The sequence below is a fragment of the Pongo pygmaeus genome, chromosome 18 (assembly GCF_028885625.2).
Source record: "Pongo pygmaeus isolate AG05252 chromosome 18, NHGRI_mPonPyg2-v2.0_pri, whole genome shotgun sequence".
NCBI lineage: Eukaryota > Metazoa > Chordata > Mammalia > Primates > Hominidae > Pongo > Pongo pygmaeus.
Window position 1 is genome coordinate 6,601,642 of NC_072391.2, and position 70,622 is coordinate 6,672,263.

General features: G+C 54.1%; 1 protein-coding gene and 4 pseudogenes across 1 annotated transcript; 1 reads left to right on the forward strand and 4 right to left on the reverse strand.

Annotated features, from left to right (window-relative positions):
- Nucleotides 1-11,617: 11,617 nt before the first annotated feature.
- On the reverse strand, nt 11,618-12,403 carry LOC134738600 (olfactory receptor 7E24-like; annotated as a pseudogene).
- Nucleotides 12,404-21,555: 9,152 nt separating this feature from the next.
- On the reverse strand, nt 21,556-25,413 carry LOC129026300 (olfactory receptor 7E24-like; annotated as a pseudogene).
- Nucleotides 25,414-32,661: 7,248 nt separating this feature from the next.
- Nucleotides 32,662-35,799, forward strand: LOC129026289 (putative uncharacterized protein FLJ45355; the record flags this gene model as incomplete). Its single annotated transcript, XM_063654566.1, is given in 4 exon segments — nt 32,662-32,747; nt 32,907-32,985; nt 33,715-33,874; nt 35,642-35,799. Coding segments are annotated over 4 exon segments (483 nt in total), but the record flags the coding sequence as incomplete, so codon positions are not given.
- A 7,425-nt stretch (nt 35,800-43,224) lies between these two features.
- LOC134738601 (olfactory receptor 7E24-like) lies at nt 43,225-44,040 on the reverse strand (annotated as a pseudogene).
- Nucleotides 44,041-53,167: 9,127 nt separating this feature from the next.
- Nucleotides 53,168-56,989, reverse strand: LOC134738556 (olfactory receptor 7E24-like; annotated as a pseudogene).
- Nucleotides 56,990-70,622: the final 13,633 nt, after the last annotated feature.

The window sequence follows — 70,622 nt, forward strand, 5'->3', positions numbered from 1 at the left end:
ATCAAATATGAAAGGGGGTGTACACCCCCCACCCCTACGATATTGTTCTTAATCATCGTGAGGGGAGACGATGATATCACTCCAAATATCGCAGGGGTTGTTCACCACCCCCTGTGATATGGTTTCTGATATCCATGGGGGGAGAAAATCATATTACTTCCAAAATTGCAGGTGGCGTATACCCCACCTGAAATACGGCACCGAATATCCAAAGAGGGAGAGGATGGTATTAATACCAATATCGAAGTGTCTGTACACGCCCCTTGTGATACGGTTTTTAATGTCCAGTGGGCGGGAGGATGATATTAGTGCCAACAAGCCAGAGGGTGTACACTACCCCTGTTGTATTGTCTCTAACTTCCAGAGGGGAGAGGATGATATCACTCCCAGTATCTCAGAAGTTGTACATCCCCTGTGATATTGTCCGTCATATCCAGGGAGGTGAAGGATGACATTCCATTGAATTTCACGACAGGACTACACGTACAGTGTGATATTGTTCCTAATATCCAAGAAGGGAGAAGATGATATTACTCCCAATAAAGCAGTGGGTGTACGTTACCCGTGTGTTATTGTCTCTAATATCCGGGGCCGGGGGAGTGGGGGAGAGGATAATATTCCCTCAAATTTAGCAGGTGGTTTGACGCCCCTTGTGGTGTTGTTTTAAATATCTCGCGGGGAAGACAAGAGTAGTATTTTTGATAGTCCGATTCATCTGCTCCACCTTTCTGGGACTCTGAGGCCGGGAGGCGCCATGCAGTTTCCGTGGGATCCCCAATACCTTTGCCGTCTTCTGTACCAAGGGAGCCTAAAACGCAGGCCCGTTTATCTGAGCCGATCCGTAAGGGCAGTCGAAATCTAGGTATCAGATCTCGAAGAAGCACACGGGTTACTTCGCGATCTTTCTCAGTTCGTGTTGGATAGGCCGCCACCCACCCAGAGTAGGTACGCACGCCCAAGAACTAGTAAATACTTGTTACCTCCACACTTTGGCATCTCTGTGAAGTCTACCTGGAGATCTTCAAAGGGGGCTGCTCCATAAGCTCGTATGCCGGGCGGAACGGCTGGACCTTGCCTCGCATCATGCTGTCGGCAGGTAACACACCGCTGCCTCACCGTTTTGGCAAGGGCTGACAAAGGCGAGATGTAGAAATACCGGCCTAACAACTTTTCCAGTGACTCCTGACCTCGATGGGTGGTTTCTTGCACAGCCAGTACAACTGCAACTGCTAGCAGCTGTGGCACATCTACGCTCCCATCTGGTAACCGAATCCATCCTTCCTGCATCACTTGTCCTTCCCTCTACCTGGAGAATGTCCTTTTCTTTTTTAGAAGAAGTAGGTCCAAGATCAGGTGCTTGAGGGAGCACTGATGCCCAGAAGGGGGCAGATGCTGCTTTTCGAGCCTCTGAGTCAGCGCGGGAATTCCCCAAACCCACCGAGGTGGAAGCTCGCTGGTGTCCTCTGCAAGGCCTAACTGCCACCTTGTGGGGTTTCCATACTGCTTCTAATCATTGCAAGGTTTCTTGTTGATATTTTCTGTCTTTTCCCTCAGAGTTCAATTGGCCCTTTTCTTTCTATCACGCTCCATGCACTCGAAGGGTTAAAAAGACACCGAGAATCAGTGTAAATGTTTACAGTCTCACCCTCACTGAGTCCTAAGGCCCGAATTAAAGCAGTGAGTTCAGCTTTCTGGGCTGAAGTGGCCTGGGGCAACGATCTGGCTTCAACAAGAGTGTCCAGGGTTACCACTGCATACCCTGCACCTCTCTCTCCTTGGGGGTTGAAGAAGCTGCTCCCATCCACGTATAGTTCCCAGTCTACTGATGCCCAAGTCCGGTCCCGGAGGTCAGGTCTGCCAGAGTCGACTGAGTCCAAGACTTCCACACAATCAGGCTCGACAGGGCTCTCTGATACCGGGAGCAAGGTGGCGGGTGTAGGGTGTTACAAACTTCAATGGTTATACGAGGATTTTCACAGAGCCAAGTTTGGTACTTGGTGAGTCTGGCATTCGGTAGCCGACGATGTCCTTTAGCGTTCATGAAAGTCACCACAGCATGGGGGCCCTTTATGTTCAGGTTTTGCCCAAGAGTCAGCTTATTTGCTTCTTGTTCTAGCAGGGCAGTTGCTGCCAAGGCCCTCAAACAGGGGGCCATCCTTTAGTAGACCCGTCTAGTTGTTTAGAGAGGTAGGCCGCCGGCCTTGGCCGGAGCCCAACCGTTTGGGTTCAAGGTCTAGCTGCCAACTTTTCTCTCTCTGATGCATACAATGGAAACGGCTTTGTCAGATCGAGTAGCCCCAGGGCTGGGGCTGCCAGAAGTTTTTCCTTTAACTCATGAAAGACTTGCTGTTGTTGGGATCTGCATTCCAAAGGTTCCCGGTCCCCGCCCCCTTTGTGACCTCATACAAAGGCTTGGCTAATACTGCAAAGTTTGGGATCCAGAGTCTACAAAACCCCACAGCTCCTAAGAATTCTCTCACCTGCTTTCTGCTCTTGGGCTCCACTAGATTGCAAATGACCTGCTTTCTTTCTGATCCCGGGCTGCGTTCCGAGCCCTGTCAGATAGTAAATCCCAAGTCACGTACCTGCTGTCGGCAGATCTGAGCTTTCTTCTTGGACATCTTATACCCACAGTCCTCCAGGTGCCGGTGTAGGGCATCTGTTTCCTTGGCACACCTGACTGCCGCGGGGTGTCCCAGCAGAAGGTCATCAACCTACTGGAGCAACACGCAGCCTAGGTCTCTGGCGGGAAACTTCTGGAGGTCTGGAGCCAACGCCTCCCCGAAGGTGGTGGGGGAGTTCTTGAACCCTTGGGGAAGCCCGGTCCAAGTGTACTGAGTAGTGACACCTGACTCCGGATCTTCCCACTGAAAGGCAAACAGCCTCTGCCTCTCAGGGGCTAATCTGATAGGAAAGAAAGCATCTTTCAGGTCCAAGCAGGTGAAGCAGCTGTCCTCAGCTGGCAGCAACCCCAACAATGTGGACGGGTTAGGTACTGTTGGATGTCAAGTCAGTGTAGCTTGATGAAGCAAGCGCAAATCCTGTACCGGCCGGTAGTCCTTGGTCCGTGGCTTGGGAACAGGCAGGAGGGGAGTGTTCCATGGAGACTGACAAGGAACAAGAATTGCAACAGTTCTTAGGTGCTTGAGACGGACCTGGATACCTTGAAGAGCTTCTCTGGAGACCGGGTCCTGTTTTTGCCTAACCCGCTGGGCCCCAGTCTTAACTGGCCAATCCCGGAGGGTTGTCTTCTGCCCGTACTCTTGGCCACCGCTTAGCCAGAGCTGGCCTTCTCTCTTGGCCCGGCTCAGTTCAGAAAAGTCTCCATTCCTCCTCTCGGGGGACCATAAGGGTCACAATGACTCCCGTTCCGGGTAACTTTAGCAGCAAAGAGCCGTGCTCTGTCAGAGAGATAGTGGCTCTCAGCTTGCTGAGCAAGTCCCTTCCCCAAAAGGTCAAGGGACAGTCAGGCATGTACCATAACTGATGAATGACTTTATGTCCTCCTACAGTACAAGTCCGAGGCAAGCCTACAGCTTGCTTTGCTGAAACCCCCGTGGCTCCGATGACGTCAATAGTCTTTTTGGATAAGGGGGCGACCGGGGCGGTTACTAGCGAATGTTCAGCACCGCTATCTCCAAGAAAGTCAATGTCTCCACCCCCGACTGTCATTCTGACCAGTGGCTCTTTGGGGACACTTGAGCCCGGTCTCCCTCAGTCCAAGAACCCTCCTGCCAGGTTGAGCAGGGCCCCTTCCTCCTTGTCCGGGGCCTCCTGCTCTGAGTCATCTTGTTTTCTTTTGAGTTGAGGGCATTTGTTCTTCCACCGTCCTATTTCTTTACCATCAGCACACTGGTTACGCTGCAAACTCTGACAGCCAAGCTGAGTTCCTTTCCCAGGGCCCCCCTTCCCTTGCCTCTTTGTGGGGGCCCCTGTGATTGCTGCAGCTAGCAAACAGGTCGGTGTTTCGCCGGGCCTGACCTCCATTGTCTTCGCCGTTTTCCTGACGGCTTACTGCATCCCTGATTACAAACACCTGGCTAGCTATTTCTAGTAATTGTGACGTGTTCATCCCTGCAAGTCCAGCGTGTTTCTGCAGTTTTCTTCTCATGTCTTCTGCGCTTTGACGGACTAAAGCCATGTGAATCATGCGCTGATTTTCAGGGCTATCGGGATGAAAGGGAGTATACATAGCATAGGCCTCACACAGTCTCTGGTAGAATTGTGCCGGACTTTCTTCTTTTCCCTGAATGACCTCAGAGACCTTGTTAACGTTTGTGGCCTTCTGAGCTCCCCTCATTAATCCTTCCAAGAGAGCTTCCCCGTCTCGGTTTAGCCTTTGCATATTCTCTCTTTCATGTGGGTCCAACTGGGGGTCGGTTCCTGGCAACTGGGTCCTTCCATACTCTTTGGGGTTTTGATAATCAGCAGGTGCACGCTCCTCTAGCCACTTAGTTGCTGCTTGGAGGACTCTCCGCCTTTCTTCGCTGTTAAAGAGGAACATGAGCAACTGGTGCCAATCAGCCCAGGTGTGGTTGTGGGTCTGGATAACAGTTTGGAGCAAATCAATTAGGGCTGGCGGCTTTTCGCTATAGGGCGGTGTATTGTTTTTCCAGTTGAGAAGGTCGACGGAGGTGAAGGGCTGGTATCCAAAAACACGCCTCCCCGCCACGTGACCATCCTCATCTATCCCAGTATACCGCTGCTCTCTCAGGGGCATTTGTACCCCCGTTTTGGGTCGTACACGAGCTGCCGAGGAAGGGGTGGAAGGGCGCAATGTGACTTACCGCAATTAATCATCTCAATTATTAATTGACACTAATAATTATCAATATTAATGATTGATAATATAATTTTTAAATCAATACCGATAACAAGGATAATGAATATTCAATAGTTATACTAACGATAACAATAAATGATTAATATTAATGATTAATGACGCCTGATATTAATAGCTGATATTGATCTTATTCGTTAGAAAACAGTAATACTAGCTCCTAATAATTAATATTAATATTAATAATCTGAAAATTATTAGCCATTATTTTTTAATATTAATATCAATATCGGTTATTCATATTTATGTTAATAATCAATGAGGAATAATTCCTACTACTATTACGCCTAATACCTCAGTGGGTGTACACCCACCGCTGATATTGCTCCTAATGTCCAGGGAGGGAGAAAGCATGATGTTACGTTCAATATCGCACTAGGTGTACACCCAGACGGTGATATTGACCCGAATATAATCTCCAGGGGGTGGAGTATGACGTTACTCCCAATATAGCACTGGCTGTGCATCCACCTGGTGATTTTGCTCCTAATATTCACGGAAGAAGGGAATGCCATTACTCCCAGAATCGCAGGAAGTGTACACGCCCGTGTGAGATGGTCCGTAACAATACTCCAAGGCGGAGGAGGTGATATGACTACACATATGGCAGAAAGTGGACACCCCGCAGGGACATTGTTCCCATGATCCTGGAGGGAAGAGGATGATATTACTTTAAATGTCACAGAAGGTGGACACGCCCCCACTGATATTGTTTCCAATGGCAACGTGGGGGAGGAGGATATGACACGCGATATCTCAGGGAGTAGAAACACCCGTGTGATACCGTTCTTAACATTCAAGGAGGAAGAGGATGATATTACTCCCAATAGAGACGGATGCACACCCTCTGTACATCGTGGGAGTGCACACGTCTGTGAAACAGTTCATAATGTCTCGAGGGGGAGATGATATTACTGACAATATGGTAAACAGGCTGTGAGGCCACCGCGGATCCTAAGAGCCCAGGGGGGCAAGAGGGGCTGGCTCTCAGCCCCCGCCTCGCGGGGGGTGCCTCACCCCCCTGCGAGGGGGGTCCTAAGAGCCCAGGGGGGCAAGAGGGGCTGGCTCTCAGCCCCCGCCTCGCGGGGGGTACCTCACCCCCCTGCGAGGGGGGTCCTAAGAGCCCAGGGGGGCAAGAGGGGCTGGCTCTCAGCCCCCGCCTCGCGGGGGGTGCCTCACCCCCCTGCGAGGGGGGACCTAAGAGCCCAGGGGGGCAAGAGGGGCTGGCTCCCAGCCCCCGCCTCGCGGGGGGTGCCTCACCCCCCTGCGAGGGGAGTCCTAAGAGCCCAGGGGGGCAAGAGGGGCTGGCTCCCAGGCCCGCCTCGCGGGGGGTGCCTCACCCCCCTGCGAGGGGGGTCCTAAGAGCCCAGGGGGGCAAGAGGGGCTGGCTCCCAGCCCCCGCCTCGCGGGGGGTGCCTCACCCCCCTGCGAGGGGGGTCCTAAGAGCCCAGGGGGGCAAGAGGGGCTGGCTCCCAGCCCCCGCCTCGCGGGGGGTGCCTCACCCCCCTGCGAGGGGGGTCCTAAGAGCCCAGGGGGGCAAGAGGGGCTGGCTCCCAGCCCCCGCCTCGCGGGGGGTGCCTCACCCCCCTGCGAGGGGGGTCCTAAGAGCCCAGGGGGGCAAGAGGGGCTGGCTCCCAGCCCCCGCCTCGCGGGGGGTGCCTCACCCCCCTGCGAGGGGTGTCCTAAGAGCCCAGGGGGGCAAGAGGGGCTGGCTCCCAGCCCCCGCCTCGCGGGGGGTGCCTCACCCCCCTGCGAGGGGGGTCCTAAGAGCCCAGGGGGGCAAGAGGGGCTGGCTCCCAGCCCCCGCCTCGCGGGGGGTGCCTCACCCCCCTGCGAGGGGGGTCCTAAGAGCCCAGGGGGGCAAGAGGGGCTGGCTCCCAGCCCCCGCCTCGCGGGGGGTGCCTCACCCCCCTGCGAGGGTGGTCCTAAGAGCCCAGGGGGGCAAGAGGGGCTGGCTCCCAGCCCCCGCCTCGCGGGGGGTGCCTCACCCCCCTGCGAGGGGGGTCCTAAGAGCCCAGGGGGGCAAGAGGGGCTGGCTCCCAGCCCCCGCCTCGCGGGGGGTGCCTCACCCCCCTGCGAGGGGGGTCCTAAGAGCCCAGGGGGGCAAGAGGGGCTGGCTCCCAGCCCCCGCCTCGCGGGGGGTGCCTCACCCCCCTGCGAGGGGGGTCCTAAGAGCCCAGGGGGGCAAGAGGGGCTGGCTCCCAGCCCCCGCCTCGCGGGCGGTGCCTCACCCCCCTGCGAGGGGGGTCCTAAGAGCCCAGGGGGGCAAGAGGGGCTGGCTCCCAGCCCCCGCCTCGCGGGGGGTGCCTCACCCCCCTGCGAGGGGGGTCCTAAGAGCCCAGGGGGGCAAGAGGGGCTGGCTCCCAGCCCCCGCCTCGCGGGGGGTGCCTCACCCCCCTGCGAGGGGGGTCCTAAGAGCCCAGGGGGGCAAGAGGGGCTGGCTCCCAGCCCCCGCCTCGCGGGGGGTGCCTCACCCCCCTGCGAGGGGGGACCTAAGAGCCCAGGGGGGCAAGAGGGGCTGGCTCCCAGCCCCCGCCTCGCGGGGGGTGCCTCACCCCCCTGCGAGGGGGGTCCTAAGAGCCCAGGGGGGCAAGAGGGGCTGGCTCCCAGCCCCCGCCTCGCGGGGGGTGCCTCACCCCCTTGCGAGGGGGGACCTAAGAGCCCAGGGGGGCAAGAGGGGCTGGCTCCCAGCCCCCGCCTCGCGGGGGGTGCCTCACCCCCCTGCGAGGGGGGTCCTAAGAGCCCAGGGGGGCAAGAGGGGCTGGCTCCCAGCCCCCGCCTCGCGGGGGGTGCCTCACCCCCCTGCGAGGGGGGTCCTAAGAGCCCAGGGGGGCAAGAGGGGCTGGCTCCCAGCCCCCGCCTCGCGGGGGGTGCCTCACCCCCCTGCGAGGGGGGTCCTAAGAGCCCAGGGGGGCAAGAGGGGCTGGCTCCCAGCCCCCGCCTCGCGGGGGGTGCCTCACCCCCCTGCGAGGGGGGTCCTAAGAGCCCAGGGGGGCAAGAGGGGCTGGCTCCCAGCCCCCGCCTCGCGGGGGGTGCCTCACCCCCCTGCGAGGGGGGTCCTAAGAGCCCAGGGGGGCAAGAGGGGCTGGCTCCCAGCCCCCGCCTCGCGGGGGGTGCCTCACCCCCCTGCGAGGGGGGTCCTAAGAGCCCAGGGGGGCAAGAGGGGCTGGCTCCCAGCCCCCGCCTCGCGGGGGGTGCCTCACCCCCCTGCGAGGGGGGTCCTAAGAGCCCAGGGGGGCAAGAGGGGCTGGCTCCCAGTCCCCGCCTCGCAGCCTGTGCCTGCTTCTCCCCCCTGCGATCTGGATCGTCATATGCAGCTGGGGAGTGAGGGGTGGTATTACTCCCCGCCTGCGTGGGTCCCCCGCCCCCCTGCCCTGTGGGTCGTCGTATCCAGGGTGGGAATAGCGGGTGACATTACTCTTCTCTTCGACGGGGGTCGTCCGTGCCCTTGCGATGTGGCTCGTAATAGCCCGTGGGGGAGTCTGTGGTGATATTACTCCCCGCATCGCTGGGGGCGCCCTCACCTCCCTGCGATGTGGCTCGCAATATCCAGGCGGGAAGACGGCATGATATTTCTCCCTTTCTCCTCGGGTGTTTTCTCTGCTGCCGCACTTTGTTAACACCCTGGGACATTATTTTCCATATTGTAGGAGGATGCCACTGCTTAAGTCCCAGGGGGTATACACCCTGTGATATTATTCGTGATATTGTAGCGAAATGTGAATCCTGATGTCACAAGTCTCTACACACTCTGATATTATTCGCAATACCATAGCGAGACGTTAATAATAATGTCACAATGTGTGTACAGCTGGTGCTATTATTCTTAATCTCCTAAGGGGACGTTGATTTTATTGTCACACGGGGTATTTTCCCTTTTCTATGATTCGGAATATCCTGGAGGGATGTCACTCCTTATGTCACAGGGTTTGTACACCTTGTCAAATTACTCGTATTACCCTTATAAGACGTCACTCCTCATATCACCGAGGGTGTACACTGTGTGATATTATCGTCATATTCTAGGGAAATGTTACTTTCAATGTCACAGATGTTGCAAACCTTGTGAAATTATTCATTATAGTTTTGTTGGATGGGACTCCTATCCTCACACGGGGTGTACACACAGTGATATTACGTGTAATCTTCTCTAGAAATGTTACTCGTAAATCACAGGTCCTGTACACACTTTAATATTCTTCGTCATATTTTAGGACAACGTGACTACTATTGTCACAGGGCGTGTAGACCCTGTCATAAAATTCGTAATATCCCAGCGGGAGTTCACTCCTAATTTCACATTGCATGTACACCCTTTGATATTGTTCGTATTATCCTAAAGAGATGTTACTAGTCATGTCCCAGGGCATGTACATTCTCTGATATTGTTCGTTATATCCTTGGGGGATGTTACTTCTAATATCACACGGCGTGTACTCCCTGTGTTCTATTTCCTAATATCCTAGGGCAATTTTACTCTTAATGACACAAGGGGTGTACACATTGTGATATTATTCATGATATTCTAGAAGGATGTTACTCCTAATGTCACAGGGGTGTACGCCCTTTGATAGTAGTCATAATTTCCCGGGGGTCTATACCCCTCATGTCACAGAAGATAACACCTTGTGGCATTATTCGTAATATTCTGGTGAGATGATTCTCCTAATATCACAGGAGGTGTACACCGTGTGACAGTATTCTTACTATTCTAGGGGGATGTCACTCTTAATGTCACAGGTGTGTTCCTTCTGTGATAGTATGGAAAATATGCTACCTGAATATTACTCCTAATGTCACAATGCGTGTACACCTTGTGATATTATTAGTAATATTCTGTGGGAATGTTACCCCTAAAGTTACAGGGGTGTACCTCGTGCAATATTGCTCCCAATATTGTAAGGGGATGTTACTCCTGATGTCACAGGGGGTGTATAGCCTCCGATATTATTTGTAATCTTATAGAGAGATACTACTTTAATGATGACAGTGGGTGTACACACATGGGGTACACCCCCTGGGATATTATTTGCAATATCTTAGGGAGATATAACTCCTAATGTCACAGTGGGTGTACCCCATGTGTGTACACCCTGTGATATTATTTGTAACATCCATGGTAAACATTACTTCTAGTATCCCACAGAGGGTACACCCTGTGATATTTTTCCTAATATCATAGGGAGATATTGCTTCTAATAACACAGTGGGTGTACACCATGTGTGTACACTCTGTGATGTGATAGCTTATGTCCTAGGGAGGTATTCCTTCTAATATCACAGTGAGTGTACACCCTGTGATATCATTCGTAATCTCCTAGAAAGATGTTGCTGCTAATATCACAGAGGGTGTGCCCCCAGTGACATCATTTGAAATATCCTAGGGAGGTGTTACTCCTAAAGTCACAGGGGGTGTACACCCTGTTATATTATTGTAATATTCTAGGGGGGTGTTACTTTTAAAGTCACAGGGGTGTACACCCTTTGATGTTATTCATAATATCCCTAGGAGGGGGTGTTACTTTTAATGTCACAGGGGTTTAAACCCTGTGATGTTATTCGTAATATCCTAGGAAGGGGTTACTCCTATTATCACATGGGTTATCCTAGGAAGAGGTGATAGCATTCGGAATATCTAAAAGGGATGTCACTTTTAATGTCACATGGGGTGTACACCCTTTGATAACAGTCGTAAGATCCTAGGGACGTATGACTTCAAATATCACATTGGGTGTACACACATGGTGTACACGTTGTGTGTGAACACCTCCTGTGATATTATCCATAATATCCTAGGAAAATGGGACTCCTAATATCATGGTCAGTGTACACCCTGTGATATTATTTGTAATATCCTAAAGAGATGTTACCGCTAGGGTCACAATGCATGTACGCCCCCTGATATTATTCGTTATATCCTCGGGGGATGTTACTCCCAATGTCACACGGGGTGTACTCCCTGTGATATTATTCATACTATCTTAGGGGGATGTTACTTTTCATGTCATCGGGGGTGTATATCATGCGTATTCAACGCCTGTGATACTATTCCTAATATCCTAGGGGCATGTTCCTCCTAATATCACATGGGGTGAACACCATATGTGTACACCTGCTGTGATAGTATTCGTAATATCCTAGGGGAATATTACTCCTGATGGCACAGGAGATGTACACCATGGGTGTCAACCGCCTGTGTTATTATTCGTAATATCCTAGGGGGATGTTTCCTTGAATGGCACAAACTGTGTGCAAAAGGCCACAGAAGGTGTACACCTTGTGATGTTATCTGTAATACCCTAGAAGGATGTTACTCCTAATATGTCACATGGGTGCACACACTTTCATATTATTTGTAATCTCGTAGAGAGATATGATATCAAACATCACAGTGGATGTTCACACATAGTGTATACCCTGTGATATTATTTGTAATATCCTAGGGAGATGCAACTCCCGATATCACAGTGCGTGTAGCCTGTGTGTGTACACCCGTGATATGAGTCATAATATTCAGGGTAAATATGACTCCTCGTATCACACAGTGTGCACACCCTGTGCTATTTTTCATCATATTTCAGGGAGATACTGCTTCTAATATCACCACGGGTGTACCCCATGTGTGTGTACTCTGTGACAGTATTTTTTCTATCCTAGGGAGGTATTACTCGTAATGTGACAGTGGGTGTGCACCCTGTGATATCATTCTTATTTGACCTTGCTGTCTTTTTTAACCCACCCTACAAAAGGAATGGAACAGATAAGAAGATATTGAGATTAGACTGTGCTGCCGTGCGGCCGCCGCAGGACACCTTTCATATCCCTGTTTCTCAGGCTGTAGATGAAGGGGTTCAGCATGGGGGTGACCACCGTGTACATCACTGAGGCCACTGCACCCTTTCTCGGGGAGGATGACACATCTGAACCCAGCTACCCTCCAACGCCTGTTCCGTAAAATCAGCAAACAACTGACAGGTGAGACCCACAGGTGGAGAAGGTTGATACTTCCCACCTGATGATGAAACCCTCAGAATGGAGGAAACAATTTTACCGTAAGAGAAAAGGGCCCCCGAGATGGGAAGAAAACCAAATACGGCAGCAGGGAAATACATGTGGATGTTACTGGTGAAGGTGTCACAAAATGTAAGATGGGGGAGTTGAGAAGGTTCCCAGAAGAAATTAGGAATTTCCACATCCTTGAAGCAGGTCATGCGTAAGGCAATCAAGTTGCGCAGCTGGGAGTCTAAAAGACTGAGGAAAAAGAAAACAAAGACCACAAATCTAGGAAGCCACAGAAACACGGGTTCAAGATGGCTGAACAATATAGAGGGTGACAGAGGGCTACAAACCGCTCATAGGCCATCACACTCAGGAGCATGTCTCTCTTCCATGCCTCCAAAAATGGCCAGGAGACACATCTGAGTCAGGCAGCCTGCATAGGAGATGACTCTGCTGTGAGATTGGATGTCCACAATCATCTTGGGGACCGTGGTGGAGGTGAAACCGATGTCAGGCAAGGACAGGTTGGAGAGGAAGAAGTACATGGGGGTGTGGAGGTGGGAGTCAGTGCTGACGGCCAGGATGATGAGTCGGTTCCCCAGCACCATGACCAGGCACATGGACAGGAACAGCCCAGCGACGACCGGCTGCAGTTCTGGATCCTCTGAGAGTTCGAGGAGGAGGAATATAGAGACATCTGTTAGATTCTGTGGGTCTGTATCGTTTGGACATCTTTTGCCTAGAAAAGAGGGTTGAAAAATCGGAAACAAGTAAACCAACAGCCGGCATTGCGTCTGCATTTTGGATACAAGGAATTCAGAAGTAATGTTTGCAGATTTCAGAGCAATCCACACTCAGCAACATTTGGTAGTTCTGACAAACTCAATTGCCATATAATGCTTTCAACATCGATTGCTGTGTTATTCACGTCTTGCTGTACACACCTGCCTTAGAGACACTAGCTTCAAGAACATTCCAGGAACCAGATCATCGTATATAACAAATTCGTTATTGCTAGAAAATACAGCCTATGTTTTCCGAAGAAAGAGATGTAATAAAACCATTGTCTTCACTTTAAGGAAAAGGTTATCCTAATTAAAGGAAATTAGGAACTCAAATATTTTGTTTATTCTTCTAGATTGATATAAATTCCCTTGATGTAGACCATTCGTAAACACTGTATAACAGCTGAGACCATGCCATCTGGAAATGAAATGATAGTTGAGAGTTCATAAGCAGGAAATAGTTCCACAGGCCAGTTAGGTCCTAGTGATTTCATCATTGTGTTTTCTGACTTTTCTCCTTCAAGAGAGTAATTGCTTCCTCAAATCGGTGGGTCTTGTTTTAAAATTCATGGAAGCTCTAACTCCTGTCCTTAGCTTAGGTGGACTTAGAGTATTCATCAGAAAGTTTGGCTGGATGCGGTGGCTCACGCCTGTAATCCCAGCACTTTGGGAGGCCGAGGAGGGCGGATCACGGGGTCAGGAGATCAAGACCATCCTGGCCAACATGGTGAAACCCCGCCTCTGCTAAAAGTACAAAAACTTCTCCCGGTATGGCGGCACGCGCCTGTAGTCCCAGCTACTCGGGAGGCTGAGGCAGGAGAATGGCTTGAACCTGGGAGGCAGAGACTATAGTGAGCCGAGATCACACCCCTGCCCGCCAGCCTGGGCAACGAGAGCAAAACTCCGTCTCAAAAAACAAAAAACAAAAAGAAGTAAGTCAAAGTCACGCTGATGACAGCCAATTTTGGTGAAGCAAGGAAGTGTCAATTCAATCATCAACATAGATGTTTGCTTTTGCTGCCTCCTATGTGCCAAGCAAGATATCGGCTCTGGGGAATCAGAAACCAAAGAGACTCACTTGTTCCTCTCACAGTACTCAGTACTTACTGAGAGAAGGACGAAACAAAATGTCCTGTCTGGAATGCAGGGAAACCAGAACTTCAGGTCAGGGGATATTTACGTTGAATTGTGTGGAGTTGAAGCTGAAAATCTTAAGGAATGTATCTAAAATCCACTTTGCCTTTACTTTATGCATCCGTCAGCTAGAGATCACGCAGCGGGCACCCACGATCGGCTTAATCATCGCTCACTTCCATTGGATCAACTGGAAATCAAGTCAGATGAGAGTGCTGAGTCTCAGAGGACGGACATCTCACCCCTTGCCACACAGAGAAGTAGAAAGGGCGGTATTCAAAATTCATGGCCAGACTCTAAGTCCCGGGTACTATACTTCCTGGTCTTCAAACTCCCAAAAATTGTGGGTTTTTTGGGTTTTGGTTTTGTTTTCGTTGTTTTGAGACAGAGTCTCATTCTGTTGCCCAGGCTGGAGTGCGGTGGAGGGATCTCGGCTCACTGCAACTTCTGCATCCCGGGTTCAAGCTATTCTCCTGTCTCAACCTGCCGAGTAGCTGAGATGACAGGCGCCCGCCACTACACCCGGCTAATTTTTTTCTATTTTGAATAGAGACGGGGTTTCACCATGTTGGCCAGGCTGGTCTTGAACCCCTGACCTTGTGATTCACCTGTCTCAGCCTCCCAAAGGGCTGGGATTACAGGCGTGAGCCACCGCACCCCGCTTCCAAAAGTTTTCAGCAGAGCTCAGAGTTCTTAACCACAGGCACATCGGAGGAGCATTTTTGAAACGCTTTCCAGCTTCCTCAATAGGAATGGAAGCCAAACTCCGAATTGATGACTCCTTTGAGGAAGTCGAGAGCTGTAAGGAAAGCCAGGAACAGGGGAAAGGGAGAGATGCATCCCGAATGATCCTGTGCCCATTCTTTCTGGAATCCTTGATGTGATCTCAGCTGCCCTTTCTATACTTGACACAGTGATTGTGGCACCCACTGGTCTAGCTGTGGTCTTACAAGGAGCCCCCAAAGGGAAGGGCACAGTGAGCAGGGGCACCCACCTGAGTGACAAGGATTTGAGAGGGCAGGTTGGTTGCAGGGAGAGGACTGGCCAAATGCCATGTGTCTGGACTTAGACTGCCCGGTTCAAATTGGACCTCGCCCTTTTTGACTTCATGATCTAGTACGAGTTCTATGAAAAGGCGTTGATCCTTTTCTAGTCTGTAAAATCATCATGAAATGTGCACTAATAAAGTGGAGACTACGCAGATGAGATGAAACAAACTGCATAGAGCATAGAGCTCAGAGCCTGGCCTTCAGGAAGCCCTCAATAACGGTTCATGATGCCATGGTGTCTGTCGTCATCCTCTTTGTCCTCATCATCACCTTCATAATCTTTTTGTCGTTCTTAGGGAATAGTTTAGAGGGACTGATTCCCTGCTATCATGGGTGAGATGTCTATGAAAAGGACAACCAGTGGGGGAGGAAAGCAAAATTTTGAATAAGATGTCTGAGACCCCCATCACAACCAAGAACAGAAACTCCACAGTCTGCTGAGCGCACAGTTTGCATATTGGTCTCCTCCCATCTGCCCACCGCACTCTCCTGTTTGTGCTGAGGAGGAGGAAGGAAACCAAGGCTCCGGACCGTCCCTCAGCACTCACTTGAAGGGGTGGCCTGCCCCTCCACACCTGTGGGTATTTCTAGTCGGGTGGGATGAGAGACTGAGGAAAGAAATAAGACACAGGGACAAAGTAGAGAGAAACAACAGTGAGCCCAGGGGAGCGGCGCTCAGCATACCAAGGATCTGCAGAGGCACCGGCCTCTGAGTTCCCTCAGTTTTTATTGATTATTAGTTTTATTATTTTAGCAAAAAAAAAATGTAGTAGGAGGGCAGGGTGATAAGAAGGAGAAGGTCAGCAACGAACAGGTGAGCAACAGAATCTATGTCATAAGGAAGTTCCAGGGAAGCTACCGTGACTGGAGATGCACGTAAGCCAGATTTATGTTTCTCTCCACCCAAACATCTCAGTGGAGTAAAGAATAACAAGGCAGCATTGCTGCAAACGTGTCTCGCCTCCCACCATAGGGCGGTTTTTCCCCCATCTCAGAATTGAACAAATGTACGATCGGGTTTTATACCGAGACATTCAGTTCCCAGGGGCAGGCAGGAGACAGTGGCCTTCCTCTCTCTCAACTGCAAGAGGCTTTCCTCTTTGACTAATCCACCTCAGCACAGACCCTTTACTGGTGTAGGGCTCGGGGACGGTCAGGTCTTTCTCATCCCACGAGGCCACATTTCAGACTATCACATGGGGAGAATCCTTGGACAACACGCCGCTTTCAAGGGCAGAGGTCCCTGCGGCTTTCCACAGTGTATTGTGCCCCTGGTTTATTGAGACTAGAGAATGGCGATGATTTCTACCAAGTATACTTCATGGAAACATCTTGTTAACAAGGCACGTCCTGCACAGCCCTAGATCCCTTAAACCTTGATTTCATACAACACATGTTTTTGTGAGCTTCAGGTTGGGTCAAAGTGGCTGGGGCAAAGCTACACATTAAAAACATCTCAGGAAAGCAATTGTTGAAAATACAGGTCTTTTTCAAAATGAAGTCTCTTATGTCTTTCCTTTCTACATAGACACAGGAACAGTCTGATCTCTCTTTCTTTTGCCTACACTCACTGAACTGCCCTTCCCCTCTGCTGGGCCATGACCGCGGAGAACAGGTCCAGTGTCCTCCCTGTGTGTAGCACGGTGGAGGCTCAGACTCCGTCCTCGAGGCTGGCAAGAAGACAGGGTGAGACATGAGCCTCCTGATACAGGTGACAGGTGTGGAACCCACAGGACTGGAACCTCACACTGCAGGGCTGGAGGCACAGACTATTTACTATTCTGTGGTCTGGGGAGCTCAAGGCACAGAGCTCCTCATTAGCCAGAGTCGCCCAAGTTCCCCAGCCTCTAAGGATTTCCTCACAATAATTCAAGAAGGATAGGAGAACAGTGAGTGTCCATAGACGCTTTGGGGCTCTTCCTCTCATCAGGAGAAAGCTGGTGTGTATTCTTCGCTTCTTTCTTTTCTTTTGAAAGATCCAACTGCTTTAATTTTCATCTTTAATTATGGGCAAATATACCACGTATAAATATTAAAAATTGTGAATATATATTAGTTCATATAGAATGGCCAGTATAAACATTTACAATTTCCACTCTTTTTCAGTTTACAGTTTAATGACATTAATTACGTTCACATTGTTCAGCAGCCATCACCGCCACCGTCTCCGGAACAGTTTTATCTTTCAAAATGGAAATTGCACCCATTTAGCAAGCTCTCCACTCCTCTCTCTCGCCCACCCCTGGGGGCCACCTTTCTAGTTTGCAACTCTATGAGTTTAACGACTCCAGACACTTGATAGAAAAGTGGAATCATACCGTGTTTAATTTTTTTGGTTTGGAGACAGAGTCTTTCTCTGTCGTTCAGGCTGGAGTGCGGTGGTGTGATCTCGGCTCACTGCAACCTCCACATCGTGGGTTCAAGCGATTCTTGTGTCTCAGTCTCACGAGTAGCTGGGATTACAGGCGTCCGCCACCACGCCCAGCTAATTTTTGTATTTTTAATAGAGACGAGCTTTCACCATATTGACCAGGCTGGTCTCGAACTCCTGACCTTAAGTGATCCACCTGGCTCAGCCTCCCAAAGTGCTGGGGTCACAGGTGCGAGCCACTGAGCCTGGGCGTGTTTATCCTTTTGGGATTTATTTATTTCACTGACGATAATGTCTTCGAGGTTCATCCATGCTGCGGTCTGAGTCAGAAGTGCCTGTCCTTTTTTTTGTTTGTTTGTTTGACTTTGTTTTGTTTTGCGTTTCCATGCAGTCTCACTCTGTCGCCCAGGCTGGAGTGCTGCGGCACAATCTGGGCTCAGTGCAACCTCCGCCTCCCGGGTTCCAGCGATTCTTGTGCCTCAGCCTCCCGAGTAGCTGGGACTATAGGCACACGCCACCACGCTCGTCTCATTTTTTGCATTTTCACTAGAGACAGGGTTTCACCAAGATGGCCAGGCTTGTCTTGAATTCCTGACCTCAGGTGATCCGCCCACCTCGTTCTTCCAAGATGTTGCGATTACAGGCGTGAGCCGCCGCACCGGCCAAAAGTGCCTGCCTTTTTAAGGCTGGAGAGTCTTCCATTGTATGAAGGAACTGCAGTGCGCTTTTTCATTCATCTGTCCACGAACCCTTGGGTTGCTTCCACATTTTGGCTGTTGCGAATAATGCTGCTATGAGCGTGTGTGTACAAATCTGTCTTCCACTCCTGGCTTCTAGTTCTTTTTGGTAGGTACCCACAAATGCAACTGCGGGAACATCTGAGCATACTGTTTCTAATTTTTCCAGTGCACGCCATACTACTTTCCCCGTTCCTTCACGGTTTTACATTCCCTCCGATCGTATTGGAGCATTCCTATTTCCTTCTAGTCTCACCAATGCTTGTTTGTTGATCGTATCCATCCTAATGTGTGGTATCTCATTCTTTGTTTGATTTGCGCTTCCCTATGGTTAGTGATTTTGAACATCATTTTAGATGCTTATTGGCCATTGCTATATCTTCTTTGGAGACACGTCTACTCGAGTCTTCTGACCATTGTTGATGGAATGCTTTGGGTTTCTTGTTGTTTAGTTCTAGCTGTTCTTTATATATGATGGATATCAGCCTCTTTTGAGATATATGATTTGCAAATATTTTTCCTAATCCACGGGTTATCTTTTCACTCAGTTCACAGTGTTTTTCGCTGCACAAAAGTGTCTGTCATTTAGATGTAATCCAAGGAATCTAATTTTCTTTTGTTGCCTATGCTTTTGGTGTCATATCCCAGAGAGCATTGCCCAATCTGATGTCATGAAAGTGTGGCCAATGATTTCTTTTAGGCATATGATACTTTTAGCCCTTGGGGTTAGGTCTTTGATCCAGTTTGTGTTAATTTTTGCACCTGGTGTGACACGGGGTCCACCTTCATTCTTCTGCATGTGGAAATCAAGTTTCTCCGACACCATTTCTTGAAAAGGCTGCTTTTCCAGCAATGAGCTTTCTTAGTACTCATGTTAAAAATCATTTGAACCTATAGGTGAGAAGTTATTTCTGGGCTCAAAAACAAACGAACAACAACCGACAACAGATAAGGATACAGCATGGGCTGGGCGCGGTCGCTCACGCCTGTAATCCCAGCAGTTTGGGAGGCCGAGGCGGGCGGATCACCGGAGGTCAGGAGTTGAAGACCAGCCTGAGCGACAGCGAGAAACCCCCATCTCTACCAGAAATACAACATTAGCTGGGCAGCTGGCGCATGCCTGTAATCCCAGCTACTCGGGAGTTGGAGGCAGGAGAATCGCTTGAACGCAGGAGGCAGAGGTTGCGGTGAGCCAAGATTGCACCATGACACTCCAGCCTGGGCAACAAGAGCGAAATTCCATCTCAAAACAAAAAACAAAAAACAAAAAACCAGCATGATATCAAGAGCAGAAAGAGAAGAGCTTAAAAACCAGCATAATGAGAAAGTTAGGAAGCTTCTTACCAAAGCATCTGGAAATATGCAAGCAATTCTTGTGAACTAAAATGTTCATACTGTACTATCAAACACTAGAACTCACTCATTCCATCTTTCTGTATTTTGGGACCCAATTATCCACTTGTCTTCATTCCCCATCCCACCGCTTTTCTTCCTAGCATCTGCTAACCACCTTTATACTTTCCACCTTCCTGAGATTCCTTTTGTGTGTAGGTGTGTGTGGGATGGAGTCTCTTTCTGTTGCCCAGGTTGGAGTACACAGGCACAGTCCGGGCTCACTGCAACCTCCGCCTCCCGAGTTCAAGCGCTTCTTGGGCCTCAGCCCTCCGAGTAGCTGAGACTACAGACACCCATCACCACGCCTGGCAAATTGTTTCTGTTTTCTATAGAGACGGGGTTTCACCATGTTGGCCAGGCTGGTCTCAAATTCCTGGACTGAAGTGATCCGTGCGACTCGGCCTCCCACAGCGCTGGGATTACAGGCTTGAGCCACCACATCTGGCCAAGGTTTCCTTTTTTCTTCCTACATAGAAGTGAGGACACGAAATATTTGTCATCCTCTGCCTGGCTTATTTCATTTAATATACAGACCTGCAATCTCACCCATTTTGTCCGCAGCGGAGAGGATTTTCTTCCTTTTTAGGCTGAATAATACTTCATTGGGTGTGTATGCCACAGTTTCTTAATTGAAACAAATTTCTAAGAGCAAATATTTTTAAAATAGCAGGAATGTGAAACTTCAGGGATACTGTGCCCATTTTATTCTTTTCTATTTCCCATCTTATGTATACGCAAGTGTATAACAAAGCAGCAATCAATGTGTGTATACATCTATAACTTCAACAAATGTGAAATGTAAATGCTAAGCGGTGGCTGGGCGCAGTCGCTCATGCCTGTAATCCCAGCACTTTGGGAGGCGGAAGCGGGTGGATCACCTGTGGTGGGGAGTTCAAGACCAGCCTGACCAAAATGGAGAAACACTGTCTCTACTAACAATACAAAAAAAAAAAAAAAAAATTAGCCAGGCATGGTAGCGCATGCCTGTAATCCCAGCTACTTGGAAGGCTGAGGCAGGAGAATTGCTTGAATACGGGAGGCAGAGGTTGCAGTGAGCCAGACCGTGCCATTGAACTCCAGCCTGGGCAACAAGGGTGAAACTCTGACTCAAAAAAAAAAAAAAAAAAAAAAAAACGAAAAGAAAGAAATAGAAAATGCGAAAATGCGAAATGGTAAGAAAAAACAGCATAATAAACATTTGTGTGGTGTTGATGGACAATGCATTTGAAGATAATATTTGAAGAAATTATAATTAATTTCTGTTCTTACTCATTGGAGCTTGATGCCTCTAAAAACTTCGTCATTGGAACCACCTCTGGTGCTTTAAAAGAAAAAAAAACAAAAATCCGCGTACTCACACAGGTGCAAGGAAATCCGAATCTTAGGTGTTGAGACCCAGGCCTCATCATGTGTTAGCTCCCCAGGTGATTTGACTCAAAGCCAAGATTGAGGAACGGCGACATTTATCTCTACACATAACCTGCCTAAATAGATTCTCTAGAAGCAGTTTATGAAGAAATTCCACATAAACTGTGGAAGAGGATATGAATTTGATGTACAGTATGTCCTCACTTAACATCTTTGAAAGTCTCTTGGAAACTTCACCTCGAAGCAAAATTATGTATAGTGAAACCACTTATTTTTCATCAACAGTATAACTACACAACTTTGAATAACCAATGGTGTTGGAGGACCTCCTGTACATTGTTTCCATAAAGTCAGTTTTCAGGGAATTCCAAAATGAAGTGAGGACTTCGTGTATATAAAAAGATGGTGGTGATTCCACCTGGATGACCGGGTTATTGCTCAGAAACTAAAAGGGGCCGCCTAGGTATAGAGGATTCTGTCATGAGGTTTCTGCTAAACAAAGGATCCCAGAATACTCACCCATTCCAGTTAAAGGCATAACGAAGAAAGCAATATTCACAAAGGAAATGCGGAAAGGAATAAAAGCCATCAAGCCACAAAAATAATGTGACTAAGGGGCAGGATTTGCAGATGTAGAGATTGAATGTGGTTGCCCTTTCTCACCCACACAAGAAAAAGGATGGAACAGATCATGAGATTCGACTGTTCTGCTGCGCAGCCTCCGCAGGGCACTTTGTATGTCCCTGTTTCTCAGGCTGTAGATGAAAAGGTTCAGCATGGGGGTGAGCACAGCGTACATCACTGATGCCACCACACCATTCCTGGGGGGTGGTGACACAGCTGAAGTCAGGTACATGCCAATGCCTGTTCCGTCAAATCAGCAAACAACTGCTAGGTGAGAGCCGCAGGTGGAGAAGGCTTCCTACTTCCCATCTGACGATGAAATCCTTAGAATGGAGGGGACAATTTTATAGTAAGACAAAAGGATCCCTGAAACGACAAGAAAACCCAACATAGTACTACCGAAATCTATGAATATGCTATCGATGACGCTGTCAGAACAGGCAAGTTTGAGAAGTTGAGAGGGGTCACAGACAAAATGAGAGATTTCCACATTCTTGATGATGGTGAATTGTAACACAATCCAACTGGGCAGCTGGCAATCCAACAGGCTAAGGAAAAAGGACACCAAAACGAAGAAGACACAGAGGTGAGGATTCACGATGACTGGGTAGTGCAGAGGGCGACAGATGGCTACAAAGCAGTCATAGGCCATCACAGGCAGAAGCATGTCTTCTATACATGCAAAAAGGACCAAGAAAGACATCTGTGTCAGGCAGCCCGCATGAGAGATGACTCTGCTATGTGACTGCATGTCCACAATCATCTTGGGAACCGTGGCCGAGGTGAAACCCATGTCAGCCCAGCACAGGTTGGAGAGGAAGAAGTACATGGGGGTGTGGAGGGGGGAGTCAGAGCTGACAGCCAGGATGCTGAGCAGGTTCCTCAGCACCGTGACCAGATACGTGGACAGGGACAGGGAGAGCAAAGCGAGGACGGGCTGCAGTTCTGGATCCTCTGAGAGTCCCAGGAGGAGGAATTCTCAGACACCTGTGAGATTCCGTGGCTCTGTGTGTCTTGGACACCTTGAGAAGGAAAGAGGATTGGAAAAATAAAAGAGAAAAACCAGCCCTTAATGCTGGATGCAAGCAATTCACAAGGAACGCTTTCACACTTGGGGACCATACACCGCCAGCAATGTTTCTCAGCTGTGACAATTCCAAAAATCTCAGAATTATTACGTGGTTTACTTTTTTGCTATACAAGTCTTTCTGTACATACCACTTTAGAGAAAATCCACTGAAGAATATTAGAAGACCAAAACGTCATATATAACAAATCCGTGATCTCAGTAAAATACGGCCTACTCTTTTCAGAAAAAATACAATGCAATGAAAATGTCCTTCTCTCTTTAAGAAAAAGATCTCATCTAATTGAAAGAAATTAAGAAGCCGTGAAATACACTCTATTTTATTCTGACACCGTGCTGCAAGTTCCTGTGATGTAGAATATGTAAAAGGACGACACAAGAGCTAGGACCCCATTATCTAAAACCGAAATCGAAGCTTATAGTTCTCAATCGGAGGACCTTTTCACGTGCCTGTTACTTTTCATAGTTATTATCATCCTTAGGTTTTCTGACATCATTTCTTCATAAAAGTACACGCACACTCAAATATGGGAGCTGTGTTTCCAAATGAATTGAATATATAACTCTTGGCTCAGCACCATGCCTCACACCTGTAATCCCAGCACTTTGGGCGGCCGAGGCTGATGGATCACCTGAGGTCAGGACTTCCAGAACAGCCTGGCCCACGTGGTGAAACCCCGTCTCCAGTGAAAATAAAAAAAAATTAGCCGGGTGTGGTGGCGCGTAAACCTAGCTACTCGGGAGGCTGAAGCAGGAGAATCCCTTCGAACCTGGAAGGCAGAGATTGGACACCCCGTGATAGGATTTTTGATATCCTAGGGAGATATTGCTCCTGACAGCAGAGTGGGCGTACACCCTGTGATATTATCTGTAATATCCTAGAAAGATATTGCTCCTAATATCAGGGTGGCTGTACACCCTGTGATATTAATTGTAATGTCCTACAGAGATATGACTCCTAATAATACAGTGGGTGTACAACCTGTGATATTATTCATAATATATTACAGAGATACGACTCCTGGTATCACAGTGAGTGTACACCATGTTTCTACACCCTGTGATCTTATTTGTAACAACTTAGAGGAATATTACAGCTAATATCAAAGTGGGGGTACACCCTGCGATGTTATTTGTTATCTACTAGGTAGATGTTACTCCTAATATCACAGTGAGTGTACATTATGTGTGTAGAGACTGTGAAATTATTCATAATACCCTAGGAAGATATTACTCCTAATATCACAGTGGGTGTACACCCTGTGATATTACCTGTAATCACCTAGGGAGATACGATTCCTAATATTACAGTGGGTGTACACTCTGTGATGTTATTTGTAATGTCCTAGGAAGAGATTACTCCTAATATCAAAGTGGATGTACACCATGTGTGTACACTCTGTGATCTAATTCGTAATATCACAGAGAGATATTTCTCCTATGATCACAGTGGGTGTACATTCTGATATGATTCGTAGTATCCTAGAGAGATATTGCTCCCAGTATCACAGTGGGGGTACACCCTGTGATATTATTCATAATATCCTAGAGAGATATTACCTCTAATATCAGAGTTTCTGTACACCCTGCGGTATTATTCATAATATCCTAGGGAGTTATTATCCCTAACATCACAGAGCATGTACACCATGGGTGGACACCCGGTGATGTTATTGGTAATATCCTAGGGGGATATTACCCTTAATGTCACAGTGGGTGTTCACCATGTGTGTATGCACTGAGATGTTACTCGTAATATCGTAGGGAGAAATTACACCTAAGGTTACAGTGGGTGTACACCATGTGTTTCTGTTGTGTGATGCTACTGGTAATATCTCAGAAAGTTATTAGTCCTAGTGCCACGGTGGGTGTATACCATGTGTGTCCACTCTGTGATGTTATTCGTATTATCCTAGGGAGGTAGTTCTCATAACATCGCCGTGGGTGTACATCAGGTATGTACTCCCTGTGGTCTTATTGACTATGTCCTGCGTTGATAGTACTCCTAATATCACCGTGCGTGCGCACCATGTGTGTACATTCTGTGATGGTGTTCGTAGTATCCTAGGGAGATATCACTCCCGATGTCATAGTGGGTGTACAGCCTTGTGATATTCTTGGTAGTATCCTTGGGATGTATTATTACTCGTGTTATCACAGTGGGTGTACACCCTGTGATAGTATTTGTAATATCCTAGGGAAATATCATTGTATACCCTGTGATATTGTTTGGGACATTTGAGGGAGCTATTTCTCTTAAAGTCAGAGTGGGTGTACACCCTGTAATATTCTTCCTAATATCACAGTGGGTGTACACCGTGAGTGATATTTTTTTCTAATATCCAGCGGGGGAGAGGATGATATTGCTTCCAGTATCACAGAAGGTGTACACCCCCCTGTGATATTGTTCCTAATATCCAGGGAAGGAGAGGATGACATTATTCGCAATATCACTGGGGGTGTACCACCTCCCGCCGGGATATTGTTCTTAATATCCGGAGGTGGGGAGAATGATGTTACTCCCAATATCACAGGGGTGTACACCACCCCTGTTTGTAAACACCCCCTGTTGTATTGTTCCAAATGGCCTGTGAAAGAGTAAATATGACTCCCATTATCGCGGGGGATGTTGAGCCCTGATGATACTGTTTTCTAACATCCAGGGAAGGAGAGTATGCTATTACTCCCAAGATCGCAGGGGTTGTACACCCTTTTGTGTTTTTGTGCCCAATATCCAGGAAAATAGAGGATGATATTACTCCCAATATCGAAGTAATTGTACAGCTCCCCTGTGATATGCTTCCTCATATCCAGACAGGAAAAGAATGAGATTACTGCCAACAGCGTAGGGAACGTATACCCGCGCTGTGATATCTTTCTTTCCCAGTATCCAGGTGGGGAGACGATCATATTCCTTCCAATGTCGCAGGGTGTGTACACCCCCTCTGTGATCTCGTTGCTAACATCCAGGTTTGGGGAGGATGACATTACTCCCAATATCGCAGGGGGTGTACACACCCCTGTGAAAATCTTCCTCTATTCAGAGGGAGAGAGGATGATATTACTCCCAGTACCGCAGGGGGTTTACACAGCCCTGTGATACTCTTCCTAATATCCACAGGGAGAGAGGATGATAGTACTCCCAATATCGCAGGGGGTGTACACAACCCTGTGATATTGTTCCTAAGATCCAGAGCGAAAGAGGATGATACGACTCTCAATATCGCAGTTGGCGTACACCCCTCCTGTCCTATTGTTCTGAATACCCTGGGAGGGAGAGGATGAAGTTACGTTGAATATGGCAGGGAATGCACACCCTCCCCCTCTGATACCCTTCCTGATGTCCAGGGGAAGAGAGGAAAATTTTACCCCCAATATCGCAGAGGCAGTACACCCCACCTGTGATGTTGTTCCCAATATGCAAGGGGGGAGAGGATGATACTATTCTCAATATCGCAGGGCTGTTCACATCCCCAGTGACATTTTTCCTAATATCTAGGGGAGAGACAATTGTATGACAGCAAAGGTCGCAGGGTCTCTACGTCCCTTCCTGATATTGTTCCTAATATCCAGGGGGGAAGAGGATGGTATCAAATATGAAAGGGGGTGTACACCCCCCACCCCTACGATATTGTTCTTAATCATCGTGAGGGGAGACGATGATATCACTCCAAGTATCGCAGGGGTTGTTCGCCACCCCCTGTGATATCGTTTCTGATATCCACGGGGGGAGAAAATCATATTACTTCCAATATTGCAGGTGGCGTATACCCCACCTGAAATACGGCACCGAATATCCAAAGAGGGAGAGGATGGTATTAATACCAATATCGAAGTGTCTGTACACGCCCCTTGTGATATGGTTTTTAATATCCAGTGGGCGGGAGGATGATATTAGTGCCAACATGCCAGAGGGTGTACACTACCCCTGTGATATTGTCCCTAACTTCCAGAGGGGAGAGGATGATATCACTCCCAATATCTCAGAAGCTGTACATCCCCTGTGATATTGTTCATCATATCCAGGGAGGCGAAGGATGACATTCCATTGAATTTCACGACAGTACTACACGCACAGTGTGATATTGTTCCTAATATCCGAGAAGGGAGAGGATGATATTATTCCCAATCAAGTAGTGGGTGTACGTTACGCCTGTGTTATTGTCTCTAATATCCGGGGCCGCGGGAGTGGGGGAGAGGATAATATTCCCTCAAATTTAGCAGGTGGTTTGACGCCCCTTGTGGTGTTGTTTTAAATATCTCGCGGGGAAGACAATAGTATTATTTTTGATAGTCCGATTCATCTGCTCCACCTTTCTGGGGCTCTGAGGCCGGGAGGCGCCATGCAGTTTCCGTGGGATCCCCAATACCTTTGCCGTCTTCTGTACCAAGGGAGCCTAAAACGCAGGCCCGTTTATCTGAGCCGATCCGTAAGGGCAGTCGAAATCTAGGTATCAGATCTCGAAGAAGCACACGGGTTACTTCACGAGCTTTCTCAGTTGGTGTTGGATAGGCCGCCACCCACCCAGAGTAGGTACGCACGCCCAAGAACTAGTAAATACTTGTTACCTCCACACTTTGGCATCTCTGTGAAGTCTACCTGGAGATCTTCAAAGGGGGCTGCTCCATAAGCTCGTATGCCGGGCGGAACGGCTGGACCTTGCCTCGCATCATGCTGTCGGCAGGTAACACACCGCTGCCTCACCGTTTTGGCAAGGGCTGACAAAGGCGAGATGTAGAAATACCGGCCTAACAACTCTTCCAGTGACTCCTGACCTCGATGGGTGGTTTCTTGCACAGCCAGTACAACTGCAACTCCTAGCAGCTGTGGCACAGCTACGCTCCCATCTGGTAACCGAATCCATCCTTCCTCCATCACTTGTCCTTCCCTCTACCTGGAGAATGTCCTTTTCTTTTTTAGAAGAAGTAGGTCCAAGATCAGGTACTTGAGGGAGCACTGATGCCCAGAAGGGGGCAGATGCTGCTTTTCGAGCCTCTGAGTCAGCGCGGGTATTCCCCAAACCCACCGAGGTGGAAGCTCGCTGGTGTCCTCTGCAATGCCTAACTGCCACCTTGTGGGGTTTCCATACTGCTTCTAATCATTGCAAGGTTTCTTGTTGATATTTTCTGTCTTTTCCCTCAGAGTTCAATAGGCCCTTTTCTTTCTATCACGCTCCATGCACTCGAAGGGTTAAAAAGACACCGAGAATCAGTGTAAATGTTTACAGTCTCACCCTCACTGAGTCCTAAGGCCCGAATTAAAGCAATGAGTTCAGCTTTCTGGGCTGAAGTGGCCTGGGGCAACGATCTGGCTTCAACAAGAGTGTCCAGGGTTACCACTGCATATCCTGCACCTCTCTCTCCTTGGGGGTTGAAGAAGCTGCTCCCATCCACGTATAGTTCCCAGTCTACTGATGCCCAAGTCCGGTCCCGGAGGTCAGGTCTGCCAGAGTCGACTGAGTCCAAGACTTCCACACAATCAGGCTCGACAGGGCTCTCTGATACCGGGAGCAAGGTGGCGGGTGTAGGGTGTTACAAACTTCAATGGTTATACGAGGATTTTCACAGAGCCAAGTTTGGTACTTGGTGAGTCTGGCATTCGGTAGCCGACGATGTCCTTTAGCGTTCATGAAAGTCACCACAGCATGGGGGCCCTTTATGTTCAGGTTTTGCCCAAGAGTCAGCTTATTTGCTTCTTGTTCTAGCAGGGCAGTTGCTGCCAAGGCCCTCAAACAGGGGGCCATCCTTTAGTAGACCCGTCTAGTTGTTTAGAGAGGTAGGCCGCCGGCCTTGGCCGGAGCCCAACCGTTTGGGTTCAAAGTCCAGCTGCCATCTTTTCTCTCTCTGATGCATAGAATGGAAAAGGCTTTGTCAGATCGAGTAGCCCCAGGGCTAGGGCTGCCAGAAGTTTTTCCTTTAACTCATGAAAGACTTGCTGTTGTTGGGATCTGCATTCCAAAGGTTCCCGGTCCCCGCCCCCTTTGGGACCTCATACAAAGGCTTGGCTAATACTGCAAAGTTTGGGATCCACAGTCTACAAAACCCCACAGCTCCTAAGAATTGTCTCACCTGCTTTCTGCTCTTGGGCTCCACTAGATTGCAAATGACCTGCTTTCTTTCTGATCCCGGGCTGCGTTCCGAGCCCTGTCAGATAGTAAATCCCAAGTCACGTACCTGCTGTCGGCAGATCTGAGCTTTCTTCTTGGACATCTTATACCCACAGTCCTCCAGGTGCCGGTGTAGGGCATCTGTTCCCTTGGCACACCCGACTGCCGTGGGGTGTCCCAGCAGAAGGTCATCAACCTACTGGAGCAACACACAGCCTAGGTCTCTGGTGGGAAACTTCTGGAGGTCTCGAGCCAACGCCTCCCCGAAGGTGGTGGGGGAGTTCTTGAACCCTTGGGGAAGCCCGGTCCAAGTGTACTGAGTAGTGACACCTGACTCCGGATCTTCCCACTGAAAGGCAAACAGCCTCTGCCTCTCAGGGGCTAATCTGATAGGAAAGAAAGCATCTTTCAGGTCCAAGCAGGTGAAGCAGCTGTCCTCAGCTGGCAGCAACCCCAACAATGTGGACGGGTTAGGTACTGTTGGATGTCAAGTCAGTGTAGCTTGATGAAGCAAGCGCAAATCCTGTACCGGCCGGTAGTCCTTGGTCCGTGGCTTGGGAACAGGCAGGAGGGGAGTGTTCCATGGAGACTGACAAGGAACAAGAATTGCAACAGTTCTTAGGTGCTTGAGACGGACCTGGATACCTTGAAGAGCTTCTCTGGAGACCGGGTCCTGTTTTTGCCTAACCCGCTGGGCCCCAGTCTTAACTGGCCAATCCCGGAGGGTTGTCTTCTGCCCGTACTCTTGGCCACCGCTTAGCCAGAGCTGGCCTTCTCTCTTGGCCCGGCTCAGTTCAGAAAAGTCTCCATTCCTCCTCTCGGGGGACCATAAGGGTCACAATGACTCCCGTTCCGGGTAACTTTAGCAGCAAAGAGCCGTGCTCTGTCAGAGAGATCGTGGCTCTCAGCTTGCTGAGCAAGTCCCTTCCCCAAAAGGTCAAGGGACAGTCAGGCATGTACCATAACTGATGAATGACTTTATGTCCTCCTACAGTACAAGTCCGAGGCAAGCCTACAGCTTGCTTTGCTGAAACCCCCGTGGCTCCGATGACGTCAATAGTCTTTTTGGATAAGGGGGCGACCGGGGCGGTTACTAGCGAATGTTCAGCACCGCTATCTCCAAGAAAGTCAATGTCTCCACCCCCGACTGTCATTCTGACCAGTGGCTCTTTGGGGACACTTGAGCCCGGTCTCCCTCAGTCCAAGAACCCTCCTGCCGGGTTGAGCAGGGCCCCTTCCTCCTTGTCCGGGGCCTCCTGCTCTGAGTCATCTTGTTTTCTTTTGAGTTGAGGGCATTTGTTCTTCCACCGTCCTATTTCTTTACCATCAGCACACTGGTTACGCTGCAAACTCTGACAGCCAAGCTGAGTTCCTTTCCCAGGGCCCCCCTTCCCTTGCCTCTTTGTGGGGGCCCCTGTGATTGCTGCAGCTAGCAAACAGGTCGGTGTTTCGCCGGGCCTGACCTCCATTGTCTTCGCCGTTTTCCTGACGGCTTACTGCATCCCTGATTACAAACACCTGGCTAGCTATTTCTAGTAATTGTGATGTGTTCATCCCTGCAAGTCCAGCGTGTTTCTGCAGTTTTCTTCTCATGTCTTCTGCGCTTTGACGGACTAAAGCCATGTGAATCATGCGCTGATTTTCAGGGCTATCGGGATGAAAGGGAGTATACATAGCATAGGCCTCACACAGTCTCTGGTAGAATTGTGCCGGACTTTCTTCTTTTCCCTGAATGACCTCAGAGACCTTGTTAACGTTTGTGGCCTTCTGAGCTCCCCTCATTAATCCTTCCAAGAGAGCTTCCCCGTCTCGGTTTAGCCTTTGCATATTCTCTCTTTCATGTGGGTCCAACTGGGGGTCGGTTCCTGGCAACTGGGTCCTTCCATACTCTTTGGGGTTTTGATAATCAGCAGGTGCATGCTCCTCTAGCCACTTAGTTGCTGCTTGGAGGACTCTCCGCCTTTCTTCGCTGTTAAAGAGGAACATGAGCAACTGGTGCCAATCAGCCCAGGTGTGGTTGTGGGTCTGGATAACAGTTTGGAGCAAATCAATTAGGGCTGGCGGCTTTTCGCTATAGGGCGGTGTATTGTTTTTCCAGTTGAGAAGGTCGACGGAGGTGAAGGGCTGGTATCCAAAAACACGCCTCCCCGCCACGTGACCATCCTCATCTATCCCAGTATACCGCTGCTCTCTCAGGGGCATTTGCACCCCCGTTTTGGGTCGTACACGAGCTGCCGAGGAAGGGGTGGAAGGGCGCAATGTGACTTACCGCAATTAATCATCTCAATTATTAATTGACACTAATAATTATCAATATTAATGATTGATAATATAATTTTTAAATCAATACCGATAACAAGGATAATGAATATTCAATAGTTATACTAACGATAACAATAAATGATTAATATTAATGGTTAATGACGCCTGATATTAATAGCTGATATTGATCTTATTCGTTAGAAAACAGTAATACTAGCTCCTAATAATTAATATTAATATTAATAATCTGAAAATTATTAGCCATTATTTTTTAATATTAATATCAATATCGGTTATTCATATTTATGTTAAGAATCAATGAGGAATAATTCCTACTACTATTACGCCTAATACCTCAGTGGGTGTACACCCACCGCTGATATTGCTCCTAATGTCCAGGGAGGGAGAAAGCATGATGTTACGTTCAATATCGCACTAGGTGTACACCCAGACGGTGATATTGACCCGAATATAATCTCCAGGGGGTGGAGTATGACGTTACTCCCAATATAGCACTGGCTGTGCATCCACCTGGTGATTTTGCTCCTAATATTCACGGAAGAAGGGAATGCCATTACTCCCAGAATCGCAGGAAGTGTACACGCCCGTGTGAGATGGTCCGTAACAATACTCCAAGGCGGAGGAGGTGATATGACTACACATATGGCAGAAAGTGGACACCCCGCAGGGACATTGTTCCCATGATCCTGGAGGGAAGAGGATGATATTACTTTAAATGTCACAGAAGGTGGACACGCCCCCACTGATATTGTTTCCAATGGCAACGTGGGGGAGGAGGATATGACACGCGATATCTCAGGGAGTAGAAACACTCGTGTGATACCGTTCTTAACATTCAAGGAGGAAGAGGATGATATTACTCCCAATAGAGACGGATGCACACCCTCTGTACATCGTGGGAGTGCACACGTCTGTGAAACAGCTCATAATCTCTCGAGGGGGAGATGATATTACTGACAATATGGTAAACAGGCTGTGAGGCCACCGCGGATCCTAAGAGCCCAGGGGGGCAAGAGGGGCTGGCTCTCAGCCCCCGCCTCGCGGGGGGTGCCTCACCCCCCTGCGAGGGGGGTCCTGAGAGCCCAGGGGGGCAAGAGGGGCTGGCTCTCAGCCCCCGCCTCGCGGGGGGTGCCTCACCCCCCTGCGAGGGGGGTCCTGAGAGCCCAGGGGGGCAAGAGGGGCTGGCTCTCAGCCCCCGCCTCGCGGGGGGTGCCTCACCCCCCTGCGAGGGGGGTCCTGAGAGCCCAGGGGGGCAAGAGGGGCTGGCTCTCAGCCCCCGCCTCGCGGGGGGTGCCTCACCCCCCTGCGAGGGGGTCCTGAGAGCCCAGGGGGGCAAGAGGGGCTGGCTCTCAGCCCCCGCCTCGCGGGGGGTGCCTCACCCCCCTGCGAGGGGGGTCCTGAGAGCCCAGGGGGGCAAGAGGGGCTGGCTCTCAGCCCCCGCCTCGCGGGGGGTGCCTCACCCCCCTGCGAGGGGGGTCCTGAGAGCCCAGGGGGGCAAGAGGGGCTGGCTCTCAGCCCCCGCCTCGCGGGGGGTGCCTCACCCCCCTGCGAGGGGGGTCCTGAGAGCCCAGGGGGCAAGAGGGGCTGGCTCTCAGCCCCCGCCTCGCGGGGGGTGCCTCACCCCCCTGCGAGGGGGGTCCTGAGAGCCCAGGGGGGCAAGAGGGGCTGGCTCTCAGCCCCCGCCTCGCGGGGGGTGCCTCACCCCCCTGCGAGGGGGGTCCTGAGAGCCCAGGGGGGCAAGAGGGGCTGGCTCTCAGCCCCCGCCTCGCGGGGGGTGCCTCACCCCCCTGCGAGGGGGGTCCTGAGAGCCCAGGGGGGCAAGAGGGGCTGGCTCTCAGCCCCCGCCTCGCGGGGGGTGCCTCACCCCCCTGCGAGGGGGGTCCTGAGAGCCCAGGGGGCAAGAGGGGCTGGCTCTCAGCCCCCGCCTCGCGGGGGGTGCCTCACCCCCCTGCGAGGGGGGTCCTGAGAGCCCAGGGGGGCAAGAGGGGCTGGCTCTCAGCCCCCGCCTCGCGGGGGGTGCCTCACCCCCCTGCGAGGGGTCCTGAGAGCCCAGGGGGGCAAGAGGGGCTGGCTCTCAGCCCCCGCCTCGCGGGGGGCCTCACCCCCCTGCGAGGGGGGTCCTGAGAGCCCAGGGGGGCAAGAGGGGCTGGCTCTCAGCCCCCGCCTCGCGGGGGTGCCTCACCCCCCTGCGAGGGGGGTCCTGAGAGCCCAGGGGGGCAAGAGGGGCTGGCTCTCAGCCCCCGCCTCGCGGGGGGTGCCTCACCCCCCTGCGAGGGGGGTCCTGAGAGCCCAGGGGGGCAAGAGGGGCTGGCTCTCAGCCCCCGCCTCGCGGGGGGTGCCTCACCCCCCTGCGAGGGGGGTCCTGAGAGCCCAGGGGGGCAAGAGGGGCTGGCTCTCAGCCCCCGCCTCGCGGGGGGTGCCTCACCCCCCTGCGAGGGGGGTCCTGAGAGCCCAGGGGGGCAAGAGGGGCTGGCTCTCAGCCCCCGCCTCGCGGGGGGTGCCTCACCCCCCTGCGAGGGGGGTCCTGAGAGCCCAGGGGGGCAAGAGGGGCTGGCTCTCAGCCCCCGCCTCGCGGGGGTGCCTCACCCCCCTGCGAGGGGGGTCCTGAGAGCCCAGGGGGGCAAGAGGGGCTGGCTCTCAGCCCCCGCCTCGCGGGGGGTGCCTCACCCCCCTGCGAGGGGGGTCCTGAGAGCCCAGGGGGGCAAGAGGGGCTGGCTCTCAGCCCCCGCCTCGCGGGGGGTGCCTCACCCCCCTGCGAGGGGGGTCCTGAGAGCCCAGGGGGGCAAGAGGGGCTGGCTCTCAGCCCCCGCCTCGCGGGGGGTGCCTCACCCCCCTGCGAGGGGGGTCCTGAGAGCCCAGGGGGGCAAGAGGGGCTGGCTCTCAGCCCCCGCCTCGCGGGGGGTGCCTCACCCCCCTGCGAGGGGGGTCCTGAGAGCCCAGGGGGGCAAGAGGGGCTGGCTCTCAGCCCCCGCCTCGCGGGGGGTGCCTCACCCCCCTGCGAGGGGGTCCTGAGAGCCCAGGGGGGCAAGAGGGGCTGGCTCTCAGCCCCCGCCTCGCGGGGGGTGCCTCACCCCCCTGCGAGGGGGGTCCTGAGAGCCCAGGGGGGCAAGAGGGGCTGGCTCTCAGCCCCCGCCTCGCGGGGGGTGCCTCACCCCCCTGCGAGGGGGGTCCTGAGAGCCCAGGGGGGCAAGAGGGGCTGGCTCTCAGCCCCCGCCTCGCGGGGGGTGCCTCACCCCCCTGCGAGGGGGGTCCTGAGAGCCCAGGGGGGCAAGAGGGGCTGGCTCTCAGGCCCCGCCTCGCGGGGGGTGCCTCACCCCCCTGCGAGGGGGGTCCTGAGAGCCCAGGGGGGCAAGAGGGGCTGGCTCTCAGGCCCCGCCTCGCGGGGGGTGCCTCACCCCCTGCGAGGGGGGTCCTGAGAGCCCAGGGGGGCAAGAGGGGCTGGCTCTCAGGCCCCGCCTCGCGGGGGGTGCCTCACCCCCCTGCGAGGGGGGTCCTGAGAGCCCAGGGGGGCAAGAGGGGCTGGCTCTCAGGCCCCGCCTCGCGGGGGTGCCTCACCCCCCTGCGAGGGGGTCCTGAGAGCCCAGGGGGGCAAGAGGGGCTGGCTCTCAGGCCCCGCCTCGCGGGGGGTGCCTCACCCCCCTGCGAGGGGGGTCCTGAGAGCCCAGGGGGGCAAGAGGGGCTGGCTCTCAGGCCCCGCCTCGCGGGGGGTGCCTCACCCCCCTGCGAGGGGGGTCCTGAGAGCCCAGGGGGGCAAGAGGGGCTGGCTCTCAGGCCCCGCCTCGCGGGGGTGCCTCACCCCCCTGCGAGGGGGGTCCTGAGAGCCCAGGGGGGCAAGAGGGGCTGGCTCTCAGGCCCCGCCTCGCGGGGGGTGCCTCACCCCCCTGCGAGGGGGGTCCTGAGAGCCCAGGGGGGCAAGAGGGGCTGGCTCTCAGGCCCCGCCTCGCGGGGGGTGCCTCACCCCCCTGCGAGGGGGGTCCTGAGAGCCCAGGGGGGCAAGAGGGGCTGGCTCTCAGGCCCCGCCTCGCGGGGGGTGCCTCACCCCCCTGCGAGGGGGGTCCTGAGAGCCCAGGGGGGCAAGAGGGGCTGGCTCTCAGGCCCCGCCTCGCGGGGGGTGCCTCACCCCCCTGCGAGGGGGGTCCTGAGAGCCCAGGGGGGCAAGAGGGGCTGGCTCTCAGGCCCCGCCTCGCGGGGGGTGCCTCACCCCCCTGCGAGGGGGGTCCTGAGAGCCCAGGGGGGCAAGAGGGGCTGGCTCTCAGGCCCCGCCTCGCGGGGGGTGCCTCACCCCCCTGCGAGGGGGGTCCTGAGCCCAGGGGGGCAAGAGGGGCTGGCTCTCAGGCCCCGCCTCGCGGGGGGTGCCTCACCCCCCTGCGAGGGGGGTCCTGAGAGCCCAGGGGGCAAGAGGGGCTGGCTCTCAGGCCCCGCCTCGCGGGGGGTGCCTCACCCCCCTGCGAGGGGGTCCTGAGAGCCCAGGGGGGCAAGAGGGGCTGGCTCTCAGGCCCCGCCTCGCGGGGGGTGCCTCACCCCCCTGCGAGGGGGGTCCTGAGAGCCCAGGGGGGCAAGAGGGGCTGGCTCTCAGGCCCCGCCTCGCGGGGGGTGCCTCACCCCCCTGCGAGGGGGGTCCTGAGAGCCCAGGGGGGCAAGAGGGGCTGGCTCTCAGGCCCCGCCTCGCGGGGGGTGCCTCACCCCCCTGCGAGGGGGGTCCTGAGAGCCCAGGGGGGCAAGAGGGGCTGGCTCTCAGGCCCCGCCTCGCGGGGGTGCCTCACCCCCCTGCGAGGGGGGTCCTGAGAGGGGCAAGAGGGGCTGGCTCTCAGGCCCCGCCTCGCGGGGGGTGCCTCACCCCCCTGCGAGGGGGGTCCTGAGAGCCCAGGGGGGCAAGAGGGGCTGGCTCTCAGGCCCCGCCTCGCGGGGGGTGCCTCACCCCCCTGCGAGGGGGGTCCTGAGAGCCCAGGGGGCAAGAGGGGCTGGCTCTCAGGCCCCGCCTCGCGGGGGGTGCCTCACCCCCCTGCGAGGGGGGTCCTGAGAGCCCAGGGGGGCAAGAGGGGCTGGCTCTCAGGCCCCGCCTCGCGGGGGGTGCCTCACCCCCCTGCGAGGGGGGTCCTGAGAGCCCAGGGCAAGAGGGGCTGGCTCTCAGGCCCCGCCTCGCGGGGGGTGCCTCACCCCCCTGCGAGGGGGTCCTGAGAGCCCAGGGGGGCAAGAGGGGCTGGCTCTCAGGCCCCGCCTCGCGGGGGTGCCTCACCCCCCTGCGAGGGGGGGTCCTGAGAGCCCAGGGGGCAAGAGGGGCTGGCTCTCAGGCCCCGCCTCGCGGGGGGTGCCTCACCCCCCTGCGAGGGGGTCCTGAGAGCCCAGGGGGGCAAGAGGGGCTGGCTCTCAGGCCCCGCCTCGCGGGGGGTGCCTCACCCCCCTGCGAGGGGGGTCCTGAGAGCCCAGGGGGGCAAGAGGGGCTGGCTCTCAGGCCCCGCCTCGCGGGGGGTGCCTCACCCCCCTGCGAGGGGGGTCCTGAGAGCCCAGGGGGGCAAGAGGGGCTGGCTCTCAGGCCCCGCCTCGCGGGGGGTGCCTCACCCCCCTGCGAGGGGGGTCCTGAGAGCCCAGGGGGGCAAGAGGGGCTGGCTCTCAGGCCCCGCCTCGCGGGGGGTGCCTCACCCCCCTGCGAGGGGGGTCCTGAGAGCCCAGGGGCAAGAGGGGCTGGCTCTCAGGCCCCGCCTCGCGGGGGGTGCCTCACCCCCCTGCGAGGGGGGTCCTGAGAGCCCAGGGGGGCAAGAGGGGCTGGCTCTCAGGCCCCGCCTCGCGGGGGGTGCCTCACCCCCCTGCGAGGGGGGTCCTGAGAGCCCAGGGGGGCAAGAGGGGCTGGCTCTCAGGCCCCGCCTCGCGGGGGTGCCTCACCCCCCTGCGAGGGGGTCCTGAGAGCCCAGGAAGAGGGGCTGGCTCTCAGGCCCCGCCTCGCGGGGGGTGCCTCACCCCCCTGCGAGGGGGGTCCTGAGAGCCCAGGGGGGCAAGAGGGGCTGGCTCTCAGGCCCCGCCTCGCGGGGGTGCCTCACCCCCCTGCGAGGGGGGTCCTGAGAGCCCAGGGGGGCAAGAGGGGCTGGCTCTCAGGCCCCGCCTCGCGGGGGGTGCCTCACCCCCCTGCGAGGGGGGTCCTGAGAGCCCAGGGGGGCAAGAGGGGCTGGCTCTCAGGCCCCGCCTCGCGGGGGGTGCCTCACCCCCCTGCGAGGGGGGTCCCTGAGAGCCCAGGGGAAGCAAGAGGGGCTGGCTCTCAGGCCCCGCCTCGCGGGGGTGCCTCACCCCCCTGCGAGGGGGGTCCTGAGAGCCCAGGGGGGCAAGAGGGGCTGGCTCTCAGGCCCCGCCTCGCGGGGGGTGCCTCACCCCCCTGCGAGGGGGGTCCTGAGAGCCCAGGGGGGCAAGAGGGGCTGGCTCTCAGGCCCCGCCTCGCGGGGGGTGCCTCACCCCCCTGCGAGGGGGGTCCTGAGAGCCCAGGGGGGCAAGAGGGGCTGGCTCTCAGGCCCCGCCTCGCGGGGGGTGCCTCACCCCCCTGCGAGGGGGGTCCTGAGAGCCCAGGGGGGCAAGAGGGGCTGGCTCTCAGGCCCCGCCTCGCGGGGGGTGCCTCACCCCCCTGCGAGGGGGGTCCTGAGAGCCCAGGGGGGCAAGAGGGGCTGGCTCTCAGGCCCCGCCTCGCGGGGGGTGCCTCACCCCCCTGCGAGGGGGGTCCTGAGAGCCCAGGGGGGCAAGAGGGGCTGGCTCTCAGGCCCCGCCTCGCGGGGGGTGCCTCACCCCCCTGCGAGGGGGGTCCTGAGAGCCCAGGGGGGCAAGAGGGGCTGGCTCTCAGGCCCCGCCTCGCGGGGGGTGCCTCACCCCCCTGCGAGGGGGGTCCTGAGAGCCCAGGGGGGCAAGAGGGGCTGGCTCTCAGGCCCCGCCTCGCGGGGGGTGCCTCACCCCCCTGCGAGGGGGGTCCTGAGAGCCCAGGGGGGCAAGAGGGGCTGGCTCTCAGGCCCCGCCTCGCGGGGGGTGCCTCACCCCCCTGCGAGGGGGGGTCCTGAGAGCCCAGGGGGGCAAGAGGGGCTGGCTCTCAGGCCCCGCCTCGCGGGGGGTGCCTCACCCCCCTGCGAGGGGGGTCCTGAGAGCCCAGGGGGGCAAGAGGGGCTGGCTCTCAGGCCCCGCCTCGCGGGGGGTGCCTCACCCCCCTGCGAGGGGGGTCCTGAGAGCCCAGGGGGCAAGAGGGGCTGGCTCTCAGGCCCCGCCTCGCGGGGGGTGCCTCACCCCCCTGCGAGGGGGGTCCTGAGAGCCCAGGGGGGCAAGAGGGGCTGGCTCTCAGGCCCCGCCTCGCGGGGGGTGCCTCACCCCCCTGCGAGGGGGGTCCTGAGAGCCCAGGGGGGCAAGAGGGGCTGGCTCTCAGGCCCCGCCTCGCGGGGGGTGCCTCACCCCCCTGCGAGGGGGGTCCTGAGAGCCCAGGGGGGCAAGAGGGGCTGGCTCTCAGGCCCCGCCTCGCGGGGGGTGCCTCACCCCCCTGCGAGGGGGGTCCTGAGAGCCCAGGGGGGCAAGAGGGGCTGGCTCTCAGGCCCCGCCTCGCGGGGGGTGCCTCACCCCCCTGCGAGGGGGGTCCTGAGAGCCCAGGGGGGCAAGAGGGGCTGGCTCTCAGGCCCCGCCTCGCGGGGGGTGCCTCACCCCCCTGCGAGGGGGGTCCTGAGAGCCCAGGGGGGCAAGAGGGGCTGGCTCTCAGGCCCCGCCTCGCGGGGGGTGCCTCACCCCCCTGCGAGGGGGGTCCTGAGAGCCCAGGGGGGCAAGAGGGGCTGGCTCTCAGGCCCCGCCTCGCGGGGGGTGCCTCACCCCCCTGCGAGGGGGGTCCTGAGAGCCCAGGGGGGCAAGAGGGGCTGGCTCTCAGGCCCCGCCTCGCGGGGGGTGCCTCACCCCCCTGCGAGGGGGGTCCTGAGAGCCCAGGGGGGCAAGAGGGGCTGGCTCTCAGGCCCCGCCTCGCGGGGGGTGCCTCACCCCCCTGCGAGGGGGGTCCTGAGAGCCCAGGGGGGCAAGAGGGGCTGGCTCTCAGGCCCCGCCTCGCGGGGGGTGCCTCACCCCCCTGCGAGGGGGGTCCTGAGAGCCCAGGGGGGGCAAGAGGGGCTGGCTCTCAGGCCCCGCCTCGCGGGGGGTGCCTCACCCCCCTGCGAGGGGGGTCCTGAGAGCCCAGGGGGGCAAGAGGGGCTGGCTCTCAGGCCCCGCCTCGCGGGGGGTGCCTCACCCCCCTGCGAGGGGGGTCCTGAGAGCCCAGGGGGGCAAGAGGGGCTGGCTCTCAGGCCCCGCCTCGCGGGGGGTGCCTCACCCCCCTGCGAGGGGGGTCCTGAGAGCCCAGGGGGGCAAGAGGGGCTGGCTCTCAGCCCCCGCCTCGCGGGGGGTGCCTCACCCCCCTGCGAGGGGGGTCCTGAGAGCCCAGGGGGGCAAGAGGGGCTGGCTCTCAGCCCCCGCCTCGCGGGGGGTGCCTCACCCCCCTGCGAGGGGGGTCCTGAGAGCCCAGGGGGCAAGAGGGGCTGGCTCTCAGCCCCCGCCTCGCGGGGGGTGCCTCACCCCCCTGCGAGGGGGGTCCTGAGAGCCCAGGGGGGCAAGAGGGGCTGGCTCTCAGCCCCCGCCTCGCGGGGGGTGCCTCACCCCCCTGCGAGGGGGGTCCTGAGAGCCCAGGGGGGCAAGAGGGGCTGGCTCTCAGCCCCCGCCTCGCGGGGGGTGCCTCACCCCCCTGCGAGGGGGGTCCTGAGAGCCCAGGGGGGCAAGAGGGGCTGGCTCTCAGCCCCCGCCTCGCGGGGGGTGCCTCACCCCCCTGCGAGGGGGGTCCTGAGAGCCCAGGGGGGCAAGAGGGGCTGGCTCTCAGCCCCCGCCTCGCGGGGGGTGCCTCACCCCCCTGCGAGGGGGGTCCTGAGAGCCCAGGGGGGCAAGAGGGGCTGGCTCTCAGCCCCCCCCTCGCGGCGTGTGCCTGCTTCTCCCCCCTGCGATCTGGATCGTCATATGCAGCTGGGGAGTGAGGGGTGGTATTACTCCCCGCCTGCGTGGGTCCCCCGCCCCCCTGCCCTGTGGGTCGTCGTATCCAGGGTGGGAATAGCGGGTGACATTAGTCTTCTCTTCGAGGGGGTTCGTCCGTGCCCTTGCGATGTGGCTCGTAATAGCCCGTGGGGGAGTCTGTGGTGATATTACTCCCCGCATCGCTGGGGGCGCCCTCACCTCCCTGCGATGTGGCTCGCAATATCCAGGCGGGAAGACGGCATGATATTTCTCCCTTTCTCCTCGGGTGTTTTCTCTGCTGCCGCACTTTGTTAACACCCTGGGACATTATTTTCCATATTGTAGGAGGATGCCACTGCTTAAGTCCCAGGGGGTATACACCCTGTGATATTATTCGTGATATTGTAGCGAAATGTGAATCCTGATGTCACAAGTCTCTACACACTCTGATATTATTCGCAATACCATAGCGAGACGTTAATAATAATGTCACAATGTGTGTACAGCTGGTGCTATTATTCTTAATCTCCTAAGGGGACGTTGATTTTATTGTCACACGGGGTATTTTCCCTTTTCTATGATTCGGAATATCCTGGAGGGATGTCACTCCTTATGTCACAGGGTTTGTACACCTTGTCAAATTACTCGTATTACCCTTATAAGACGTCACTCCTCATATCACCGAGGGTGTACACTGTGTGATATTATCGTCATATTCTAGGGAAATGTTACTTTCAATGTCACAGATGTTGCAAACCTTGTGAAATTATTCATTATAGTTTTGTTGGATGGGACTCCTATCCTCACACGGGGTGTACACACAGTGATATTACGTGTAATCTTCTCTAGAAATGTTACTCGTAAATCACAGGTCCTGTACACACTTTAATATTCTTCGTCATATTTTAGGACAACGTGACTACTATTGTCACAGGGCGTGTAGACCCTGTCATAAAATTCGTAATATCCCAGCGGGAGTTCACTCCTAATTTCACATTGCATGTACACCCTTTGATATTGTTCGTATTATCCTAAAGAGATGTTACTAGTCATGTCCCAGGGCATGTACATTCTCTGATATTGTTCGTTATATCCTTGGGGGATGTTACTTCTAATATCACACGGCGTGTACTCCCTGTGTTCTATTTCCTAATATCCTAGGGCAATTTTACTCTTAATGACACAAGGGGTGTACACATTGTGATATTATTCATGATATTCTAGAAGGATGTTACTCCTAATGTCACAGGGGTGTACGCCCTTTGATAGTAGTCATAATTTCCCGGGGGTCTATACCCCTCATGTCACAGAAGATAACACCTTGTGGCATTATTCGTAATATTCTGGTGAGATGATTCTCCTAATATCACAGGAGGTGTACACCGTGTGACAGTATTCTTACTATTCTAGGGGGATGTCACTCTTAATGTCACAGGTGTGTTCCTTCTGTGATAGTATGGAAAATATGCTACCTGAATATTACTCCTAATGTCACAATGCGTGTACACCTTGTGATATTATTAGTAATATTCTGAGGGAATGTTACCCCTAAAGTTACAGGGGTGTACCTCGTGCAATATTGCTCCCAATATTGTAAGGGGATGTTACTCCTGATGTCACAGGGGGTGTATAGCCTCCGATATTATTTGTAATCTTATAGAGAGATACTACTTTAATGATGACAGTGGGTGTACACACATGGGGTACACCCACTGGGATATTCTTTGCAATATCTTAGGGAGATATAACTCCTAATGTCACAGTGGGTGTACCCCATGTGTGTACACCCTGTGATATTATTTGTAACATCCATGGTAAACATTACTTCTAGTATCCCACAGAGGGTACACCCTGTGATATTTTTCCTAATATCATAGGGAGATATTGCTTCTAATAACACAGTGGGTGTACACCATGTGTGTACACTCTGTGATGTGATAGCTTATGTCCTAGGGAGGTATTCCTTCTAATATCACAGTGAGTGTACACCCTGTGATATCATTCGTAATCTCCTAGAAAGATGTTGCTGCTAATATCACAGAGGGTGTGCCCCCAGTGACATCATTTGAAATATCCTAGGGAGGTGTTACTCCTAAAGTCACAGGGGGTGTACACCCTGTTATATTATTGTAATATTCTAGGGGGGTGTTACTTTTAAAGTCACAGGGGTGTACACCCTGTGATGTTATTCATAATATCCCTAGGAGGGGTTGTTACTTTTAATGTCACAGGGGTGTAAACCCTGTGATGTTATTCGTAATATCCTAGGAAGGGGTTACTCCTAATATCACATGGGTTATCCTAGGAAGAGGTGATAGCATTCGGAATATCTAAAAGGGATGTCACTTTTAATGTCACATGGGGTGTACACCCTTTGATAATATTCGTAAGATCCTAGGGACGTATGACTTCAAATATCACATTGGGTGTACACACATGGTGTACACGTTGTGTGTGAACACCTCCTGTGATATTATCCATAATATCCTAGGAAAATGGGACTCCTAATATCATGGTCAGTGTACACCCTGTGATATTATTTGTAATATCCTAAAGAGATGTTACCGCTAGGGTCACAATGCATGTACGCCCCCTGATATTATTCGTTATATCCTCGGGGGATGTTACTCCCAATGTCACACGGGGTGTACTCCCTGTGATATTATTCATACTATCTTAGGGGGATGTTACTTTTCATGTCATCGGGGGTGTATATCATGCGTATTCAACGCCTGTGATACTATTCCTAATATCCTAGGGGCATGTTCCTCCTAATATCACATGGGGTGAACACCATATGTGTACACCTGCTGTGATAGTATTCGTAATATCCTAGGGGAATATTACTCCTGATGGCACAGGAGATGTACACCATGGGTGTCAACCGCCTGTGTTATTATTCGTAATATCCTAGGGGGATGTTTCCTTGAATGGCACAAAGTGTGTGCAAAAGGCCACAGAAGGTGTACACCTTGTGATGTTATCTGTAATACCCTAGAAGGATGTTACTCCTAATATGTCACATGGGTGCACACACTTTCATATTATTTGTAATCTCGTAGAGAGATATGATATCAAACATCACAGTGGATGTTCACACATAGTGTATACCCTGTGATATTATTTGTAATATCCTAGGGAGATGCAACTCCCGATATCACAGTGCGTGTAGCCTGTGTGTGTACACCCGTCATATGAGTCATAATATTCAGGGTAAATATGACTCCTCGTATCACACAGTGTGCACACCCTGTGCTATTTTTCATCATATTTCAGGGAGATACTGCTTCTAATATCACCACGGGTGTACCCCATGTGTGTGTACTCTGTGACAGTATTTTTTCTATCCTAGGGAGGTATTACTCGTAATGTGACAGTGGGTGTGCACCCTGTGATATCATTCTTATTTGACCTTGCTGTCTTTTTTAACCCACCCTACAAAAGGAATGGAACAGATAAGAAGATATTGAGATTAGACTGTGCTGCCGTGCGGCCGCCGCAGGACACCTTTCATATCCCTGTTTCTCAGGCTGTAGATGAAGGGGTTCAGCATGGGGGTGACCACCGTGTACATCACTGAGGCCACTGCACCCTTTCTCGGGGAGGATGACACATCTGAACCCAGCTACCCTCCAACGCCTGTTCCGTAAAATCAGCAAACAACTGACAGGTGAGACCCACAGGTGGAGAAGGTTGATACTTCCCACCTGATGACGAAACCCTCAGAATGGAGGAAACAATTTTACCGTAAGAGAAAAGGGCCCCCGAGATGGGAAGAAAACCAAATACGGCAGCAGGGAAATACATGTGGATGTTACTGGTGAAGGTGTCACAAAATGTAAGATGGGGGAGTTGAGAAGGTTCCCAGAAGAAATTAGGAATTTCCACATCCTTGAAGCAGGTCATGCGTAAGGCAATCAAGTTGTGCAGCTGGGAGTCTAAAAGACTGAGGAAAAAGAAAACAAAGACCACAAATCTAGGAAGCCACAGAAACACGGGTTCAAGATGGCTGAACAATATAGAGGGTGACAGAGGGCTACAAACCGCTCATAGGCCATCACACTCAGGAGCATGTCTCTCTTCCATGCCTCCAAAAATGGCCAGGAGACACATCTGAGTCAGGCAGCCTGCATAGGAGATGACTCTGCTGTGAGATTGGATGTCCACAATCATCTTGGGGACCGTGGTGGAGGTGAAACCGATGTCAGGCAAGGACAGGTTGGAGAGGAAGAAGTACATGGGGGTGTGGAGGTGGGAGTCAGGGCTGACGGCCAGGATGATGAGCCGGTTCCCCAACACCATGACCAGGCACATGGACAGGAACAGCCCAGCGACGACCGGCTGCAGTTCTGGATCGTCTGAGAGTTCGAGGAGGAGGAATATAGAGACATCTGTTAGATTCTGTGGGTCTGTATCGTTTGGACATCTTTTGCCTAGAAAAGAGGGTTGAAAAATCGGAAACAAGTAAACCAACAGCCGGCATTGCGTCTGCATTTTGGATACAAGGAATTCAGAAGTAATGTTTGCAGATTTCAGAGCAATCCACACTCAGCAACATTTGGTAGTTCTGACAAACTCAATTGCCATATAATGCTTTCAACATCGATTGCTGTGTTATTCACGTCTTGCTGTACACACCTGCCTTAGAGACACTAGCTTCAAGAACATTCCAGGAACCAGATCATCGTATATAACAAATTCGTTATTGCTAGAAAATACAGCCTATGTTTTCCGAAGAAAGAGATGTAATAAAACCATTGTCTTCACTTTAAGGAAAAGGTTATCCTAATTAAAGGAAATTAGGAACTCAAATATTTTGTTTATTCTTCTAGATTGATATAAATTCCCTTGATGTAGACCATTCGTAAACACTGTATAACAGCTGAGACCATGCCATCTGGAAATGAAATGATAGTTGAGAGTTCATAAGCAGGAAATAGTTCCACAGGCCAGTTAGGTCCTAGTGATTTCATCATTGTGTTTTCTGACTTTTCTCCTTCAAGAGAGTAATTGCTTCCTCAAATCGGTGGGTCTTGTTTTAAAATTCATGGAAGCTCTAACTCCTGTCCTTAGCTTAGGTGGACTTAGAGTATTCATCAGAAAGTTTGGCTGGATGCGGTGGCTCACGCCTGTAATCCCAGCACTTTGGGAGGCCGAGGAGGGCGGATCACGGGGTCAGGAGATCAAGACCATCCTGGCCAACATGGTGAAACCCCGCCTCTGCTAAAAGTACAAAAACTTCTCCCGGTATGGCGGCACGCGCCTGTAGTCCCAGCTACTCGGGAGGCTGAGGCAGGAGAATGGCTTGAACCTGGGAGGCAGAGACTACAGTGAGCCGAGATCACACCCCTGCCCGCCAGCCTGGGCAACGAGAGCAAAACTCCGTCTCAAAAAACAAAAAACAAAAAGAAGTAAGTCAAAGTCACGCTGATGACAGCCAATTTTGGTGAAGCAAGGAAGTGTCAGTTCAATCATCAACATAGATGTTTGCTTTTGCTGCCTCCTATGTGCCAAGCAAGATATCGGCTCTGGGGAATCAGAAACCAAAGAGACTCACTTGTTCCTCTCACAGTACTCAGTACTTACTGAGAGAAGGACGAAACAAAATGTCCTGTCTGGAATGCAGGGAAACCAGAACTTCAGGTCAGGGGATATTTACGTTGAATTGTGTGGAGTTGAAGCTGAAAATCTTAAGGAATGTATCTAAAATCCACTTTGCCTTTACTTTATGCATCCGTCAGCTAGAGATCACGCAGCGGGCACCCACGATCGGCTTAATCATCGCTCACTTCCATTGGATCAACTGGAAATCAAGTCAGATGAGAGTGCTGAGTCTCAGAGGACGGACATCTCACCCCTTGCCACACAGAGAAGTAGAAAGGGCGGTATTCAAAATTCATGGCCAGACTCTAAGTCCCGGGTACTATACTTCCTGGTCTTCTAACTCCCAAAAATTGTGGGTTTTTTGGGTTTTGGTTTTGTTTTCGTTGTTTTGAGACAGAGTCTCATTCTGTTGCCCAGGCTGGAGTGCGGTGGAGTGATCTCGGCTCACTGCAACCTCTGCATCCCGGGTTCAAGCTATTCTCCTGTCTCAACCTGCCGAGTAGCTGAGATGACAGGCGCCCGCCACTACACCCGGCTAATTTTTTTCTATTTTGAATAGAGACGGGGTTTCACCATGTTGGCCAGGCTGGTCTTGAACCCCTGACCTTGTGATTCACCTGCCTCAGCCTCCCAAAGGGCTGGGATTACAGGCGTGAGCCACCGCACCCCGCTTCCAAAAGTTTTCAGCAGAGCTCAGAGTTCTTAACCACAGGCACATCGGAGGAGCATTTTTGAAACGCTTTCCAGCTTCCTCAATAGGAATGGAAGCCAAACTCCGAATTGATGACTCCTTTGAGGAAGTCGAGAGCTGTAAGGAAAGCCAGGAACAGGGGAAAGGGAGAGATGCATCCCGAATGATCCTGTGCCCATTCTTTCTGGAATCCTTGATGTGATCTCAGCTGCCCTTTCTATACTTGACACAGTGATTGTGGCACCCACTGGTCTAGCTGTGGTCTTACAAGGAGCCCCCAAAGGGAAGGGCACAGTGAGCAGGGGCACCCACCTGAGTGACAAGGATTTGAGAGGGCAGGTTGGTTGCAGGGAGAGGACTGGCCAAATGCCATGTGTCTGGACTTAGACTGCCCGGTTCAAATTGGACCTCGCCCTTTTTGACTTCATGATCTAGTACGAGTTCTATGAAAAGGCGTTGATCCTTTTCTAGTCTGCAAAATCATCATGAAATGTGCACTAATAAAGTGGAGACTACGCAGATGAGATGAAACAAACTGCATAGAGCATAGAGCTCAGAGCCTGGCCTTCAGGAAGCCCTCAATAACGGTTCATGATGCCATGGTGTCTGTCGTCATCCTCTTTGTCCTCATCATCACCTTCATAATCTTTTTGTCGTTCTTAGGGAATAGTTTAGAGGGACTGATTCCCTGCTATCATGGGTGAGATGTCTATGAAAAGGACAACCAGTGGGGGAGGAAAGCAAAATTTTGAATAAGATGTCTGAGACCCCCATCACAACCAAGAACAGAAACTCCACAGTCTGCTGAGCGCACAGTTTGCATATTGGTCTCCTCCCATCTGCCCACCGCACTCTCCTGTTTGTGCTGAGGAGGAGGAAGGAAACCAAGGCTCCGGACCGTCCCTCAGCACTCACTTGAAGGGGTTGCCTGCCCCTCCACACCTGTGGGTATTTCTAGTCGGGTGGGATGAGAGACTGAGGAAAGAAATAAGACACAGGGACAAAGTAGAGAGAAACAACAGTGAGCCCAGGGGAGCGGCGCTCAGCATACCAAGGATCTGCAGAGGCACCGGCCTCTGAGTTCCCTCAGTTTTTATTGATTATTAGTTTTATTATTTTAGCAAAAAAAAAATGTAGTAGGAGGGCAGGGTGATAAGAAGGAGAAGGTCAGCAACGAACAGGTGAGCAACAGAATCTATGTCATAAGGAAGTTCCAGGGAAGCTACCGTGACTGGAGATGCACGTAAGCCAGATTTATGTTTCTCTCCACCCAAACATCTCAGTGGAGTAAAGAATAACAAGGCAGCATTGCTGCAAACGTGTCTCGCCTCCCACCATAGGGCGGTTTTTCCCCCATCTCAGAATTGAACAAATGTACGATCGGGTTTTATACCGAGACATTCAGTTCCCAGGGGCAGGCAGGAGACAGTGGCCTTCCTCTCTCTCAACTGCAAGAGGCTTTCCTCTTTGACTAATCCACCTCAGCACAGACCCTTTACTGGTGTAGGGCTCGGGGACGGTCAGGTCTTTCTCATCCCACGAGGCCACATTTCAGACTATCACATGGGGAGAATCCTTGGACAACACGCCGCTTTCAAGGGCAGAGGTCCCTGCGGCTTTCCACAGTGTATTGTGCCCCTGGTTTATTGAGACTAGAGAATGGCGATGATTTCTACCAAGTATACTTCATGGAAACATCTTGTTAACAAGGCACGTCCTGCACAGCCCTAGATCCCTTAAACCTTGATTTCATACAACACATGTTTTTGTGAGCTTCAGGTTGGGTCAAAGTGGCTGGGGCAAAGCTACACATTAAAAACATCTCAGGAAAGCAATTGTTGAAAATACAGGTCTTTTTCAAAATGAAGTCTCTTATGTCTTTCCTTTCTACATAGACACAGGAACAGTCTGATCTCTCTTTCTTTTGCCTACACTCACTGAACTGCCCTTCCCCTCTGCTGGGCCATGACCGCGGAGAACAGGTCCAGTGTCCTCCCTGTGTGTAGCACGGTGGAGGCTCAGACTCCGTCCTCGAGGCTGGCAAGAAGACAGGGTGAGACATGAGCCTCCTGATACAGGTGACAGGTGTGGAACCCACAGGACTGGAATCTCACACTGCAGGGCTGGAGGCACAGACTATTTACTATTCTGTGGTCTGGGGAGCTCAAGGCACAGAGCTCCTCATTAGCCAGAGTCGCCCAAGTTCCCCAGCCTCTAAGGATTTCCTCACAATAATTCAAGAAGGATAGGAGAACAGTGAGTGTCCATAGACGCTTTGGGGCTCTTCCTCTCATCAGGAGAAAGCTGGTGTGTATTCTTCGCTTCTTTCTTTTCTTTTGAAAGATCCAACTGCTTTAATTTTCATCTTTAATTATGGGCAAATATACCACGTATAAATATTAAAAATTGTGAATATATATTAGTTCATATAGAATGGCCAGTATAAACATTTACAATTTCCACTCTTTTTCAGTTTACAGTTTAATGACATTAATGACGTTCACATTGTTCAGCAGCCATCACCGCCACCGTCTCCGGAACAGTTTTATCTTTCAAAATGGAAATTGCACCCATTTAGCAAGCTCTCCACTCCTCTCTCTCGCCCACCCCTGGGGGCCACCTTTCTAGTTTGCAACTCTATGAGTTTAACGACTCCAGACACTTGATAGAAAAGTGGAATCATACCGTGTTTAATTTTTTTGGGTTGGAGACAGAGACTTTCTCTGTCGTTCAGGCTGGAGTGCGGTGGTGTGATCTCGGCTCACTGCAACCTCCACATCGTGGGTTCAAGCGATTCTTGTGTCTCAGTCTCACGAGTAGCTGGGATTACAGGCGTCCGCCACCACGCCCAGCTAATTTTTGTATTTTTAATAGAGACGAGCTTTCACCATATTGACCAGGCTGGTCTCGAACTCCTGACCTTAAGTGATCCACCTGGCTCAGCCTCCCAAAGTGCTGGGGTCACAGGTGCGAGCCACTGAGCCTGGGCGTGTTTATCCTTTTGGGATTTATTTATTTCACTGACGATAATGTCTTCGAGGTTCATCCATGCTGCGGTCTGAGTCAGAAGTGCCTGTCCTTTTTTTTGTTTGTTTGTTTGACTTTGTTTTGTTTTGCGTTTCCATGCAGTCTCACTCTGTCGCCCAGGCTGGAGTGCTGCGGCACAATCTGGGCTCAGTGCAACCTCCGCCTCCCGGGTTCCAGCGATTCTTGTGCCTCAGCCTCCCGAGTAGCTGGGACTATAGGCACACGCCACCACGCTCGTCTCATTTTTTGCATTTTCACTAGAGACAGGGTTTCACCAAGATGGCCAGGCTTGTCTTGAATTCCTGACCTCAGGTGATCCGCCCACCTCGTTCTTCCAAGATGTTGCGATTACAGGCGTGAGCCGCCGCACCGGCCAAAAGTGCCTGCCTTTTTAAGGCTGGAGAGTCTTCCATTGTATGAAGGAACTGCAGTGCGCTTTTTCATTCATCTGTCCACGAACCCTTGGGTTGCTTCCACATTTTGGCTGTTGCGAATAATGCTGCTATGAGCGTGTGTGTACAAATCTGTCTTCCACTCCTGGCTTCTAGTTCTTTTTGGTAGGTACCCACAAATGCAACTGCGGGAACATCTGAGCATACTGTTTCTAATTTTTCCAGTGCACGCCATACTACTTTCCCCGTTCCTTCACGGTTTTACATTCCCTCCGATCGTATTGGAGCATTCCTATTTCCTTCTAGTCTCACCAATGCTTGTTTGTTGATCGTATCCATCCTAATGTGTGGTATCTCATTCTTTGTTTGATTTGCGCTTCCCTATGGTTAGTGATTTTGAACATCATTTTAGATGCTTATTGGCCATTGCTATATCTTCTTTAGGGACACGTCTACTCGAGTCTTCTGACCATTGTTGATGGAATGCTTTGGGTTTCTTGTTGTTTAGTTCTAGCTGTTCTTTATATATGATGGATATCAGCCTCTTTTGAGATATATGATTTGCAAATATTTTTCCTAATCCACGGGTTATCTTTTCACTCAGTTCACAGTGTTTTTCGCTGCACAAAAGTGTCTGTCATTTAGATGTAATCCAAGGAATCTAATTTTCTTTTGTTGCCTATGCTTTTGGTGTCATATCCCAGAGAGCATTGCCCAATCTGATGTCATGAAAGTGTGGCCAATGATTTCTTTTAGGCATATGATACTTTTAGCCCTTGGGGTTAGGTCTTTGATCCAGTTTGTGTTAATTTTTGCACCTGGTGTGACACGGGGTCCACCTTCATTCTTCTGCATGTGGAAATCAAGTTTCTCCGACACCATTTCTTGAAAAGGCTGCTTTTCCAGCAATGAGCTTTCTTAGTACTCATGTTAAAAATCATTTGAACCTATAGGTGAGAAGTTATTTCTGGGCTCAAAAACAAACGAACAACAACCGACAACAGATAAGGATACAGCATGGGCTGGGCGCGGTCGCTCACGCCTGTAATCCCAGCAGTTTGGGAGGCCGAGGCGGGCGGATCACCGGAGGTCAGGAGTTGAAGACCAGCCTGAGCGACAGCGAGAAACCCCCATCTCTACCAGAAATACAACATTAGCTGGGCAGCTGGCGCATGCCTGTAATCCCAGCTACTCGGGAGTTGGAGGCAGGAGAATCGCTTGAACGCAGGAGGCAGAGGTTGCGGTGAGCCAAGATTGCACCATGACACTCCAGCCTGGGCAACAAGAGCGAAATTCCATCTCAAAACAAAAAACAAAAAACAAAAAACCAGCATGATATCAAGAGCAGAAAGAGAAGAGCTTAAAAACCAGCATAATGAGAAAGTTAGGAAGCTTCTTACCAAAGCATCTGGAAATATGCAAGCAATTCTTGTGAACTAAAATGTTCATACTGTACTATCAAACACTAGAACTCACTCATTCCATCTTTCTGTATTTTGGGACCCAATTATCCACTTGTCTTCATTCCCCATCCCACCGCTTTTCTTCCTAGCATCTGCTAACCACCTTTATACTTTCCACCTTCCTGAGATTCCTTTTGTGTGTAGGTGTGTGTGGGATGGAGTCTCTTTCTGTTGCCCAGGTTGGAGTACACAGGCACAGTCCGGGCTCACTGCAACCTCCGCCTCCCGAGTTCAAGCGCTTCTTGGGCCTCAGCCCTCCGAGTAGCTGAGACTACAGACACCCATCACCACGCCTGGCAAATTGTTTCTGTTTTCTATAGAGACGGGGTTTCACCATGTTGGCCAGGCTGGTCTCAAATTCCTGGACTGAAGTGATCCGTGCGACTCGGCCTCCCACAGCGCTGGGATTACAGGCTTGAGCCACCACATCTGGCCAAGGTTTCCTTTTTTCTTCCTACATAGAAGTGAGGACACGAAATATTTGTCATCCTCTGCCTGGCTTATTTCATTTAATATACAGACCTGCAATCTCACCCATTTTGTCCGCAGCGGAGAGGATTTTCTTCCTTTTTAGGCGGAATAATACTTCATTGGGTGTGTATGCCACAGTTTCTTAATTGAAACAAATTTCTAAGAGCAAATATTTTTAAAATAGCAGGAATGTGAAACTTCAGGGATATTGTGCCCATTTTATTCTTTTCTATTTCCCATCTTATGTATACGCAAGTGTATAACAAAGCAGCAATCAATGTGTGTATACATCTATAACTTCAACAAATGTGAAATGTAAATGCTAAGCGGTGGCTGGGCGCAGTCGCTCATGCCTGTAATCCCAGCACTTTGGGAGGCGGAAGCGGGTGGATCACCTGTGGTGGGGAGTTCAAGACCAGCCTGACCAAAATGGAGAAACACTGTCTCTACTAACAATACAAAAAAAAAAAAAAAAAAAATTAGCCAGGCATGGTAGCGCATGCCTGTAATCCCAGCTACTTGGAAGGCTGAGGCAGGAGAATTGCTTGAATACGGGAGGCAGAGGTTGCAGTGAGCCAGACCGTGCCATTGAACTCCAGCCTGGGCAACAAGGGTGAAACTCTGACTCAAAAAAAAAAAAAAAAAAAAAAAAAAAACGAAAAGAAAGAAATAGAAAATGCGAAAATGCGAAATGGTAAGAAAAAACAGCATAATAAACATTTGTGTGGTGTTGATGGACAATGCATTTGAAGATAATATTTGAAGAAATTATAATTAATTTCTGTTCTTACTCATTGGAGCTTGATGCCTCTAAAAACTTCGTCATTGGAACCACCTCTGGTGCTTTAAAAGAAAAAAAAACAAAAATCCGCGTACTCACACAGGTGCAAGGAAATCCGAATCTTAGGTGTTGAGACCCAGGCCTCATCATGTGTTAGCTCCCCAGGTGATTTGACTCAAAGCCAAGATTGAGGAACGGCGACATTTATCTCTACACATAACCTGCCTAAATAGATTCTCTAGAAGCAGTTTATGAAGAAATTCCACATAAACTGTGGAAGAGGATATGAATTTGATGTACAGTATGTCCTCACTTAACATCTTTGAAAGTCTCTTGGAAACTTCACCTCGAAGCAAAATTATGTATAGTGAAACCACTTATTTTTCATCAACAGTATAACTACACAACTTTGAATAACCAATGGTGTTGGAGGACCTCCTGTACATTGTTTCCATAAAGTCAGTTTTCAGGGAATTCCAAAATGAAGTGAGGACTTCGTGTATATAAAAAGATGGTGGTGATTCCACCTGGATGACCGGGTTATTGCTCAGAAACTAAAAGGGGCCGCCTAGGTATAGAGGATTCTGTCATGAGGTTTCTGCTAAACAAAGGATCCCAGAATACTCACCCATTCCAGTTAAAGGCATAACGAAGAAAGCAATATTCACAAAGGAAATGCGGAAAGGAATAAAAGCCATCAAGCCACAAAAATAATGTGACTAAGGGGCAGGATTTGCAGATGTAGAGATTGAATGTGGTTGCCCTTTCTCACCCACACAAGAAAAAGGATGGAACAGATCATGAGATTCGACTGTTCTGCTGCGCAGCCTCCGCAGGGCACTTTGTATGTCCCTGTTTCTCAGGCTGTAGATGAAAAGGTTCAGCATGGGGGTGAGCACAGCGTACATCACTGATGCCACCACACCATTCCTGGGGGGTGGTGACACAGCTGAAGTCAGGTACATGCCAATGCCTGTTCCGTCAAATCAGCAAACAACTGCTAGGTGAGAGCCGCAGGTGGAGAAGGCTTCCTACTTCCCATCTGACGATGAAATCCTTAGAATGGAGGGGACAATTTTATAGTAAGACAAAAGGATCCCTGAAACGACAAGAAAACCCAACATAGTACTACCGAAATCTATGAATATGCTATCGATGACGCTGTCAGAACAGGCAAGTTTGAGAAGTTGAGAGGGGTCACAGACAAAATGAGAGATTTCCACATTCTTGATGATGGTGAATTGTAACACAATCCAACTGGGCAGCTGGCAATCCAACAGGCTAAGGAAAAAGGACACCAAAACGAAGAAGACACAGAGGTGAGGATTCACGATGACTGGGTAGTGCAGAGGGCGACAGATGGCTACAAAGCAGTCATAGGCCATCACAGGCAGAAGCATGTCTTCTATACATGCAAAAAGGACCAAGAAAGACATCTGTGTCAGGCAGCCCGCATGAGAGATGACTCTGCTATGTGACTGCATGTCCACAATCATCTTGGGAACCGTGGCCGAGGTGAAACCCATGTCAGCCCAGCACAGGTTGGAGAGGAAGAAGTACATGGGGGTGTGGAGGGGGGAGTCAGAGCTGACAGCCAGGATGCTGAGCAGGTTCCTCAGCACCGTGACCAGATACGTGGACAGGGACAGGGAGAGCAAAGCGAGGACGGGCTGCAGTTCTGGATCCTCTGAGAGTCCCAGGAGGAGGAATTCTCAGACACCTGTGAGATTCCGTGGCTCTGTGTGTCTTGGACACCTTGAGAAGGAAAGAGGATTGGAAAAATAAAAGAGAAAAACCAGCCCTTAATGCTGGATGCAAGCAATTCACAAGGAACACTTTCACACTTGGGGACCATACACCGCCAGCAATGTTTCTCAGCTGTGACAATTCCAAAAATCTCAGAATTATTACGTGGTTTACTTTTTTGCTATACAAGTCTTTCTGTACATACCACTTTAGAGAAAATCCACTGAAGAATATTAGAAGACCAAAACGTCATATATAACAAATCCGTGATCTCAGTAAAATACGGCCTACTCTTTTCAGAAAAAATACAATGCAATGAAAATGTCCTTCTCTCTTTAAGAAAAAGATCTCATCTAATTGAAAGAAATTAAGAAGCCGTGAAATACACTCTATTTTATTCTGACACCGTGCTGCAAGTTCCTGTGATGTAGAATATGTAAAAGGACGACACAAGAGCTAGGACCCCATTATCTAAAACCGAAATCGAAGCTTATAGTTCTCAATCGGAGGACCTTTTCACGTGCCTGTTACTTTTCATAGTTATTATCATCCTTAGGTTTTCTGACATCATTTCTTCATAAAAGTACACGCACACTCAAATATGGGAGCTGTGTTTCCAAATGAATTGAATATATAACTCTTGGCTCAGCACCATGCCTCACACCTGTAATCCCAGCACTTTGGGCGGCCGAGGCTGATGGATCACCTGAGGTCAGGACTTCCAGAACAGCCTGGCCCACGTGGTGAAACCCCGTCTCCAGTGAAAATAAAAAAAAATTAGCCGGGTGTGGTGGCGCGTAAACCTAGCTACTCGGGAGGCTGAAGCAGGAGAATCCCTTCGAACCTGGAAGGCAGAGATTGGACACCCCGTGATAGGATTTTTGATATCCTAGGGAGATATTGCTCCTGACAGCAGAGTGGGCGTACACCCTGTGATATTATCTGTAATATCCTAGAAAGATATTGCTCCTAATATCAGGGTGGCTGTACACCGTGTGATATTAATTGTAATGTCCTACAGAGATATGACTCCTAATAATACAGTGGGTGTACAACCTGTGATATTATTCATAATATATTACAGAGATACGACTCCTGGTATCACAGTGAGTGTACACCATGTTTCTACACCCTGTGATCTTATTTGTAACAACTTAGAGGAATATTACAGCTAATATCAAAGTGGGGGTACACCCTGCGATGTTATTTGTTATCTACTAGGTAGATGTTACTCCTAATATCACAGTGAGTGTACATTATGTGTGGAGAGACTGTGAAATTATTCATAATACCCTAGGAAGATATTACTCGTAATACCACAGTGGGTGTACACCCTGTGATATTACTTGTAATCACCTAGGGAGATACGATTCCTAATATTACAGTGGGTGTACACTCTGTGATGTTATTTGTAATGTCCTAGGAAGAGATTACTCCTAATATCAAAGTGGATGTACACCATGTGTGTACACTCTGTGATCTAATTCGTAATATCACAGAGAGATATTTCTCCTATGATCACAGTGGGTGTACATTCTGATATGATTCGTAGTATCCTAGAGAGATATTGCTCCCAGTATCACAGTGGGGGTACACCCTGTGATATTATTCATAATATCCTAGAGAGATATTACCTCTAATATCAGAGTTTCTGTACACCCTGCGGTATTATTCATAATATCCTAGGGAGTTATTATCCCTAACATCACAGAGCATGTACACCATGGGTGGACACCCGGTGATGTTATTGGTAATATCCTAGGGGGATATTACCCTTAATGTCACAGTGGGTGTTCACCATGTGTGTATGCACTGAGATGTTACTCGTAATATCGTAGGGAGAAATTACACCTAAGGTTACAGTGGGTGTACACCATGTGTTTCTGTTGTGTGATGCTACTGGTAATATCTCAGAAAGTTATTAGTCCTAGTGCCACGGTGGGTGTATACCATGTGTGTCCACTCTGTGATGTTATTCGTATTATCCTAGGGAGGTAGTTCTCATAACATCGCCGTGGGTGTACATCAGGTATGTACTCCCTGTGGTCTTATTGACTATGTCCTGCGTTGATAGTACTCCTAATATCACCGTGCGTGCGCACCATGTGTGTACATTCTCTGATGGTGTTCGTAGTATCCTAGGGAGATATCACTCCCGATGTCATAGTGGGTGTACAGCCTTGTGATATTCTTGGTAGTATCCTTGGGATGTATTATTACTCGTGTTATCACAGTGGGTGTACACCCTGTGATAGTATTTGTAATATCCTAGGGAAATATCATTGTATACCCTGTGATATTGTTTGGGACATTTGAGGGAGCTATTTCTCTTAAAGTCAGAGTGGGTGTACACCCTGTAATATTCTTCCTAATATCACAGCGGGTGTACACCGTGAGTGATATTTTTTTCTAATATCCAGCGGGGGAGAGGATGATATTGCTTCCAGTATCACAGAAGGTGTACACCCCCCTGTGATATTGTTCCTAATATCCAGGGAAGGAGAGGATGACATTATTCGCAATATCACTGGGGGTGTACCACCTCCCGCCGGGATATTGTTCTTAATATCCGGAGGTGGGGAGAATGATGTTACTCCCAATATCACAGGGGTGTACACCACCCCTGTTTGTAAACACCCCCTGTTGTATTGTTCCAAATGGCCTGTGAAAGAGTAAATATGACTCCCATTATCGCGGGGGGTGTTGAGCCCTGATGATACTGTTTTCTAACATCCAGAGAAGGAGAGTATGCTATTACTCCCAAGATCGCAGGGGTTGTACACCCTTTTGTGTTTTTGTGCCCAATATCCAGGAAAATAGAGGATGATATTACTCCCAATATCGAAGTAATTGTACAGCTCCCCTGTGATATGCTTCCTCATATCCAGACAGGAAAAGAATGAGATTACTGCCAACAGCGTAGGGAACGTATACCCGCGCTGTGATATCTTTCTTTCCCAGTATCCAGGTGGGGAGACGATCATATTCCTTCCAATGTCGCAGGGTGTGTACACCCCCTCTGTGATCTCGTTGCTAACATCCAGGTTTGGGGAGGATGACATTACTCCCAATATCGCAGGGGGTGTACACACCCCTGTGAAAATCTTCCTCTATTCAGAGGGAGAGAGGATGATATTACTCCCAGTACCGCAGGGGGTTTACACAGCCCTGTGATACTCTTCCTAATATCCACAGGGAGAGAGGATGATAGTACTCCCAATATCGCAGGGGGTGTACACAACCCTGTGATATTGTTCCTAAGATCCAGAGCGAAAGAGGATGATACGACTCTCAATATCGCAGTTGGCGTACACCCCTCCTGTCCTATTGTTCTGAATACCCTGGGAGGGAGAGGATGAAGTTACGTTGAATATGGCAGGGAATGCACACCCTCCCCCTCTGATACCCTTCCTGATGTCCAGGGGAAGAGAGGAAAATTTTACCCCCAATATCGCAGAGGCAGTACACCCCACCTGTGATGTTGTTCCCAATATGCAAGGGGGGAGAGGATGATACTATTCTCAATATCGCAGGGCTGTTCACATCCCCAGTGACATTTTTCCTAATATCTAGGGGAGAGACAATTGTATGACAGCAAAGGTCGCAGGGTCTCTACGTCCCTTCCTGATATTGTTCCTAATATCCAGGGGGGAAGAGGATGGTATCAAATATGAAAGGGGGTGTACACCCCCCACCCCTACGATATTGTTCTTAATCATCGTGAGGGGAGACGATGATATCACTCCAAGTATCGCAGGGGTTGTTCGCCACCCCCTGTGATATCGTTTCTGATATCCACGGGGGGAGAAAATCATATTACTTCCAATATTGCAGGTGGCGTATACCCCACCTGAAATACGGCACCGAATATCCAAAGAGGGAGAGGATGGTATTAATACCAATATCGAAGTGTCTGTACACGCCCCTTGTGATATGGTTTTTAATATCCAGTGGGCGGGAGGATGATATTAGTGCCAACATGCCAGAGGGTGTACACTACCCCTGTGATATTGTCCCTAACTTCCAGAGGGGAGAGGATGATATCACTCCCAATATCTCAGAAGCTGTACATCCCCTGTGATATTGTTCATCATATCCAGGGAGGCGAAGGATGACATTCCATTGAATTTCACGACAGTACTACACGCACAGTGTGATATTGTTCCTAATATCCGAGAAGGGAGAGGATGATATTATTCCCAATCAAGTAGTGGGTGTACGTTACCCCTGTGTTATTGTCTCTAATATCCGGGGCCGCGGGAGTGGGGGAGAGGATAATATTCCCTCAAATTTAGCAGGTGGTTTGACGCCCCTTGTGGTGTTGTTTTAAATATCTCGCGGGGAAGACAATAGTATTATTTTTGATAGTCCGATTCATCTGCTCCACCTTTCTGGGGCTCTGAGGCCGGGAGGCGCCATGCAGTTTCCGTGGGATCCCCAATACCTTTGCCGTCTTCTGTACCAAGGGAGCCTAAAACGCAGGCCCGTTTATCTGAGCCGATCCGTAAGGGCAGTCGAAATCTAGGTATCAGATCTCGAAGAAGCACACGGGTTACTTCACGAGCTTTCTCAGTTGGTGTTGGATAGGCCGCCACCCACCCAGAGTAGGTACGCACGCCCAAGAACTAGTAAATACTTGTTACCTCCACACTTTGGCATCTCTGTGAAGTCTACCTGGAGATCTTCAAAGGGGGCTGCTCCATAAGCTCGTATGCCGGGCGGAACGGCTGGACCTTGCCTCGCATCATGCTGTCGGCAGGTAACACACCGCTGCCTCACCGTTTTGGCAAGGGCTGACAAAGGCGAGATGTAGAAATACCGGCCTAACAACTCTTCCAGTGACTCCTGACCTCGATGGGTGGTTTCTTGCACAGCCAGTACAACTGCAACTCCTAGCAGCTGTGGCACAGCTACGCTCCCATCTGGTAACCGAATCCATCCTTCCTCCATCACTTGTCCTTCCCTCTACCTGGAGAATGTCCTTTTCTTTTTTAGAAGAAGTAGGTCCAAGATCAGGTACTTGAGGGAGCACTGATGCCCAGAAGGGGGCAGATGCTGCTTTTCGAGCCTCTGAGTCAGCGCGGGAATTCCCCAAACCCACCGAGGTGGAAGCTCGCTGGTGTCCTCTGCAATGCCTAACTGCCACCTTGTGGGGTTTCCATACTGCTTCTAATCATTGCAAGGTTTCTTGTTGATATTTTCTGTCTTTTCCCTCAGAGTTCAATAGGCCCTTTTCTTTCTATCACGCTCCATGCACTCGAAGGGTTAAAAAGACACCGAGAATCAGTGTAAATGTTTACAGTCTCACCCTCACTGAGTCCTAAGGCCCGAATTAAAGCAATGAGTTCAGCTTTCTGGGCTGAAGTGGCCTGGGGCAACGATCTGGCTTCAACAAGAGTGTCCAGGGTTACCACTGCATACCCTGCACCTCTCTCTCCTTGGGGGTTGAAGAAGCTGCTCCCATCCACGTATAGTTCCCAGTCTACTGATGCCCAAGTCCGGTCCCGGAGGTCAGGTCTGCCAGAGTCGACTGAGTCCAAGACTTCCACACAATCAGGCTCGACAGGGCTCTCTGATACCGGGAGCAAGGTGGCGGGTGTAGGGTGTTACAAACTTCAATGGTTATACGAGGATTTTCACAGAGCCAAGTTTGGTACTTGGTGAGTCTGGCATTCGGTAGCCGACGATGTCCTTTAGCGTTCATGAAAGTCACCACAGCATGGGGGCCCTTTATGTTCAGGTTTTGCCCAAGAGTCAGCTTATTTGCTTCTTGTTCTAGCAGGGCAGTTGCTGCCAAGGCCCTCAAACAGGGGGCCATCCTTTAGTAGACCCGTCTAGTTGTTTAGAGAGGTAGGCCGCCGGCCTTGGCCGGAGCCCAACCGTTTGGGTTCAAAGTCCAGCTGCCATCTTTTCTCTCTCTGATGCATAGAATGGAAAAGGCTTTGTCAGATCGAGTAGCCCCAGGGCTAGGGCTGCCAGAAGTTTTTCCTTTAACTCATGAAAGACTTGCTGTTGTTGGGATCTGCATTCCAAAGGTTCCCGGTCCCCGCCCCCTTTGGGACCTCATACAAAGGCTTGGCTAATACTGCAAAGTTTGGGATCCACAGTCTACAAAACCCCACAGCTCCTAAGAATTGTCTCACCTGCTTTCTGCTCTTGGGCTCCACTAGATTGCAAATGACCTGCTTTCTTTCTGATCCCGGGCTGCGTTCCGAGCCCTGTCAGATAGTAAATCCCAAGTCACGTACCTGCTGTCGGCAGATCTGAGCTTTCTTCTTGGACATCTTATACCCACAGTCCTCCAGGTGCCGGTGTAGGGCATCTGTTCCCTTGGCACACCCGACTGCCGTGGGGTGTCCCAGCAGAAGGTCATCAACCTACTGGAGCAACACACAGCCTAGGTCTCTGGTGGGAAACTTCTGGAGGTCTCGAGCCAACGCCTCCCCGAAGGTGGTGGGGGAGTTCTTGAACCCTTGGGGAAGCCCGGTCCAAGTGTACTGAGTAGTGACACCTGACTCCGGATCTTCCCACTGAAAGGCAAACAGCCTCTGCCTCTCAGGGGCTAATCTGATAGGAAAGAAAGCATCTTTCAGGTCCAAGCAGGTGAAGCAGCTGTCCTCAGCTGGCAGCAACCCCAACAATGTGGACGGGTTAGGTACTGTTGGATGTCAAGTCAGTGTAGCTTGATGAAGCAAGCGCAAATCCTGTACCGGCCGGTAGTCCTTGGTCCGTGGCTTGGGAACAGGCAGGAGGGGAGTGTTCCATGGAGACTGACAAGGAACAAGAATTGCAACAGTTCTTAGGTGCTTGAGACGGACCTGGATACCTTGAAGAGCTTCTCTGGAGACCGGGTCCTGTTTTTGCCTAACCCGCTGGGCCCCAGTCTTAACTGGCCAATCCCGGAGGGTTGTCTTCTGCCCGTACTCTTGGCCACCGCTTAGCCAGAGCTGGCCTTCTCTCTTGGCCCGGCTCAGTTCAGAAAAGTCTCCATTCCTCCTCTCGGGGGACCATAAGGGTCACAATGACTCCCGTTCCGGGTAACTTTAGCAGCAAAGAGCCGTGCTCTGTCAGAGAGATCGTGGCTCTCAGCTTGCTGAGCAAGTCCCTTCCCCAAAAGGTCAAGGGACAGTCAGGCATGTACCATAACTGATGAATGACTTTATGTCCTCCTACAGTACAAGTCCGAGGCAAGCCTACAGCTTGCTTTGCTGAAACCCCCGTGGCTCCGATGACGTCAATAGTCTTTTTGGATAAGGGGGCGACCGGGGCGGTTACTAGCGAATGTTCAGCACCGCTATCTCCAAGAAAGTCAATGTCTCCACCCCCGACTGTCATTCTGACCAGTGGCTCTTTGGGGACACTTGAGCCCGGTCTCCCTCAGTCCAAGAACCCTCCTGCCGGGTTGAGCAGGGCCCCTTCCTCCTTGTCCGGGGCCTCCTGCTCTGAGTCATCTTGTTTTCTTTTGAGTTGAGGGCATTTGTTCTTCCACCGTCCTATTTCTTTACCATCAGCACACTGGTTACGCTGCAAACTCTGACAGCCAAGCTGAGTTCCTTTCCCAGGGCCCCCCTTCCCTTGCCTCTTTGTGGGGGCCCCTGTGATTGCTGCAGCTAGCAAACAGGTCGGTGTTTCGCCGGGCCTGACCTCCATTGTCTTCGCCGTTTTCCTGACGGCTTACTGCATCCCTGATTACAAACACCTGGCTAGCTATTTCTAGTAATTGTGATGTGTTCATCCCTGCAAGTCCAGCGTGTTTCTGCAGTTTTCTTCTCATGTCTTCTGCGCTTTGACGGACTAAAGCCATGTGAATCATGCGCTGATTTTCAGGGCTATCGGGATGAAAGGGAGTATACATAGCATAGGCCTCACACAGTCTCTGGTAGAATTGTGCCGGACTTTCTTCTTTTCCCTGAATGACCTCAGAGACCTTGTTAACGTTTGTGGCCTTCTGAGCTCCCCTCATTAATCCTTCCAAGAGAGCTTCCCCGTCTCGGTTTAGCCTTTGCATATTCTCTCTTTCATGTGGGTCCAACTGGGGGTCGGTTCCTGGCAACTGGGTCCTTCCATACTCTTTGGGGTTTTGATAATCAGCAGGTGCATGCTCCTCTAGCCACTTAGTTGCTGCTTGGAGGACTCTCCGCCTTTCTTCGCTGTTAAAGAGGAACATGAGCAACTGGTGCCAATCAGCCCAGGTGTGGTTGTGGGTCTGGATAACAGTTTGGAGCAAATCAATTAGGGCTGGCGGCTTTTCGCTATAGGGCGGTGTATTGTTTTTCCAGTTGAGAAGGTCGACGGAGGTGAAGGGCTGGTATCCAAAAACACGCCTCCCCGCCACGTGACCATCCTCATCTATCCCAGTATACCGCTGCTCTCTCAGGGGCATTTGCACCCCCGTTTTGGGTCGTACACGAGCTGCCGAGGAAGGGGTGGAAGGGCGCAATGTGACTTACCGCAATTAATCATCTCAATTATTAATTGACACTAATAATTATCAATATTAATGATTGATAATATAATTTTTAAATCAATACCGATAACAAGGATAATGAATATTCAATAGTTATACTAACGATAACAATAAATGATTAATATTAATGGTTAATGACGCCTGATATTAATAGCTGATATTGATCTTATTCGTTAGAAAACAGTAATACTAGCTCCTAATAATTAATATTAATATTAATAATCTGAAAATTATTAGCCATTATTTTTTAATATTAATATCAATATCGGTTATTCATATTTATGTTAATAATCAATGAGGAATAATTCCTACTACTATTACGCCTAATACCTCAGTGGGTGTACACCCACCGCTGATATTGCTCCTAATGTCCAGGGAGGGAGAAAGCATGATGTTACGTTCAATATCGCACTAGGTGTACACCCAGACGGTGATATTGACCCGAATATAATCTCCAGGGGGTGGAGTATGACGTTACTCCCAATATAGCACTGGCTGTGCATCCACCTGGTGATTTTGCTCCTAATATTCACGGAAGAAGGGAATGCCATTACTCCCAGAATCGCAGGAAGTGTACACGCCCGTGTGAGATGGTCCGTAACAATACTCCAAGGCGGAGGAGGTGATATGACTACACATATGGCAGAAAGTGGACACCCCGCAGGGACATTGTTCCCATGATCCTGGAGGGAAGAGGATGATATTACTTTAAATGTCACAGAAGGTGGACACGCCCCCACTGATATTGTTTCCAATGGCAACGTGGGGGAGGAGGATATGACACGCGATATCTCAGGGAGTAGAAACACTCGTGTGATACCGTTCTTAACATTCAAGGAGGAAGAGGATGATATTACTCCCAATAGAGACGGATGCACACCCTCTGTACATCGTGGGAGTGCACACGTCTGTGAAACAGCTCATAATCTCTCGAGGGGGAGATGATATTACTGACAATATGGTAAACAGGCTGTGAGGCCACCGCGGATCCTAAGAGCCCAGGGGGGCAAGAGGGGCTGGCTCTCAGCCCCCGCCTCGCGGGGGGTGCCTCACCCCCCTGCGAGGGGGGTCCTAAGAGCCCAGGGGGGCAAGAGGGGCTGGCTCTCAGCCCCCGCCTCGCGGGGGGTGCCTCACCCCCCTGCGAGGGGGGTCCTAAGAGCCCAGGGGGGCAAGAGGGGCTGGCTCTCAGCCCCCGCCTCGCGGGGGGTGCCTCACCCCCCTGCGAGGGGGGTCCTAAGAGCCCAGGGGGGCAAGAGGGGCTGGCTCTCAGCCCCCGCCTCGCGGGGGGTGCCTCACCCCCCTGCGAGGGGGGTCCTAAGAGCCCAGGGGGGCAAGAGGGGCTGGCTCTCAGCCCCCGCCTCGCGGGGGGTGCCTCACCCCCCTGCGAGGGGGGTCCTAAGAGCCCAGGGGGGCAAGAGGGGCTGGCTCTCAGCCCCCGCCTCGCGGGGGGTGCCTCACCCCCCTGCGAGGGGGGTCCTAAGAGCCCAGGGGGGCAAGAGGGGCTGGCTCTCAGCCCCCGCCTCGCGGGGGGTGCCTCACCCCCCTGCGAGGGGGGTCCTAAGAGCCCAGGGGGGCAAGAGGGGCTGGCTCTCAGCCCCCGCCTCGCGGGGGGTGCCTCACCCCCCTGCGAGGGGGGTCCTAAGAGCCCAGGGGGGCAAGAGGGGCTGGCTCTCAGCCCCCGCCTCGCGGGGGGTGCCTCACCCCCCTGCGAGGGGGGTCCTAAGAGCCCAGGGGGGCAAGAGGGGCTGGCTCTCAGCCCCCGCCTCGCGGGGGGTGCCTCACCCCCCTGCGAGGGGGGTCCTAAGAGCCCAGGGGGGCAAGAGGGGCTGGCTCTCAGCCCCCGCCTCGCGGGGGTGCCTCACCCCCCTGCGAGGGGGGTCCTAAGAGCCCAGGGGGGCAAGAGGGGCTGGCTCTCAGCCCCCGCCTCGCGGGGGGTGCCTCACCCCCCTGCGAGGGGGGTCCTAAGAGCCCAGGGGGGCAAGAGGGGCTGGCTCTCAGCCCCCGCCTCGCGGGGGGTGCCTCACCCCCCTGCGAGGGGGGTCCTAAGAGCCCAGGGGGGCAAGAGGGGCTGGCTCTCAGCCCCCGCCTCGCGGGGGGTGCCTCACCCCCCTGCGAGGGGGGTCCTAAGAGCCCAGGGGGGCAAGAGGGGCTGGCTCTCAGCCCCCGCCTCGCGGGGGGTGCCTCACCCCCCTGCGAGGGGGGTCCTAAGAGCCCAGGGGGGCAAGAGGGGCTGGCTCTCAGCCCCCGCCTCGCGGGGGGTGCCTCACCCCCCTGCGAGGGGGGTCCTAAGAGCCCAGGGGGGCAAGAGGGGCTGGCTCTCAGCCCCCGCCTCGCGGGGGGTGCCTCACCCCCCTGCGAGGGGGGTCCTAAGAGCCCAGGGGGGCAAGAGGGGCTGGCTCTCAGCCCCCGCCTCGCGGGGGGTGCCTCACCCCCCTGCGAGGGGGGTCCTAAGAGCCCAGGGGGGCAAGAGGGGCTGGCTCTCAGCCCCCGCCTCGCGGGGGTGCCTCACCCCCCTGCGAGGGGGGTCCTAAGAGCCCAGGGGGGCAAGAGGGGCTGGCTCTCAGCCCCCGCCTCGCGGGGGGTGCCTCACCCCCCTGCGAGGGGGGTCCTAAGAGCCCAGGGGGGCAAGAGGGGCTGGCTCTCAGCCCCCGCCTCGCGGGGGGTGCCTCACCCCCCTGCGAGGGGGGTCCTAAGAGCCCAGGGGGGCAAGAGGGGCTGGCTCTCAGCCCCCGCCTCGCGGGGGGTGCCTCACCCCCCTGCGAGGGGGGTCCTAAGAGCCCAGGGGGGCAAGAGGGGCTGGCTCTCAGCCCCCGCCTCGCGGGGGGTGCCTCACCCCCCTGCGAGGGGGGTCCTAAGAGCCCAGGGGGGCAAGAGGGGCTGGCTCTCAGCCCCCGCCTCGCGGGGGGTGCCTCACCCCCCTGCGAGGGGGGTCCTAAGAGCCCAGGGGGGCAAGAGGGGCTGGCTCTCAGCCCCCGCCTCGCGGGGGGTGCCTCACCCCCCTGCGAGGGGGGTCCTAAGAGCCCAGGGGGGCAAGAGGGGCTGGCTCTCAGCCCCCGCCTCGCGGGGGGTGCCTCACCCCCCTGCGAGGGGGGTCCTAAGAGCCCAGGGGGGCAAGAGGGGCTGGCTCTCAGCCCCCGCCTCGCGGGGGGTGCCTCACCCCCCTGCGAGGGGGGTCCTAAGAGCCCAGGGGGGCAAGAGGGGCTGGCTCTCAGCCCCCGCCTCGCGGGGGGTGCCTCACCCCCCTGCGAGGGGGGTCCTAAGAGCCCAGGGGGGCAAGAGGGGCTGGCTCTCAGCCCCCGCCTCGCGGGGGGTGCCTCACCCCCCTGCGAGGGGGGTCCTAAGAGCCCAGGGGGGCAAGAGGGGCTGGCTCTCAGCCCCCGCCTCGCGGGGGGTGCCTCACCCCCCTGCGAGGGGGGTCCTAAGAGCCCAGGGGGGCAAGAGGGGCTGGCTCTCAGCCCCCGCCTCGCGGGGGGTGCCTCACCCCCCTGCGAGGGGGGTCCTAAGAGCCCAGGGGGGCAAGAGGGGCTGGCTCTCAGCCCCCGCCTCGCGGGGGGTGCCTCACCCCCCTGCGAGGGGGGTCCTAAGAGCCCAGGGGGGCAAGAGGGGCTGGCTCTCAGCCCCCGCCTCGCGGGGGGTGCCTCACCCCCCTGCGAGGGGGGTCCTAAGAGCCCAGGGGGGCAAGAGGGGCTGGCTCTCAGCCCCCGCCTCGCGGGGGGTGCCTCACCCCCCTGCGAGGGGGGTCCTAAGAGCCCAGGGGGGCAAGAGGGGCTGGCTCTCAGCCCCCGCCTCGCGGGGGGTGCCTCACCCCCCTGCGAGGGGGGTCCTAAGAGCCCAGGGGGGCAAGAGGGGCTGGCTCTCAGCCCCCGCCTCGCGGGGGGTGCCTCACCCCCCTGCGAGGGGGGTCCTAAGAGCCCAGGGGGGCAAGAGGGGCTGGCTCTCAGCCCCCGCCTCGCGGGGGGTGCCTCACCCCCCTGCGAGGGGGGTCCTAAGAGCCCAGGGGGGCAAGAGGGGCTGGCTCTCAGCCCCCGCCTCGCGGGGGGTGCCTCACCCCCCTGCGAGGGGGGTCCTAAGAGCCCAGGGGGGCAAGAGGGGCTGGCTCTCAGCCCCCGCCTCGCGGGGGGTGCCTCACCCCCCTGCGAGGGGGGTCCTAAGAGCCCAGGGGGGCAAGAGGGGCTGGCTCTCAGCCCCCGCCTCGCGGGGGGTGCCTCACCCCCCTGCGAGGGGGGTCCTAAGAGCCCAGGGGGGCAAGAGGGGCTGGCTCTCAGCCCCCGCCTCGCGGGGGGTGCCTCACCCCCCTGCGAGGGGGGTCCTAAGAGCCCAGGGGGGCAAGAGGGGCTGGCTCTCAGCCCCCGCCTCGCGGGGGGTGCCTCACCCCCCTGCGAGGGGGGTCCTAAGAGCCCAGGGGGGCAAGAGGGGCTGGCTCTCAGCCCCCGCCTCGCGGGGGGTGCCTCACCCCCCTGCGAGGGGGGTCCTAAGAGCCCAGGGGGGCAAGAGGGGCTGGCTCTCAGCCCCCGCCTCGCGGGGGGTGCCTCACCCCCCTGCGAGGGGGGTCCTAAGAGCCCAGGGGGGCAAGAGGGGCTGGCTCTCAGCCCCCGCCTCGCGGGGGGTGCCTCACCCCCCTGCGAGGGGGGTCCTAAGAGCCCAGGGGGGCAAGAGGGGCTGGCTCTCAGCCCCCGCCTCGCGGGGGGTGCCTCACCCCCCTGCGAGGGGGGTCCTAAGAGCCCAGGGGGGCAAGAGGGGCTGGCTCTCAGCCCCCGCCTCGCGGGGGGTGCCTCACCCCCCTGCGAGGGGGGTCCTAAGAGCCCAGGGGGGCAAGAGGGGCTGGCTCTCAGCCCCCGCCTCGCGGGGGGTGCCTCACCCCCCTGCGAGGGGGGTCCTAAGAGCCCAGGGGGGCAAGAGGGGCTGGCTCTCAGCCCCCGCCTCGCGGGGGGTGCCTCACCCCCCTGCGAGGGGGGTCCTAAGAGCCCAGGGGGGCAAGAGGGGCTGGCTCTCAGCCCCCGCCTCGCGGGGGGTGCCTCACCCCCCTGCGAGGGGGGTCCTAAGAGCCCAGGGGGGCAAGAGGGGCTGGCTCTCAGCCCCCGCCTCGCGGGGGGTGCCTCACCCCCCTGCGAGGGGGGTCCTAAGAGCCCAGGGGGGCAAGAGGGGCTGGCTCTCAGCCCCCGCCTCGCGGGGGGTGCCTCACCCCCCTGCGAGGGGGGTCCTAAGAGCCCAGGGGGGCAAGAGGGGCTGGCTCTCAGCCCCCGCCTCGCGGGGGGTGCCTCACCCCCCTGCGAGGGGGGTCCTAAGAGCCCAGGGGGGCAAGAGGGGCTGGCTCTCAGCCCCCGCCTCGCGGGGGGTGCCTCACCCCCCTGCGAGGGGGGTCCTAAGAGCCCAGGGGGGCAAGAGGGGCTGGCTCTCAGCCCCCGCCTCGCGGGGGGTGCCTCACCCCCCTGCGAGGGGGGTCCTAAGAGCCCAGGGGGGCAAGAGGGGCTGGCTCTCAGCCCCCGCCTCGCGGGGGGTGCCTCACCCCCCTGCGAGGGGGGTCCTAAGAGCCCAGGGGGGCAAGAGGGGCTGGCTCTCAGCCCCCGCCTCGCGGGGGGTGCCTCACCCCCCTGCGAGGGGGGTCCTAAGAGCCCAAGGGGGGCAAGAGGGGCTGGCTCTCAGCCCCCGCCTCGCGGGGGGTGCCTCACCCCCCTGCGAGGGGGGTCCTAAGAGCCCAGGGGGGCAAGAGGGGCTGGCTCTCAGCCCCCGCCTCGCGGGGGGTGCCTCACCCCCCTGCGAGGGGGGTCCTAAGAGCCCAGGGGGGCAAGAGGGGCTGGCTCTCAGCCCCCGCCTCGCGGGGGGTGCCTCACCCCCCTGCGAGGGGGGTCCTAAGAGCCCAGGGGGGCAAGAGGGGCTGGCTCTCAGCCCCCGCCTCGCGGGGGGTGCCTCACCCCCCTGCGAGGGGGGTCCTAAGAGCCCAGGGGGGCAAGAGGGGCTGGCTCTCAGCCCCCGCCTCGCGGGGGGTGCCTCACCCCCCTGCGAGGGGGGTCCTAAGAGCCCAGGGGGGCAAGAGGGGCTGGCTCTCAGCCCCCGCCTCGCGGGGGGTGCCTCACCCCCCTGCGAGGGGGGTCCTAAGAGCCCAGGGGGGCAAGAGGGGCTGGCTCTCAGCCCCCGCCTCGCGGGGGGTGCCTCACCCCCCTGCGAGGGGGGTCCTAAGAGCCCAGGGGGGCAAGAGGGGCTGGCTCTCAGCCCCCGCCTCGCGGGGGGTGCCTCACCCCCCTGCGAGGGGGGTCCTAAGAGCCCAGGGGGGCAAGAGGGGCTGGCTCTCAGCCCCCGCCTCGCGGGGGGTGCCTCACCCCCCTGCGAGGGGGGTCCTAAGAGCCCAGGGGGGCAAGAGGGGCTGGCTCTCAGCCCCCGCCTCGCGGGGGGTGCCTCACCCCCCTGCGAGGGGGGTCCTAAGAGCCCAGGGGGGCAAGAGGGGCTGGCTCTCAGCCCCCGCCTCGCGGGGGGTGCCTCACCCCCCTGCGAGGGGGGTCCTAAGAGCCCAGGGGGGCAAGAGGGGCTGGCTCTCAGCCCCCGCCTCGCGGGGGGTGCCTCACCCCCCTGCGAGGGGGGTCCTAAGAGCCCAGGGGGGCAAGAGGGGCTGGCTCTCAGCCCCCGCCTCGCGGGGGGTGCCTCACCCCCCTGCGAGGGGGGTCCTAAGAGCCCAGGGGGGCAAGAGGGGCTGGCTCTCAGCCCCCGCCTCGCGGGGGGTGCCTCACCCCCCTGCGAGGGGGGTCCTAAGAGCCCAGGGGGGCAAGAGGGGCTGGCTCTCAGCCCCCGCCTCGCGGGGGGTGCCTCACCCCCCTGCGAGGGGGGTCCTAAGAGCCCAGGGGGCAAGAGGGGCTGGCTCTCAGCCCCCGCCTCGCGGGGGGTGCCTCACCCCCCTGCGAGGGGGGTCCTAAGAGCCCAGGGGGGCAAGAGGGGCTGGCTCTCAGCCCCCGCCTCGCGGGGGGTGCCTCACCCCCCTGCGAGGGGGGTCCTAAGAGCCCAGGGGGGCAAGAGGGGCTGGCTCTCAGCCCCCGCCTCGCGGGGGGTGCCTCACCCCCCTGCGAGGGGGGTCCTAAGAGCCCAGGGGGGCAAGAGGGGCTGGCTCTCAGCCCCCGCCTCGCGGGGGTGCCTCACCCCCCTGCGAGGGGGGTCCTAAGAGCCCAGGGGGGCAAGAGGGGCTGGCTCTCAGCCCCCGCCTCGCGGGGGGTGCCTCACCCCCCTGCGAGGGGGGTCCTAAGAGCCCAGGGGGGCAAGAGGGGCTGGCTCTCAGCCCCCGCCTCGCGGGGGGTGCCTCACCCCCCTGCGAGGGGGGTCCTAAGAGCCCAGGGGGGCAAGAGGGGCTGGCTCTCAGCCCCCGCCTCGCGGGGGGTGCCTCACCCCCCTGCGAGGGGGGTCCTAAGAGCCCAGGGGGGCAAGAGGGGCTGGCTCTCAGCCCCCGCCTCGCGGGGGGTGCCTCACCCCCCTGCGAGGGGGGTCCTAAGAGCCCAGGGGGGCAAGAGGGGCTGGCTCTCAGCCCCCGCCTCGCGGGGGGTGCCTCACCCCCCTGCGAGGGGGGTCCTAAGAGCCCAGGGGGGCAAGAGGGGCTGGCTCTCAGCCCCCGCCTCGCGGGGGGTGCCTCACCCCCCTGCGAGGGGGGTCCTAAGAGCCCAGGGGGGCAAGAGGGGCTGGCTCTCAGCCCCCGCCTCGCGGGGGGTGCCTCACCCCCCTGCGAGGGGGGTCCTAAGAGCCCAGGGGGGCAAGAGGGGCTGGCTCTCAGCCCCCGCCTCGCGGGGGGTGCCTCACCCCCCTGCGAGGGGGGTCCTAAGAGCCCAGGGGGGCAAGAGGGGCTGGCTCTCAGCCCCCGCCTCGCGGGGGGTGCCTCACCCCCCTGCGAGGGGGGTCCTAAGAGCCCAGGGGGGCAAGAGGGGCTGGCTCTCAGCCCCCGCCTCGCGGGGGGTGCCTCACCCCCCTGCGAGGGGGGTCCTAAGAGCCCAGGGGGGCAAGAGGGGCTGGCTCTCAGCCCCCGCCTCGCGGGGGGTGCCTCACCCCCCTGCGAGGGGGGTCCTAAGAGCCCAGGGGGGCAAGAGGGGCTGGCTCTCAGCCCCCGCCTCGCGGGGGGTGCCTCACCCCCCTGCGAGGGGGGTCCTAAGAGCCCAGGGGGGCAAGAGGGGCTGGCTCTCAGCCCCCGCCTCGCGGGGGGTGCCTCACCCCCCTGCGAGGGGGGTCCTAAGAGCCCAGGGGGGCAAGAGGGGCTGGCT